Source organism: Anser brachyrhynchus (assembly GCF_964034855.1).
Source record: "Anser brachyrhynchus genome assembly, chromosome: 2".
Taxonomy (NCBI): domain Eukaryota; kingdom Metazoa; phylum Chordata; class Aves; order Anseriformes; family Anatidae; genus Anser; species Anser brachyrhynchus.
Window position 1 is genome coordinate 143,325,636 of NC_137695.1, and position 72,089 is coordinate 143,397,724.

Consider the following 72,089-nt stretch of genomic DNA (forward strand, 5'->3'; position numbering starts at 1 on the left):
TTCAGTAGATCCTGCTGTCCTTGCCAGATGGCAACAAAATAACAAGCAACACTGCTGATGGAAGCAAGAAAATAGGGACATATGCACCTGCTCTTCCTACTGCTTCAGTGATAAAATATTACTCATTTTACCAACCATGATTGCATTAAGCGACAGTTTTGCCATGAGAAATCAGCACCTGCTTTTTACGGCTTAAATAAAAATATAATGCTGCTCTGATTGCCTGAGACACTGTATTGTTATTGAGTAAATGCCTGCAGGCTTCTAAACGCCGCCCTGTTTGATTACAGAAGTCCTTTGCACCAGCACCAAGAGGCACGTGGCAACTCTATCTCCAGCTGCACCCAGTCTTTGACTTCCGTGGTTGCTGGAAATCTTGGGAATTTAAGTTGTTTCTTCTTCTTCTGAACCTCTCTCTTTTATTCTGTGTATATATCCCTTCTTCCACCCGTTTTTGATCATTTCACTTTGAATAAACAATCAGAGAGCAATAATTTTTGATTGTGAAGCATCAGGGCTGTTTCTAGATGTCTTTCCATGAGGGTTTCTGGTATTCCACCACGGGTTTCCTAAAACAGGTGGTGTATTTTTTTTCCCTGTTCTGTCTTTAAGTGTCTCGCCATTGGTGAGAACTTATAACTGAATGTATCTGAAGCACTGAGATGCCAAAAGCCACAGAAAGGCTCCTGCAGAGTTTTCCAGCAATTAATTCCCATCAATTCCAGTGGCATCTTGTCACCACAGTCTTTCTAAATATATTATGAAATCCTTATAGTGATCTAAAAATCTATCTTACTGGCACTTAATATTGACTCTCAGATGGGCTGGTATATCTACTATATCTAGACTGTTAGACTACTATTATACGAGTATATCTATAGCTAATTAGCATATCTATATTTGACTTCAAAGGTCTACCCATTCCTTTTTTTTAGGCTCATATTTCTACTTGTGTTTCTGACAGTCCAGTCTCAATCCCCGTCTAAGATTGCATTGCTAGTGTCTAGTTTCACTACAGAAAAAACTCACAGGCTTTAGTGTTTAGGTACATGCAATTAGTATTTTCTGTGAGAAGGAAATCAACGTTCACACCAGCTGGAGTGTTTTACATTCTATCTGCAAGGAATGAATAAGTTTAATGTCTCAAAGCAAAATGACTAATCCTTCCACTGAATTTGTGGAATCTTATTTTTTGCCATTGTATCTCTTGCTTTCAGTTCACATAGATAAACTGTGGTATATAGCCAGTGCCTGGAGTACTTGCCATTTTGTGGGATATTTTTTTTAAACACTGGAGAGCCTCAAATTTTATTTTATTTTATTTTATTTTATTTTATTTTATTTTATTTTATTTTATTTTATTTTATTTTATTTTATTTTATTTTATTTTATTTTATTTTATTTTATTTTTATTTTCACACCATCTACAAGGCATATCAATCTTTCATGGTTTATAGAAACTCAAGATTTAGAAAATCATGTTTTCTGGTCCCAGCAAGACGATGTCACATTTAGTGCCTGCTATGTGGTAATGAAAGTATTCCCTCTTCCCTCTCTGTTGACATATTTCCATATAGAGGTGATAAACAGCAGTAGTAAACAAGAAATAAAGAAAAGCAAACATTTCATTTCACTGTTGGTCTGATAGATGTACCTGGATGGAAATAGATTGTTCTGGTATCCAAATCGTTATTATAAATGAAACCAGGAGCCTCCTTTCTAAACTCCTGCAGATAGCGAGGCATTATTTAGCCAGGCAATATTTTCTTGCAATAACAATGTCATTTTATCACTGATAGAATTTTTCTATTCTTTAAAGTGAGAAAGAGTAACTGCTTAAAAGTTCCTTAAAGAAGGCTGATTTCGGTCACTGATGATCCACCTCGGCGAGAAGGATAAGAGAGTTGTAGTGGATGAAAATGATTTTCTGTGTTACCGACAAGTAAGTTCTGTTCTGCTGGTGACTACGGGGATTTGTTGCTGTCAGTCCAGTTTAATAACAATAATGTAAACATGGGCTAGGGATTTATGACTTGTTGATCTGAATACTCCAGAAACATGGATTTTGAAGTAAATAAATGCTTTTCTTCATTCCATTTTTTGGCATATTGAAGCGCATCTGAGATAAAATATTGGATTTATAAAATCTTTTCCATTTTGGACAGGGAATTATCAACAGATATTTTCAATTTCATTTACTATTTAAAACTAAAAGCTATTGTACAACTTTTTGCATTTAACTTTTTGAATCAGATCTTCATACCACTTTTTTTTTTTTTTAAACAACACCATGTTTTTGTTTTTACCCATTTCCACATATGCTTTATTTTCTTTTTTCATTGTCTACCATTTATTACTTGGAAAGAAGAAAAACACTGCAGGAAGCAAATTTTTCTTGTGTTCCCCTGTAAAGTAGATACAGTAATATTCCTAAAAAAGGGGAAGAATTGAAACTTTAGGTGTTGCCATTCAATAAGCTCATAACTATTCTTTTCCTCTCTCAACCAAGTTTTGATGCTTTAGTGCAAAATGCAATGGATGATGTCAGGACCATTATGGAAAGCACTGAGAGATATGTCTGCTCTTTGAATCCTTGAAGAAAACCTGAACTAGAGCATGACAGAGTAATTGGAAAGAGTAGCCCTTTTGGTATGGAATAGGTCACTGATTACATCAAAATCAGACAAAGGGAAGGATTTAAAAGGAGGAAGAATGGCATAGTTCAGCCCTGTTTTCCAGAGGCAAGTTTACGTGTATTTTCTGGGAGGCTTCTGACATAATTGATGCTAGCTGAAAATATCTCCAAATGGGCAGTCTAAAGAATGACATGCATGTAATAGCAGAATTTAGACTACTGCTTCATATAAGAGTCACTCTATATAGAAATAGGAATAAGAATGTGTATAAACCCCAGAGCAATCAATTACATAATTTACATGGTAAATCTATGCCTTTACTAAAGGCTGTCATTTAAGGCAGTCAACACTAAACTTTAAATCAGGATTACACATTTGTATGTCAAATTATTGTATTTACTATACAAAAATAATTTGGCTAACCTTTTTTTTTTTTTTTTTTAATTAAGAAGTGCATTGCTGAAAGAAGTCCACTTAAGGGAAATTATCCAAAGACTGCAACCTATCTACAAAATTAGCTTTCTTTTAATTGCTATTTGTTTTTAACTCAACAACAAAGAATCAGTATTTGTATGCAACACAGACATGTATCCCAAAGCTATCAGCTCTATAAAGATTAGGAAAGCAATTAATTTGCCTGCACTCTAAAGCAAGTATAAAAGCGGTGTTATCAAAATTACCACATTAACAGATTGTACGTCACAATAAAAGCTGATAAAAATCTAATACAAAAGCTATTTTAAGCTACTGCTCAAGATGGCTGCAATTTGTTGTTATTGTTTAGCATCCAATCTTGAAAATGATCCATAGCTTATCATAATCACTTTGAGCACAGTTTATACCAACTGATGGTTAGAAAGACTGAAAGTGCCAAAAATCAGGCTCTTGGTGTGTTTGATTGTCAAGTTTATAATTGGAGGTATTACAAAAGATAATATGCTCAATGGCAGGGCAGAGAGAGGAATTACCTCCTGAATTATTATTATTTTTTAAATGAAATATTCTATTAATTTTCAACTTTAAAGTTCCCAGTATGTCTCCAAATATGGGATTAATTCTGCAAAACTCAATCAGAATCAATGATTCTCTAAGTATTCTCTAAGTAAATATCCATTGGCTTGATAGACCACGTACAATAATTAAAGACAGAATTATTTCTCTTTGCTTGAATGGCTATACAAGACACTGAAATGTAACTGGAAGAGCTGTAAATGCTAAAGATTTTTAGTTTGCTACAAAATAACCATGTAAATCAATTGATAATAAAAACAAGCAATTGACTGTGTTCAACTAGAATTCGCAAACCTATTCCAATACCTGCATACCTAGTAGGGAAATTAATTAATTTTCAGGAAAAAAAAAGGCATGATCAGACAATTGGAGAGACATTTCATGTCTGTCAAAAACTCCTTTGTCATTCCATTGTAACGGCTGTAGGCATTGACCTATGGTACAAATCCGACAAGGTGTGCCGCTTGGCTAAGAGAACACCATATATATGCATAGCTAAACCTAATGCCTTGATTTTAAAAGGAAAATAAAAGTCATCTTTCTGTAGATGTGATTGAATTTACAGTTCTTAAAAAACTCATATGAAAATACATCAGTGTTTGCCCAGCTCTCCTTTCTAGTGTCACACACATCCCATGGAGTACAGCCTAAAGACCATGCATCTGTCTGAGCCTAGGACTCTGGCACCCTTGTTTTTCACCACTGAATGACAAAGCAAACATTCTTGCCTTATAGATATCTCTAACTTCTTGATTTACCTTCAGCTTTCTAACTGATATTTTGATTCTCTGAGTTCTCAGCTCCTATTTTCTCTAAGTTCTTCTAAGCTCCCTCCGCTCAATTAACTACATCTCTGCCTGAAGTCAATTTGTCTCGATTGCTCGTACCTGTAGAACAGTGGAAGACAGGCCCAGCACTTGACTTTCAGGCAGAGACTCTAAAGGAAGCTTTAAAAGCTTTCCTTGATCATATCAGTAATAGAAAGACATTTCACAAGGTTTATGAGGAGTAAGCAGATCATTTTATCTCTACTTTGAAATGCTATGGTTCGTATTTTATTAGGGAAACATACAAGGATGTCGCAGTAAAAATATAGCATTCTTGTGGCTCAAGTCAGTGAGGGTGATTTACTGCAAATTAAGAGCCTTATTCTGGGTAATTTAAGTCAGTAAAATGTTTTCCAGCATAGAAATGTCTGTAGAGCTAACTTTTGAGTTGTAACTCAATTTCAAGGAATATGCTAAGATTTTAAGCTATTTTGCTTTCCAGCTTGCAGTAAAGCCCTTATATTAAAAACAAGTGAAATTAAAATCAACCTTATAAAACAGAAAACATGAGATGTCCTTTAAAAGAGTTTGGATAAATTAGTTTTGACTTAAAAGTTCTCCTAGCTGGTTCTGGGGACCTGAAAGCCACTAATCCCTGGCTGAGCTGGAAGCTGTCCTGCTTCTGGGCCAGCTGGCTCCTCAGGCCATCTGACTATCCAGTGTCAGGGCAGGAAGGAAGTTTCTAACATGCATTCTCTGAAATCAATATATTTCCACAGGATATTATGCTTTAGACAAACCAACAATTGTCTATTAGGAAAACTTTCCATTGGAAAATATCCAGTCAGTTTTTTTTTTTTTTGAGAAGACAGCTATTATTTAGAAAAGTAGGGTGATATCTCTAGTTTATCACCGAGTTCTTAATCTAGGTGATAAAAATTTAGAGTTCTGCCTGCACAAGTCTTCTAAAAATATCAAATGCAAGTCTATTCCCAAACCAGTACTAGTGGCTCAGCCTAGGACATCAAATTCAGTCTCTTTGGTACAATGATAAAAACTTTACTGCATTTATATGATAGCACTCTTCGTCTTGCTAAATGATGGAATGTGCAGACACAATTTTAGAGTGGTGCAAAGGATTTTATATCTGGCCTCCATTAGAAAAGTGGCTGCAGCTGTGCCTGTGACTGGACGCCAGGGAGCTTAATCAGCTGAACCACTGACATCTGGTTATAGGAAAACTACAGCTACAACATGGAAAACCAGCTGGAGTCTAAAATCTGCATGAAGGGCTCACAAAAGGTCATAATTCATCTTCCACTCGGAAGAAAATAAAGAGGTTAATACAGATGTACATATGCAAAAGGTTGATACAAAGGAGAAATAAACAAGAAGCAGACGTGACGTGGTACGTTAGCGGCATGAACTGCTCCGTGCAAATGGGCACTTTTGTTGTTTGTTGCTTTTCAGCTTGCATCTTCTTTTACCCCTAATATAGACATTAGTAACTAGAATGATAGACCTGCGATTGGCACATTCATCTGTTTCTTCTCTTCAATTTCATTTTTTTATTAATAGATTATCAGCCCATTCTATCTGTGACGAGTGTCCTGAGATGAAGCAATGAAATCACTGCCTATAAAGTCTGTCCAAACAGGGCTGTATTAAAGAGCATTCAAAAAACTGCCAAACTTGACATTCTGCTGGTGAATATAGGATCACTGTAAAATCTTAGCATTTCATGCATTCCAGTCAAGCCCTCAGACGTGGCAGAGGTGGTGGTCTGGCTGGCTTCTGGCATTGCATAGCAGAATGATTTTCATGCTGAAACAATGTGGCACCATTCTAGAGAAGTTATGTTCCTCTATAAATTTTACTCAAAAATGAATACGTCCTGTTAAGTCTTCCAGGATTGTTTTGAAACTTTTGTCCATATATATCTGAAACCAAAATACTTCCCCCATAGTACCAATAAAATTGCCCAGATCTTTGAAACTTCTGCACATTGGATTCAATGAAAGGTGCAGCCCTTTGCAAGCATCCATGAAGAGGCTGATGCCCAGGACAAGTCTTGCCTTTACCTTCAAAGCTCTTGGATTCCACCTGCAATTTTAGTCGTATCTTTCTTGCCCATTTCCCATACAGCTGGCACAAGCTTCTTAAACAGAGGATCTGGGGCTGACAATTTGCGACCTGAAACTATCTTTGGCAACAATTGGACCATGAAGAGTCTGGTTTTAAAGACAGGCTTAATGAACAAGTGACACAGAACAAGAGATTCTCGGCGTAGTTGACATCAGGCCTCATTAAATGTTAGTACCTTGACTTCTCACTCTGGGTATCAAGCTTAAAGGATTAGGACCAGAGCCCCACACTATACATGAGAGCAATTCTGCTCGTGTCTGGGAGTACATCATCTAACGAGCTGACCTGTTGGCCATACCAATTGCTAAAAAAAGTATATATTAAATACTATTAGTCACTCAACCTAGAAGAAGGCTGTGAAGTTCAGTATACTAAAGTTCATGAGGATATCTTAAACTCTTTCAGAGGCTATTAAAAAGTGAGGGAAATATTTTTGAACAGTTGCAGTTTACTTCTTAGGTCTTTGAAAAAAATATCCAGAAAATTGTTGGGAAAGAGCTGAATCACATAAGACCAGGTTTTTTCCTAATTGGTTATCATTTTGTTGGTATAAATCAGTTGTTCTGTTTCATTAGCAATACTGATGGATATGAAGTATCTATGTGCTTCATGTAGCTATACTTCTAGAAATGTCTTCAGATATAAACATCTGCTAGCGTAACACAGAAGGTAAAATGATTATCACTGCCTGATGGAGAATTTAGTATAGATAGGTATGTATACAAACACAGCTGCAGACATGTATACACGCAATATGGTAGATAATACATACGAATACAGTGAATAAAAGAAGAAATTTCAGATCTGATTTTTTAATTTTATGCTAACCAGAAATCCTTTAGGAATCTTTTCAGAGAAAAGAATATTTTTGAAGAACTCTGTGTTGAGAAGTGCTTGACAAGTGATTAATTTATTTTTGTCAGCAGCAGGACAAATACACTCACTAAATGATGAGCTTCTGCAGAAGGCAATTTAAGATTCAAGGTAATAGAAGCTGATTTTGTTGGTAGCAGCTGATAATTCTCACAATTTCATGGGTAAGTAAAGTGCACTAATTTGCATTTTGGAGGGACAAAAATATTTTCTATCCTTCTGAATAATGTTTGTAAATATGATTTAAAAAATAAATTTGCTAAATAAATTCAGAGAATATTAAAAGGAGTACATGCTAACTTTGAAATATTCATGTAACAAGGAATAGAAACAGCTCTAATTGTGGAATGCCTATGTTTATGGTTCAAGTTAACTTAATTTTAAGACCACAGATTTTAAGGTAATGATGTGAAAGTTAGTCAAAGCTATGCATTTGACCTGCACCTGAACTTTCATGCTGGTGAAGTAAGAAGTAGGAGGCTTGATTCATATTGAAAGAGACACTTGAGAGAGAGAAAACTTTGAGATGAGTTGATCCCTTGTCTCTGATTAGCCCAGCTGCAAAATGGCATGGCCTAGATATGCCAGGCTATTTAATCTGTTTTAGCAAAAAATGACCCTCCAGGAAATGGCATGAAGGGAGCCAGCATGCTGCCCAAACCAGTTGCCCAGAGAGCTGGGAATTCAACACATCCATTCTTTCAGCATGCGGTGTTTCACTTGTTCTGGTCCCCTCCAGAGACTATTGTGGGGTGGCATGGGCAGTTTTTAAAAAAGAGAAGAGTTTTAGATTGCTTAGGCTGACTACTGCATATCTCAGGCCACCAAACTGTGGGTACCTCAAGGCAGTAACCTATACACTGCCTTTTACCATAACATCTAGGAGAGATTCTTGTACTAACTTGGAGACACTGAGAGCTGGAGGCTTTCTACTTTCCTTGCCAGTGTGTTCCAGTGGTCACCTACACACTTGTTTCATCTGAATTCCTGCTTTATCATCCATCCACAGTCTCATTCACCGTCTTTCTGTACGTAATTAGAGAGATCCCACTGGTATTTCATCTCCATAAAAGCCTGGGTATACTTTAATTGGATTACCTCTCAGTTATCTTTTGAACAAGCTTAGAAGCTCTTGTTTTCTGACTTGAAGATAAGAAGCAAATCTGGGGTTTTGAAAACTGACCCTTCTCTTACTGCTGCACAACTAAATAGATGGATAAAGTCCTTTTACAGCACTAATCTCACATGGTTCCATTGTGCTACTCAGTCACCAAATCATGCCTGGTTCGTTAACAACAGTTTAGGTATTAGAGAATGTAAGTTCTCCCTACTGCCTCTGAAGGAAAGAGGAAAAAGAAAAGATGTTTTTTCTTCTGTTGTAATATATTTATGCTTATGTTTACCAGTGCTTTTTACCAATCAAATCTAATTTTGGGTCATCCGTTGCTTCTTTAATATAGCTGGTACAGGACTTTATTAGAAAAGCCATTCAGGACTGCCATCAGCTAAAGAATCCTTTAGTCAGAACTCCAAACTCTTCTTTGATATGAGCGGGACAGTCATGTTGCAGAAAATATAGTCTGCTAAAACCATTTCTGTTAGGTTTTAGCAAGAGGTAAAAAGCAGCATAAAATATACAGCATGCTTTTAAAGTATAGATTCATTAATGATAGAATTGCTAGTGCCAACATTTCTCTGAAGGCGTCACCTGCTATGATAAGAGGCTGCAAAGCCCTGAAATGCCAGTTCTGAAGGAAGCACCTTACCAACACTGTCCTTTTGGAGTAGAATTCAAAGTTTCATGAATCAACACTTTTCTGACCTGAATTTCCATTTTAAGAAGTACCAACTTGGAGGTTTCAGCACAGTGTTATCAGAGATAACATACACACTACAGGCTGAAAATAGTTGTATTTGATTGCTTTTCAGTTATAAAACATGACATATGGTAAACTAATACACTTTTTTTTTTTTTTTCATAGAATCACAGAATGGTTTGGGTTGGAAGGGATCTAGAAACTCATCTAGTTCCAACCTCCCTGCTGTGGGCAGGGACACCTCCCACCAGACCAGGTTGCCCAAAGCCCCATCCAGCCTGGCCTCGAACACCTCCAGGGATGGGGCATCCACAGCTTCTCTGGGCAGCCTGTTCCAATGTTTCAGCAACCTCATAATGAAAAATTTCTTCCTTACATCCAATCTAAATCTCCAGTCTACCCCCTTTCTGTTTAAAACCATTGCCCTTTGTATTGTCACTGCAAGTCCTGGTAAAAAGTCTTTCTTATAAACTCCACTTATATACGAAATTTTAATATAGAAGAGATGAAATATGGGAGGAAAAAGGGATTGGTCTTCTGAATATGCAAAGTTGGTTTTATGCTTCAGCAGAGTAATGAGTAATTAGAGTAATCTAATTGGAAAGAGCAGATGTTTTTCCTTTAAGGCAACAACAGAAAGCAACAGATGTGACCCAGCATGTACAGAATAACACGAAAAAAAAAAAAAGAAACAAAAAAAACAAACTTCCAGTTCTGCTACAAAAAGATTTCATAAAGAGTTGTCCTCAAATCTATGATTCTCTAAGGAAATATAAAATAAAATGCTTACATGTGGTTCTTTCAATGGGACATCAAAATAACAGATTTACAAGTCTGAGGCAATCCTGGTGCCTCGGGCTCTTCCACCTGCCTATCCGGTGTCTTTCTGTTTCTTCAAGAAAGCAGTAAACTCATTTGGTGAGCTCCTGAGGAAGGAAAAAAGTATGCTTACCCTAGAAGCAGCTGAGCTAACATTGGGTAACAGCTGCAGACTGAAAAGAAAGAGAATAATAGAGGAAGATGAAGAGATCTCCAACAAGATACTGTCATGAACAAGATACTGAGCTAGTCTTATACACAACTTTCTTGGGTGAAGATTTTGAACAAAACAGAGGGAGGTCAAACAGAATAAAGGATAAAAATATAGCTTTTTAATGCTGTCTCTACAGCCACTTTTTTTTTCATTTTTTCCCTGTCAACACTGAGAATCATAGTCACTATGTTACAACGTCCTTGTCATGCATCTACCTCTAGTTCGGTGATATATTACTTCTACTAAATAAGTGCACAACTGCTGTTATTGGAAGTAGTATCTACATCTTGTTTAGCAAAGTCCTTAGGATGGGAGATGCAGATCTCAATCTGATTGGAAGGTGATTCTTTTCTTCATGTCTGCTTAAAAAATACAGTATTTTCATTCTTAACCAGAACAATTATTTCTAGAATTTTCCAAGAAATTGAAAGCCTGGACTTTTGACCATTTTTAAAGGAGCCAATCCATCCCCAAACTTCAGTTTTCTCTCAGGCTGTGAGATTGAGCTTCGGTAAGCTGGCATGGAGACCGTGATTCAAAAACCCAATTTAGGCACTTCCATGCAGTGAATGCAGAGCATTAGAGGACAAAAATTAGGTTCACAGCCCTGGGAGCCTGTGACAGAGAGTACACAGGCATCTTCTGCAGTTCTCATTGCTGTAGATGAAGATGGAGGAACTCATGGCCCAAGGCTGCTCTCCAGGCTGAGGGTTGTGTGTGAGGAAAGACTAGTCATCATTTGGGTATGGGATGTGACTGCCTCTTGGCTGTGCTGAACTGAAGTTTGTCAGTTTAACCTGTCACAGCCATTAAGGAGGGAAAAGCATAGAGGAGTGTGTGGAGGTGGGGAGACCAAAACAGCCAAGGCCACAGTGCACCCTTTGCTGCTCTGTCCTGGGTCCAGGACATCTCCTACCTACCAGCCCTGGGGCTCTTTCTGTGTCTTTAAAGACACAAAACTAGCAGCCATTTCAGTTCATTAGACCAGTTCTGGCTTGCAAAACCAGTATCTAGAAAGAAGAAATGCATAGTGTTGTGATGGTGCCTGTCTTTTTCTCAGAACGTAGAAGTGTCCTTACAAAGTTGACAAGATGGATTCTTCTCAGTTCCAAAAAGATTTCCCTGTCCAAGGTAACAACTTCACCATCTAGGCAAAGCAGAAGCATGGAGCTGGGCATTCTCTACAGGTACCCTTATGAGGGGGAGACACTGTACAGGGCTGGCCAGGAAGAAGAATGTTTTCGGAACTTGGTGGTACCTTTCTTTTTTCCCTTTGGAAGAGGAATGGGGATGTTGAGAATTCCACTTGCTTTTTTTTTTTTTTTTCTCCTTTTATTCTGTGATTGTTTCATAAAAAATGCATTAGCAGTCCCTGGAACAAAGACTTGAATGTTTCCCTGCTGACACTGATTTTTAAAGAGAAATTATGTTTTGATCATCTGTGTTTCATATGGATGTGACCACAGGGCAGAGTCGAGGTTGTTTTGTACTTCTAATAAACCATTCTTGTACTCAGATTAAAAAAAAAATAAAAATCATTCTGTTCTTTTAAAATGCATGAGGAACTCCTAAATATAATACATTAAACAAACCAGCATCTACATGGATAGACAATACATGTAGCTCTAATTTTTAAAAATATCCTTGGTCCTATGCTGGTTGCAGATTTATTAAATATACCACAGTTATAAAAAATGGAATGGCTTTGATATTGCTGTTAGCTGGTAGAAATTATACATCAGCTATTCCAGCTCCTCAGCCATGTTATAAAATTGATCCACCATAAGGTCTAGAATTAAATTAAAATGAGGCATAAAGAGTAGCCTAGTGAATGTTGCCAGGTGACCTTCTGAAATATTAATACAGCCTGACCTAAGCTTTATTACTTTAAACCTGCAACTCATGCAATTTCACACAGGAAACATAGTCTTGAGATAAAAACCCGATGACTAAGAAAAAGTATTTAATTTTCCACACAGATTCTGAGCACGGGACACTTGCTTCTGACCCAGGGGACTGTGTGATTCTTGTTGCTTCCTCTTGGTCTGCACAGGTTAGGTGCCCTGAGGTTTACTTTTGGTTTGACTGTTTCTGATAACCCAGTGTTAGTGACAGGTTGAAACATCAAATTTCTCATTTAAGTATATCAGATCTTCATGCCTCTTATTAAGAAGAGATTTCTGGGCTCTCTATCATGCTCTCTATCCCCCTGCTTAGTTTTCCTACTGACTTACTGTTTCCTGCCTTTCAGTGAACCTCTTGCTGTTCTGAGGTGGCTATATAGTTACAGGTGGCCTATAGCTTTGTATGTTCTTATGGAAGGATAGATATATTCTTACGGAAGGAAGTGAAAACTGCTCCAGCCACACTTGGCACATTCTTTGTTACAGTAATGTGAATGAAATTCACGCTGAATGAAAATGTCTTCCCACTTTATAGCACGTTCATGTAGCCAGAGTGCTGTAAAGATCCAAACACGCAGTTGAAGTTTATGTGTCACAGAGTCACGGAGTGGCTGGGGCTGGCAGGGCCCATCTGGTCCCAGCCCTGCTCAAGCAGGCACACCAAGAGCTGGTTGCCCAGGACCTTTGGTCTTTGAAGATCGCCAGAGAGGGAGACCCTACAACCTCTCTGGGCAACCTGCGCCAGGGCTCCTGCACAGCACAGAAGTGCTTCTGGTCCTCAGGGGGAGCCTCCTAAGTTTCAGCTTGAGCCTTTTGCCTCCTGTCCTGGCACTGTGGTGCCCACTGAATAAAGCCTGGCTCCATTTTCTTTGCACCCTCCCTCCAGGTATTTACAGACACTGATGAGATCCCCCTGGGCCTCCTCCTGTCCAGGTTGAACAGGCCCAGCTCTCTCAGCCTCTCCTTATAGGAGAGGTTCTCCGGTCTTTGATCATCTTGGTGGCCCTACATTGCACTCTTTCCACAATGTTCATGTCTCTCTTGGACCGGGGAGCCCAGAAAATAAGTATGCCTATAAACTATAGGTACCTATTTAAAAATATAAATACACATGTAGAAAAACTTCCAGGACTTAAAGAGATTTTTGGTTGCCCTTGCTCTGACATCTCCCTCCCCCTTCCCGTGCTGCTGCTGTCTGTGTGTCAGCACGCTGCCCTGGCTGCCCTGGCTGCCAGAAGGATCTGTGTGAAACGCGGTGTTTTTGCTTCCCCAGGGTGTTTTAGCAGCCTGGGTCGGGAGCAGGGAGCAGCCAGTCAGAAATACTGAGTGCAGGGGGAGAGCCTGTTGCTCTCCAGAAGTTGAGCACTAATCAGTGTTTCGGGAAGGTGTTTTTCTCCCTGTGGTTTGTAGCCAGGGAAGCATGTCACGTCCACAGAAAGGCACCTCCACAGTCTATGTATATTTAATGCCTATTTTTTTTGGATCACAGTTTTGCTGCTGCAATCTACTTTATGTACCTGAATACCTTTCAGTATAAGTGAGAGTTTAAAGATTGTCAGCACAAAAGTAATAAAAAAGAAAGAATGGTTAAAGACTTTCAGGTGATACATATTTTAATACTAAATAATATTTCACTTAAAAATAGTAACGGAAAAAATCCATTTTGGGAATAAATATCTGAAAATGAAATCCAGCTGCTGCACTGAGAAAGATATTCATGCTGAGTTTTGCCCTAAATCAAAATCTGTCTGTATTTGTATTTGTGAAACATGAAAAGTTTGGTGAGAAACAGAAATAATAAACTAGTGAAAAGTTAGGATGATGGAAAGAGTTTTTCTTTCATGGTTTCCTACAAAAGGATAACAGTCTTCAGCGATTCCAAACTTAAGTCCCATATGAAAACTTAGCCTGTGGATTTTTAATTCGAGTTTAAAATAATAAAAAAAGACAATTTATTAAAGGTATTAATAGATAATGCTCACAGTTTTGTATATGGGTATATTATGGTATAGCCAATTAAATAATTTAAAAGGTTAACATAATAAGAGGAAAAATACTTAAAGCCTTTTTGGAGACAATAAACAGATTAAGCGAAAAAAATCTGCAAAATTCCTAAATTAATAAAAATCTATGCAAGATCTATTTATTTAGTTAAAATTTATTACTGTAAATTGTTAAATACATAATAGTATATGATCTCTCTATGTTTATCTGGAAACATATGTAGAATATTCTAGCTAGGAACTCAATGAGATTTAGGGGAGTACAAGGAAAAACTCTTTCAAATATTTGTTCTACATTTTAAGAAATTTAATAGTATTTTTATTCATAAATATACCAAATAGTATCATTCAAGATCAAATTGCTGTGTTAAATATTTAATAGTCATAGACTGTGTTTTACAAGAAAAATATTGTTATAGGATAGATAATTGTGGCTGGAGCTGTCTTTAAAATATTGGCAAGAGTCAATTAATAAAGGTACATGTCCCAGTTATTTCTTTGATAAATCATAGTTAATTTTTCTTAAATATTCTTCTTTATCTTTTTCATATTTTGAAAAATATGATTCGTTATGATTAGAAGAAAAATGGATCTAGGTAAGGGAAGGATGAAAACTTGATGGAGGGAGGTCATTTGTTTTATGAGGTCTGTGACAGGGCTATTTCTCACAAACCAGATCCAGCGGGCTGGATCAGTGTCAGTCTCTAAAGTAGGATAAAGATGTTAAAGATCCATTCTCTAGTGAATTAACGTGAATACCCTGTTTGATTCTAATTCATGAAAAAAATATGTTAATAGACTATTCGTTGTGGTAAGGAGGTCAGAAGTAGAGTTTGCATGTTGGACTGTAGCATCCTTTGTATGCAATTGTAATCTGCAATACAAACAGATGTTGTTAAAGCAGAAGTTCTCAGCACTTTTCAAAATAAGGACGCTGTGTCCGTAAAGAGGTGTCATCCCTGCTCTCGTGTTCACCTTGGTTCATTCCATAATGTAAGGACTAGTTGCTTATACTGATTAATATGAGGATCTACAAACTCTCCTGTTCGCTTGGGCCTGAGATGAATCCTCTCTTTTACAGGCATATTTCTGCTGATCAAGAGAACAGTTTTGGCCAGACTCAAAAACCTGTTGAAGTCAGTGGAATTTCTTCCATAAATGCTGCCAGAATTTCCCCTCTCTGTTATTAATGCTAACAGTCTCTGCATATGTTTTCATGAATTTACAGGACACTTATTTCAAATTAACCTTCAGCACACAGGTACAGCTGCAAGGAGCCCTTGCTGGGGCCAAGCCATCCTTGTGTGTGCACAGGAAAGAGACTCGGCCGCCAGCACAGATCTGTAGCTGCAAGGACTGCCCATGATCTTGGGAACAGCCTGGCTCCATTTCCTACTGCTAAAAGAGCCCTTGTTTGGAGCCAGGTGCCTGAGCATGGTGTGTCCTCCCTCCTTGTTTTCTCACCATTTGGCATACCTGGCCGCACCACCTCATCGGGCTGCTCCCTGCACGGGACTCCAAAGCTTTGTCACCTTCTGCCTGTCCCTGCTCCCCCTTGTCCCCTTGGGCCCCTCTCACCTGCTGCGTGCTCAGAGTCCTCTCCCTGCTTGGTTGGCCCTAACCCCATGTCTTACTCATGTTCCTGGGGTAGGGGACAAGGGTGGTTATCGTTGTCCTAACCGTGACATGGGGGCATTTCCAGCATCCAGTAAAATACTGTGTTTTATTAAATATCTGCCTTGTGGTCTGAACAAAGCTGCTGAAGCTGGTGTGCATGCTGACGCTTAGGAGAACAGAAACGGGCACCTGGCAATCACAGCTAGCTGCCAGTTTGTTATTGGCTGATTACGGGCTCAGACCCCCAAAAACCAGAGATGTTCCAGGTGCAGCAGAGAGCTCCCACATGCAGAAGCTGGGTGTTCTTCACCATCCTTGAAGGACCTTGATATAGGTCCTCACATCTGCCCTACCTTGGGACTGTCTTGTGGAGTGAGCACTGCTGACTGCTTCGCCATCCACATGAGATTGTCTTCAACAGATAGCGATTTTTATCAATTACCAAGTGTTTCACCATGGAGTATTTCTGTTTTCCACACTGAGCTGTTGTGTGAATTGCAATTGCCTCTGTAACCACGTGAAGGAGGTACCTCTATTTGCCTGTCCTACCTGATGACAGCTGGGGATGCAGCATTCATCTCAGTGGAATTGCGTCAGCTGATCCAGCCGAAAACCTGATATTGTGGTTGTTACATACGGCCAGAATTAGCAGAATGTGTAGATGCAGTTTTGGAAAGATGCGAAGACACTTGCTAATAATAAACTTATCACTGAGCATTCATATGACAGAAATAAATTAATAACTTTTGCAGCTTGCATGTGAAGGGCCTAATATGTTTAAGTGCATTAAGAAGCTTGTGTTAAGAAATCTTTGTTGTTGTTTTAATGCTCCTGAGACTGCTGAACAGCTGCCAGCTGTACCTGAGCAGAAGAATATGGCTACTAACATATTGCCAAGAAAATACTGTATCTGACACTGTTGCATATTTTAATTGTGCTAGCCATTATTTACAGTTCAAATAACTGAGGCATTCAGAAATTGTGTTGTTATTTGAGGTAAATTGTCATTTACTAATTTTTTATTCTAACATATGTATTAGGTCTTGATTTGCTTTGATGAATGTAGTTTTATCTAAATGGGAATTCTGTACAAATCTAGCCTAGTTTTGTGATTTACTTAAGAAAATAATACAAGCAAAATAGAATACTAAGGTTACTGGTAAGAAGCTCTTATGGAATATAAGGAGTATTGTCATATAGCAGACTCCTATTCGAATAAGCTGCTCTTCATGGCCCAGGTTTACTCCTGTGGTCTGGTATTTCTGTTTCTGTGAGGCTGGCTAGTTGTGATAGCTATCACAAACGGACTGAAATCTAGTGAAGAAATAAAGGTCATTGATGTTATTTAATCACTGCAGACATCCGCACGTCGATGATATATACAGTGATGAAACTTGACTAATTTATATTTTTTCTCCTGGAATGACATGAAAAGAGAAAGAATTCTCTAGAATTAGTCCTTAATGTTCATCACTGCTGAAAGAATAAAATTCCTCATCCCTCACTAGACTGGATGGTGCTTGCAGTTTCAAATTTGGGCTAAGTAATTCTCAGAAGGCAATCTTGAAAATTGCCATATTTCTTAAAGGCCACAAGCAATCTATAGAGATGGCCTGCTGGTGTCATGCAGCTCCCCATTTCCCCAGGTGTTTGTGAACTTTCGGGCTGGTCAGAGATTGAGTTTGTTTCAGAGGGGACCAGATTGGTAGTGGTTAGTTTGTGTGTTGTGAAGCTGGGTACAAGACTCCTGAATTTCAACCGAGTACCATGAGCCAAGGTACTAGGAGGAAGCAGAGGTTTCATCTTTTATTAAACACTTTTCTGCACTCAGATGATGTGATTTATTGCTGCACAGGCACTGAAATATTGTCAGGATAGTGTAGTTCAGCAGAAGTGGTGGGGAACCTGTTTGGAGCAATCTTATCCAGTGCTGCTCTGTCTCAGAAATGTGTAACTTGGTGGACAACTGCCTCAAGGGCTGCCAAAAGCTCTGGAAACATTACCCCACAGCTCACATTCACGAATCAATACTTTTATTTCAGTTTTCCCTTCCCTTCCCTTCCCTTCCCTTCCCTCCCCTTCCCTTTTCCTTTTTTTCCCTTTTTCCTTTTTTTTTTTTTTTTTTTTTAATCTCCCAGATGATGATCTGTTCTTCCTAAAAGAGAACTGGCTCAGTAATTTTGAATTTCAGGACTGGAATTTTGTGTCTCAGCATACCTATTTCCCACACAGTGAATTAAAAGCTTTTGCAGCTCTGGGTCACTGGGCAGTCTCTTGCATGTGCTGCTGGAAGACCCCAAAATCACCACAGTGATCACATAGTGGTTTCCAACTCCCAAGACAAAATCCTGAAGTTCTGTGTCTCTTTTTAAATCCTATGCCAGATACTACTATTTCCAGATCTAAACATTGCAATGTAAGCAAAACAAGGTCAGAAATACCCGTTTTAGCTTTGGTGCAAAGAAGGACTTTTGAAACTAACATGCTGTTTTAGTAAACAATTATAAGTCCTTTTAACACAACTTTAACACTAATGATCATAATGTGTCATGTTTTTATTGAAGAACATTTATCCTTACTGACAGTCATATGAATGTCATTGCATACGGATGTCATCATGATTTGAGAACATTTCAGACTACACAAATGTCAGGCTTGCTCTTGAAAATCCCCTGTGGACAGCAGACTAACATTTTATCTCTTTGGCAGTTATCTTCTTGTGCACAGGATTGAGCAAGCAGTGTTGCCAATTAGTCACTTCAAAAATGTTTGTCAAGATCTACTTATGAGCAGCAGTGCAATAAAACTTCTGCTAATTATATTTTGTGAAGTTGAAAACTGGATCAAAATCTGTTTGTTATAGGCCAAACTGGCACGGAGAGGAGCAGCATCACTGTCTGGCTACCGTGCATTGCAGGTTAAGCTGTGTCACCCAGAGAGGACTGCAGCTAGTGACAGAGAGGACGGGGTCAACCCAGACTGAGTTTGCAAAGCTCCTCCTTTAAAAAAAAAAAAAAAAAAAAAAAGGAAAAGAAAAAGAAAAAAGGAAAAAAAAAGGAACAAAAAAAAAAGAAGAATCAGGAAGCCAGACCTAACAGGCTTTGAGCCTGACTGTGGGCATCAAAGATGCTCCATGCTTAACAAGGTCTGCACGGATGATAGGAGCTTTAACCAGTGCATCAATGGGAACTGGACCATACACATTTTGGTGTGATACTTAATTAAAATTTATGTATTTTTTGATGTGTCGAATACCATCTCAGGTTTCTTCAGGGTTATTTTGTTATAAAGAACACTAAAAATGATGAAAAATATCTTTACTAGGGTATATAGAAGTACTAGAGATTAAAGGGTGTTTTTTTCTTTTTTTTCTTTTTTTTTTTCTTTTTTTTTTTTTTCCTTATCTATTGTTAAACAGGAGAAATATTGCAAGAGGAGATCTTATGCATAACACTATACCCAGAATTCCTCCAGTGACTCTTGTGGGTTCCAGTAGGGCATCAGAAATTTGTGAGGCAGAGGTGGAAAAATCTTGCTAGTTTTTAAATTTTTCTCTACTGTGTATTAACTGGCCACAGATGATTAAAAATTATTTTAGAAGTTGTAGAGAGCAGTAGGAGGATCAAATACCTTCCTGAAATAGTTTCAATACCCACTGCTTCAAATAGGTGAAGACACTACGGTTGAATTAAGTGCATGTACTTTACTGCAGGAGTAAGTACAAAGTTTTCTTGGGGATGGAGATTTCCTAGTTTGAGGAAACTTCAATGTCAGAACATTGAACAGAGGGTAGTTCAGAAGATGCTGGAAAGAGGAGAAATATAATAATAATAAAAGCTGACTATTTGACAAACTACCATTTAAATGACTAAATTACATAACCTGTATGCGTGCTTGACATTTCATTGTCACCAAATTAATTTCATATGAAGATTCATATTTTTACAGCCAAAATAATACCAAAGTGTATTGGTATTACGAGTATTGAAATCTAACTTGTCCAAGGCCATGCAGTAGGACATTTCTGAACCAGCAGTAAATGAAGGAAGACCACATTTCCCTGCAGCGCACTTGGCACCACACCAACAACCAGCCTGCAGCGAACAGGGTGAGGGCCCCAGGAGGACAAATCAAGGAAGACACAGCTTCTGTGCTGGCCTTGCCTGCCTCCTCAAAGCTCAGAGACACAAACTGTGGTCCCAAACCATGTGTGCACCACAAATAAGCAGAATTGTTGTCAGACATCCATTGACTGATTTTACTACGTCATGTTAGGTTACAATAGGCTATGAGAGTTACATTGAACAATGTATTTCAATGTATCTTCTCTTTGATATTTTTCAATGGACTAGTGATTTTTCTTTGACATTTTTTTTTCCCAGGTATGATATAGATCTAATTTTTCTTAATACTTTGTTTTCCTTTATGATAATACCATTAATTTTGCAGTTTCAGCTAGGCTGGATAAAAGCCTGATGTGAATAATTTACAGACAGCTGCAAAGCATATTCAAATGTTTTCTGCTAGCTACTTCTTCATGATTAGTATCTAGATTTTTTTTCTTCAAATTAAAGTTTCTTAATGGAAGTTCGAGAGCATACAGCCAACATTACTCATGTTGTTTCTACATTCTAGTTTCAACTTGGGAAATCTGCTCTGCAAGTTGCAGAGCTAGTGCTGAAATCTACTGACTACTGCATGTATGGTTTACTTTCCACAGAACTTAATCTGAAAGAAAAGTCTTTCTCCTTTAACCAACAGACTGATGATGAGAGTGTCTACTAGGTTTTCTAGAGACTTGGGTAAAAAACCCTTCTTTCCCTGAACTGCTGGAGCCTGTATGAAAGAAACATGTCCTAACCTGTAAGTCACAGAAAATGAAAGAACAGCTGTTTCTCATCACCACAATCAAAGTGTTTCAACTCTGTAAACACACTTAGCCATTCCTTGGGGAACCCCATAAGAGATACAGCCCTCATTCCTGCTACGTGGCTGCCCTTGTGGTGGGGGCTCAGGCCCCTAACCCACATGAGCTCTTAGTGTATTCCCCTCGAATAAGTGAAACCCTCCAGAAAAGCTTTTGTGGGTCTCCCACATTGTATGTGAGCATGAACCATGAGAAAAATACAGTCTGTCATTGTCTGCTTTTTCTGGGGAACCTTTATAGTTGTTTTTGAACAGAAATTTAAGGTAAACCTTTTATTGGCACTCCCCACATAACTGCAGTTCCCCCCTGCCATGTATTTAAAATCCAGTCAACCTATTTTAGTGACATCTAGAAACAACTTAATTTGAAAACTATGGGAGATGAAAATATGTGAGTCATAGTTCTATGGGAAATTGCACAGCCCAGTGCATTTGCATAGCTATTATAAAATCTATTCTAAACTATATGATAACCTATTAAAAAATCTAGATGGAATAACTGTCTTCTGAGAATGAAATTTAATTAATTGCTTGGAGACAATTTGAACTGGCAGAGCTTAAAGGGAAATTAAAAACAACTATGAAATGCTCACAAACAATTTTATATAAATTGAAAAGAGAAAATTTAATTGATAAAAAGTAAATCAAAAGTGTCTAGGGATATGGGTGATATTATCTTTAAATAAAAAACAAAGACAATTAGAGACTTCTGAGGAAAAAGAGAATTAACACAGCATCCACAATGTCGTAATTATTGCAAAAAAAAGAAAAATAGCTTCCTGGGAAATACTTCAGTAGTTGAGACATAACATCCACGTATTCTTGAAACTGCGGGTATGCTGGGATGGCTTAAGCCAGTTTCTTCAAGTGAATATTGACCTAATGGTTCCTTTGTACAGCATTTTTGGGGTTTTGACTTGCCATACCTCGAAGAAGTGGGATCTCTCAGAAGGTGTCTGGATTTAGAGAGCTTTGAACTCCATATTGCGTCTAATATGAGAACTTTGTGTTTATCTGTCTCTTTGATGTAGAAACATTTAAAAATTAGTTCTCTCATAGCTTCTCTTTTCACCTGTGCCAAGGCAAAGTCAGTCTGGGCTGCAATCCCAGAGAGGCAAGACATCACGTGGTAAAACAGAACTGTAGAGCAAATACGCTTCAGAAGGCTAACTCATGAGGAAGAATGATCATGTATTTGTTAGGATTTAGCTCAAGATACACACTAAAAATAGTATGGGAAATGGGGATCTAGTCACTAAAATCAAAACTGCAATTCAGACCCAACACCTGTTTGTCTGAATAGCTCTTTACATTGACAGTAATAACTTGTGATTTGGTTCTCTAAATATGAGTGTCTCATCATTAAGGTGCCTCAAAGTATCCTGCCTGTCCTCCTTCAATATTTGTTCCAAAATATCTTGAGTTTCATGTAACTCTGTGTCATACCTGTCAGTCATGTGAGGTACCCTAGAGATAACCTGGATGCCCAAGAGCATCTCAAGTGTCAGTAGAAAATTCTTATTAGAGAAATGAATCAAATTCTAGAAGTCCACTGAGTTTAAAACTTAGCATATATGTGATACATGGATTTTGATATGTTAATCTGCAGCTGAATCCCATCCATTGAGGAATTTAATTCAGCTGGCTGCATGTATGTGCCCAGTAACTCCTGAGGACTCTCGGGGTATCAGACATGCATGTGAAGCTGCAGATATGACACAAGCTATCTAAGAAAACACCACCTTTCCCAAGTGGTAGTTGGAGGTCAAGGATGTCAGGATCCTCAGTGCATCAATGAGCTTTAGAGACCCTGATGAGTTTCACCTGGGACCTCCACTAACATCTGTGGGCCCAAGAACTCTATTAAGGTCCAGCCAGGGGCCTTCACACCCTTCCTGAGCTACACTGGAGGAGTGCTGGTCTCCAGCTCAACTGGAGCTTTGCTCTGCCTGGCCATGTAGCCCCTTGATCTGGACCTCAACATATGGACTGACTTGACCTTGTCCCTGCCTCATCACTGTAATATAGCATGGCGATCTGACCTCCTGGCTGAACATGGACACCATCTCTGGGGATGTTCTGCTCATGTATGGTGGCACGGTCCTTGGCCAATGGGGCCCTTGCCGTTCTGTCCCTGGGATCCATGTGGATACTGGCATACCTTCCCACAGGGAGCAATCTCACTCGTTCTGCTCCCTGACAAGGGGTGATACCCTGGGTATCATGCAGCTGAATCCTGCTGTAGAGTTGAACTGGATGCTATGAATGCTTTTCACAATAGCATTAGCTCATTTCAGCAGCAGAGGACAAATTATCCCAAAGCCTTTATATAGAAAATAAAATTATGAATCCAATGACGTTGCCACGATAGCTTCTGTAAGAACCCTGTGTGCATCCTCCCCGTTCTTGGACATTTGGCTACATGTGCTCATGGCCAACCTAGAGCCAGCGCAGCTGTGGGTTGCCACTGTTCCCTTGGGAAGGCTCCCAGGCTGCCCTGTGGGGAGACAGCTGCTTTTCAGCTGGGGTTGCAGGGCTTGAACGCTGCCTGAGCTACAGCCCCCACCGCATCACAGCTGTGCCCCTGAACAGCATGGGCTGCCCCCTGGACTGCCCTGCTTCGGTGCTGGAGGTGGGACAGGACCTGTCTGGTGAGGTCTTTCCCTGCCCACCCCTGTGTGGGTCCCCTGTGGCATCTCTCAGGAGGCTGCTGATCCATGATTTACCCTAACAGAGGCCAAAGACTGTGTGAAAACGCTGGCTGTGCACATTTCTTTACCCCAGTGTGACACGTCCAGAAATGATATGTAGCATTACAGCTGCATCTGCATACAGGAAGCTATTCCAAAATCGCTTTCTCGTACTGCAGAATGGAGTGAATAATTGCAAACGTGGGAGCATGCTCCAGATGATCAAGTGGTTGAATGATCAACCATATTACAGACTGTTGTCACCCGTTAGGCCAATAATAGTGTTAGCAGTAGTAACAGGCTCTTAGTCAAAAGACACCATTTGTCCTTCACTTCACCTGAATGGGTTTGAAAACCAAGCACATCTACAGCAACATCTCGGGAGAACTGCACAACAGATGAAGGTGGCTAAGATGAGTCTGTCTTTAGAAGGCACGTGGTAATAGGTCTGTGTTCATTATCTGGAAATCTGCTTTTTATAGGTGGAAACAACACTGTCACCAGATGTACTTTCACCACTATACCTTGGTAACCCCATGCAGGTACCCTGAGTTTCCAGCACTCAGATGGCAACCAATGAGAGGACACTCACAGAAGTTTGTGTGTGTTCTGCAGAGGAATAATGAAGTTGCAAAGACAATGCATGGATTTAGCTGGTTTTCCTAGCTGCGTAGGCTGGAGAAAGGAAAGTAAAAACTTCATAAATTCATGTGGTTGGAACTTGGATTACTTCCAAGTGTCAGTGGGGTTTGGTGTACATCCCCACCACGTTAAAACCTCACGTTGACAGGAAATCTAGGTGTACATCACCTTCTAGTTGACAGACACTGGTTTTCACAGAAAAGAAGCTTGAGAAGATGGACTGAACATGAGTACAGGGTGCCTATCTTATTAGCTAGATATAGGCTTTTTGGTTCCAGTTCTGTGAAGAAGAAATCTGTGTTGTGAGTTATTTAAAAGAGTAGGCTGTATCTTGCCATCTTTGAAACAGTAGGGAACCTCACCAGGTAATATTTTATCCAGACCTTAGCTTCAAAAGCATTGCAGTTTCTCTCCTCTCAGAAGGCAATATTGAAATTTGGAACATTCAATTAAGAAACTTCTAAAGTCAATCCATTACATGATATCTTAAATTATTGCCAGAATAGTTCAAGATAACATTGACATCCTGATATAGTGCTACAACAGAAGGGCATACTAGAGGACGACAGAGGAGGAAGCAAGTGTAATGCTGTTTGGTACAAGCCTTGAGGACTATGGACTGGCTTATGCTGTCTCTTTCTGCTTTAAGGAGCTCTGCAGCAGAGAGAAAAGGTGGAGGATTATTTACAAGAGAGGCTGTTGCAGCCCATTGACTCAGACCCTGTGCTATTGGCAGCTGAGGAAAGATGCGCAGCCAGCATTGAATCATCTGGCTGCTTTTCTCTCCATTTGTTCTCCGTCCAACATGTATTTGAAGCATGTTTTTAGTATAGCTGGCAGCATGACTTCCATTGGGTGCCCTTTCACAGCAGGAACGTTTGTAGGGGTACAAGCCTTGAGGCTCAGAAGCTAGGCTGTAGCCAAATCTTCACTAAATAGTGCTACTTCTGTTCCTCAGAGTGTACCTGTACTTGTTGTTGACTCTCAGCCTTTATTTCCATTTATTTATTTATTTATGTAATTCAGTGACCTACCCTGTGAACTTTTAATGTGGGAACACAGTCCTTCTGATATCTCCTGGAAAAAAAAAAGAGTTGAAGACTCTTTTCTAAAGACCATATGAGACCCTTTTCACCTAGGGACATTGGTGCAGTGCAGCAGTTAGCCATGTGTGGTTGCCTTGCCAGTGCTACCAAAGGTTTCCAGTTCATGGAGATGCATCTGGACTACTGATAGGTCCTTCCACTCTCTCGCCTTTTTTCTGCTTCTGAACATTATTTTCTTTAGTAGATGAAGTGATGTCAGTCTTTTTTTATTTTTCCCTTTCTTTCTCTTTCTGCTCTATAGGAACAGAACGAATGGCCGCCCACCTAGCTGTTTTGGTTCAGAAGCAGCCAAAGCATTTCACGTTGTAGAGATGATGTTTGCAGGGGTACTTGCTGACGGCTCATACCCCTGCTCGCTGAGGAGCATGGAGGCAGAGGACACCAGGGGAGCCCCAAGGCCCCAGTCAGAAACATGAGGCCCTGCCTGGCCCCCCAAGGCTGTCCCAGGAGAGCATCAGCCCCATGGGGGGTGAGACCCAGCACCTCGAGTCCATGGGGGGACTCAATTGGGCACTGCACAGACTGGGGGTACTTGCCCTGGGAGGGTGGGATACATTATGGGATGCAGGGAAAGAGCATTCTGGGATTGTTTGAGACTTATTGTGGGGTGTTTAGGGGAAGAACCAAAGCTGGGGAAAAAAAGGGATTGAAGCGGTATGGGGAAGGACAAGCATAGGAAAATAGAAGGATAAGAGGATAAAACGGGTTGGCTGCCTGGAAACAATTTGGTGCTCAGCATGCTTGTCTGGCTGTGCTCTTTGCCTGGGCAGCACAGCCTCTCCTGTCTTCTCATTAAACTCCATTTCTAACTCTTTTTCTGAATAAGAGATCTCTGTACTATGTGCATCTGTGTGGTTGGGGTCTGAGTGCAGCAAACCGGACTCCGGCCATGCAAGCATCCTCTTGTGCACGGTGCAGCAAGTGGAGAGACTGGAGTGTGTGCATGGCATGTGGGTGTGCATGTCAGGCTGTGACCAGCAGAGAATATCAAGCCAGGCTGGCAAGTGAGCTATTTGGTGCATCCCTTTTGCCCATAACAAGACTGACTGCAACAGAATAGTGGGCATATGAAACAGGAGAAAGTGCAGTGACTGCATCTAGTTGTTCTGCCTTGAAGGAGGGTGAGTTTCAGAGGCTTGCTCACAGCATGGAAAGCGGATCAGAGTCACTGTTAGGGTAACTGGGCTGCTAGAGGTCGGAGTGGGGCTTTGCTAGCAAAACTTTCTCACTTGATAACATTTCTTTGTTATTCCAATCTAGCTAAAGTCAACAAATTAAAATTTATTTATTTTTTATTTTTTAGAATATAGGCAGCATATAGTTGGCACTGATCAAGGCAAGCAGCCTTTTTCTGGGTAGAGCAGGTGTTGTTTGTGCCATTGCTTTTCCTGGGAGCATTTTTCATTGCATAGCTCCCATAAAGCTGTGATTCAGGTCTCCCTTGCAAGGAGGGAGGCCAGCCATGGCACAAACTGTGTCAATATGCTGCTTGGGTGCCCTCAGCATCTCCCCTGGGGTCCTCCTCATGTCCCCTGCTATGTGGAAGCTGGTGATTTGCACTGGCATGTTCCCTTCCCATGGATGTTGCCAGACCCCTCAGACCTCCCCTCTCCTGATTCCCCACCACAGCTGGGCTGCTGTTGCCTCTGCACCATGGGCACACCATCAGCTGCCCCCTCACCAGGTCCCCAGTCCTCAGGTCCAGGATCCCCAGGACCCACTGGCTGATCGCACCTAGCATTGGTGGTGTTGGTGCAGGAGTGGATGGGTAGAGGGGCCCAAAGAGTAGGGAAGACCCTGTGCAGAGGTGGGTTTTGCTGCTCAGAAAGAAGGATCCCCATGGGAGGGAACTTTCTTTAGGTAGGATAGGAGTTCTGCTCACGTCCCTTCCTCATGTAGTGCCTGGGGCATCGAGGTGGGACCAGCCACAAACAACATTTATGATTGATTTTTTTTTTTTTTTTGGTCTTTTTGGACCCAATTTCCATGGGTAGTTTACTTTCATGTCTGTTTTCTCCCTGCTTTTAATTGCAGTTCTCAAGGTCTCTGGGTCTGTGTTTCTGTGGCTGACTTCATCTGGCCTTCACTAACTTGTGTGTGCTACAAGGTTTGTGTGGCCAGTGTTCTGGAAAACTTCAGAGATGCTTCCATCTTGCTTCGTACTTCATCTTGCTTTTTTATACTGTGGGAGTGCCCTATGAGTAAAAAACACTCAGCTCTTGCTGAGGTAAATTACAGGTTGCTGTTAAAAAGGGAACTGAAAATTACTACTGTAAAATCAGATTCTTTCAGATTCCAAACTAAAGTCCTGATCTTGCAAAAACATGTGAAAGTGAAAAAAACACTGCTTAAAGTAGAGGGACTGCCAGGTTAAAGACTCCTGAGATGCCAATTTTTGGTGATTTCAATGTCTTCTACCTTCTTTGCATAGCAAAATAATGTCAAAATGCATTTTAAGGTGTTATTTATGGGTCAGTAGATTGCATGTTCACGCATTAAAGAAGCATAAAGCTATAACTGTTTAAAGTATGTCCCTGCTATATAAATGTAAACAGGTGCACATAATTCTTAATAGAAAGATATTGCAAATTGCATTCTTATGTAAACAGTACAACACCTCATCTGATTTTCTTAAACGTTTTTGATCTATTTATGGAATATTTTGTGATTTTCCTTGATCTTTGATTAATTCTCAGATTATGATTTGGTTATTTTTCTTCTTATTCACTTAAATGAAACTATAAATAGAAGGATAAAGATACAACTGTAAATGAATTCAACATTTCCTTTTCAAAACATCTTTGAGTGTTTGTTAATATTCACTAAATATTTTTGTTTTGTTTTTGTTTTTTCCTTTTACACTCAGTTATGATTAGCTGGGAGAAAGAAGTGCAAAATATGTGGCAAAATACTATGATGAAATGCACATTGTAAATTCAATAGAACCTATTTTTGGAAAAAAAAAAAAGAAAACAAAGTGCATATCAGTTATACACCTGGATAAAAAGTCATAAAGCCCTTTTTGTAATTTAGGGTATGAGAATTTGTACCTCTTTTTGATGAACACAAGTCATTAGTTCAACACTCACCTTTGGGATTATTGTTTTCTCTTTTAAATGATTTTAACTGCAAATTTCATTATGGTTCCCATCTGGCATTTCTTACATAATCCTATGCTTTTGCTTTAGTGCATTCATTAAGGTAATTATAATTCAAAGTAATTTCTGAAAATAAGCCTGCATGCAACTACTGTGTTCCTAAACCTTTATTACTGTTTGCATATATGGCACTAAAACTGTCAAGACTAATAATTCTGCAGTGCTTGGCTTTTTTTCTCTTTGTTAAAATGCTCTTGCCACTTGTTATTTCAGACTTGTTGTTCTGATTGTCTAGGAAAAAGAAATAACAAGGTCTGCTAAAGGGACTGAAAGGCACTGGAATTGCCCTCCATTTCTTTTTAAAATCAAAAAAGCTTTTAAAATCAAATAACTGACTGCTTTTAATTCCAGCTGTGAGATCACATAGTTTGAGCAAGTACCTAGAGAGCCTGTGACAGAAAAGAAAGGCTCTACAGCAGTGCTGAATTTCTTCAGGGGCTGTATCCAGTCTTATTTCTATGGGTCTGCAATAATATGCTACCTTCATCTCATCCTAGTTTCCAGATGGTATTTTAATATCTTGTCTCAAGTTAAACAAACTCCTCCTATTAGTAAATCACTGAGCTTAGTCTCGACAGAAAAGACTCCTGTAAAATGATGGTGTGTTAGCTGCTTGATAGATGGCAAAAACAAATCTATAAAAAGAATTTCCATCTGGAAAAAGACCAGGCTATTTTCCCAAGTATTCCTTCACACTTTTTTTTTCACTGTTGTCTTTCTTAGAGGTGTGAGACATCATCCTATCCTCTTCACTCTATTTCAGCTTCCTTTCTCTTCTGTTTTCATTATTTAAGTGTCTATTTCCCTTTTTTCCCATTCTACTCCCCCCCCCCCCCCCCAATCTTTTCTTTCCATTGTGGCATCTCATTATACTCTCTATACTCTCTTTAATCTTGCTAGCACTACCCATCTACCCCACTGTAGCCGTCAGCCCCTGCTTTGAGACACTCCCATTTTTGTCTTCTTAATTCTTATCAAACTCAGTGAAGAGCTGCTCAGACCTTCCCCCTAGAATTATCCCAGAGAGTTTCGTGACCCTACTTGCCCTAGCTTGGGTGGCAACTTCACTTCTTATATGTGAAGTCTCACAGACTCATAACGGGATAAGTCTTCTGAGAGAAGAGAAACTAAAGAAACAACAGATTTTTATGTTAGGGATAAGCTCTGCCCATTAAGTCTAGAAGTTATGAGTGAAACCTGACAGAATAATTTATTTTGCTAATGCTCTGAAGTCTTATCCAGACTAGAATCAACTTTTATTATTTTTGCTCTATTAATTCATCAACTGGAGCTTTTTATTGTGAATTCTGCAACCACGCTTCATGAAAAAACACTCATTCGAAATCTTCTTACTTCTTAGTGTTATTAGTCTTCCTTTATTTCTCAGAATGGGTACACCAATGTCACAGAAGACTGTACCAGCAATTCCTCTACTGGCAGTTTGCTGAAATACCTTCCTTCCAAAAACCCATCTCTCACCCAAGTAAGCAACTAAGCCAAAGGCAATTACTGTTACCCCCTGCAAACGGAAATATATAAATGGATATTATCTTGAATGCATACAGAAGAGTTTAATCCTTGAAATTATAATCTTTTATAATGAGATCTGAACATCAGAACCCATAAAGCTGAGTATATATATATGGACATAAGACGATCATCACTCTGGAGACATCAAGCTGAATATATATTGGACAAAAGGGTCTTATCAACAAACTCAGCACTGATGAAAGCTTTTGCGCATAAGTTATTTATCTCTGAGATGTGGCTATCTCAGTCATTTGGATGAGTAATTGTAAGCAGTTTCTCTGTGGAGTGCTATTATGCTTGACATATTTTACAGCCAGAAAAGTGTATTGTATTTTAATATTTCTTCATTGTGTGGTATACTCTGAAATGACTTTTCTTCATTTTCTTGTATCTCTCATTAACATTTCTATCTATTGTGTTTAAATTAATGCTGTAATCTCTGAGGTGCTATTAAATACTGTCAATATCACAAATATGTACTGACAAAGAAAAAATCCAGTTTCTAGTTAAGTCACACTACTTAAAGTGCTAGAACAACTTTGGGTCACAGAAGGAGATATGTCTTTGGATAACTGTTGCTTCAGATTATATGGTCAAATGACCTTGTGGCCATATAAAACAGCTTTCACTAATTCACTGTTTTATGAACAGGAAAAAACAAAACCAGACAAACAAACAAACACATAATGACAGACATTGATCTTTTCAAATGATTTTTCTTAAGTCAGGTCTTGTTAACTTGGGAGTTTTCAAAGCTACTTCCTGTAATGATATGTTTAAAAGATATCTTCCTAATACAGAATTTTAATTACTTTGTAATGAATTAAAGAGAATGTATTTGAAGGAAATAATCTAAGGCAAGTTGTTTCAGTAGGTGGAAGGTCAGGCCCATTCAGCAGATAGAGGAGTGAAATTTGATTAATGTTTCCCAGTTTAGCAGGGACACTCCACAAGACTGTCTGCATTCTTTAAGAGTCTGCGCTGAAGCCTCTTGAAGATGAATTCTTCAACTATCCAAACTCTTTTGATCTTGTCAGTTGTTGACAGCCTCCTACACATGGCCTAGGAGAGCTGGAAACCCTGAAAGAACTGTGCTGGGAACTGCTGCTCCCCAGTGTGCACCCTTGAAATATGTAAACCAAAAGGCCAGGCATGGCAGGGTCCTCATTACCTATGGAGCTGAGTGCATGGGTTACCATGTCTCTTCACCAGCTACATCCTGGTGAACATCTATCCTTAGTTTATTGAAGAACTAGGGTGTTCTACCACTAGGTTCGATGCCAGGAGGGCTGCTCTCCTGAATCTAAAAGGAATCCCATTGAAATACTTTAATAAGTGAGGACCACACGGACAGCTGTAGCTTGAAAATGCTTTCCTTTTCAGTGACTAGCTGAGACCCACTTGGATGATTGTTCACACTTCAGGACCTTTGATTTATAGAGACAGTGTGCCCTCCCAAGGGCTTCTGCTCTGCCACTGCTGGCCGAATGACAAAATCAACTTTGTCAGAAGACCAACATTTATGTAACAACCTCCCACACTGTAAGAATATTAAAGTGGCTATTCTGGGCTAGACCTAAGGTCCTCTGTTCTCTAAAAGTAATCTAGAGGACAACTCAGGAAGAATATGTAACATTCTTGCAAGGCAATTATATGTAATATTTTCCCTGTGTACTTCCCTATCCTCTAATTTGCAATCAGAGACATTATCTATACATGTAGTAACATTTAATGTGTTTCTATTCCATTAACTTGTTGAAACTTCCCTTGAATCCAGCCTACTAGAATAAGCTGACATGGTATTGGTCATTGACAGATCATCCAGATGGGCATATACATGAGGATGTACATCAAGCTCTTTGACCCCATCCAGTGCACAACTCGACTGATTTACGCTCCATTTCTCCAAACGACTACACCCTTTTTAAACTAAAGCTACACCATTTTTAAACAGGTAACAACAGTATCAACAGCCAACAAGTAAGAACAATGGTACAGATTTGATTGATGTTGATGTAGAATGAATATAGAAATTGATCAAATAAAATTGATAAAATACTATATATCTGGATACACAACATCTCATGTCGTATGAGCCTTGATATCCTCTTATATTTGTCTCTATGCTGTCCATCTGCTACTGTCTTCTCTTTATGGGCTTGTTCTGCTGTGTGGATGAATGGTACAAGGACAACATGGACCCAATCGTCTCTTGAGGTCCCTTCCAACCCCTACAATTCTGTGATTATGTGATTCTGTGAACTCATTCATTATACAAGGTGGGGATACAATGTGATAGAATTAAAAGTATGTAAGAAACCATAAACATAGCTGTTCCTAACTTTTGTGTGTTCGAATATACAAGTTTAATATCTTTCTCTTAGGAGATCTTTGTAAGTACACAGAGAAATAATTATTTGCATTTCAGTAATGTCCAGAAGCCCCAGTTTGGATCAAGCTTATTTATTGTACTGTTCATCAAGATGATAGTCTTTTGTCTTGCAGTGAACAACAACAGGACACTGAGGTCAGAGGAGAGAAAATGGCAAGAATACATATGCTGCTGTCCCATCCTGTCTGAAGACACCGGTCTCTGTCTACAGTTCCAGCCTACTGACCTCCAGTGCAATAAGCCCTGCAAACCTTTTATTTTGCCGATGGAAAGTGAGGTTGCCAATCCCGAATAATTCATATAGTCCGCTTCAGAGACTTCTGAAGACAAAATTTTTGTTTGTTTTTGTTTTTGGATTAGCATGTCACAGTTCTTAATTTATGAGAATAGCTCTCACTGGTGCTTAATTACTCCTGGTCATTCAATACTATTTCCCACTGTCTTCCTTGTTTTTGCTACTCATTTGTAAAAAGCAGAAAAGCAAGATTTTTTTTTTAATAGCCTCTGAGTATACTTGTTCCCCAGTCTTCACTGTTTGCCACTGGTTGCACTTGGCTGCATGTGATGTGAGGTGAGAATGAGGTGTATCCTCAGTTAAAGAAAAGAAGGTAGGAGCTTGGAATATTAGGCAATAAAAGAGGATTTTCAATTTTCATAAAACTTCTCATTCTTCAGAATGTCTTGCTGAGAAATAGTTCAATTGATTAAGTAAATCCTTTTGACCATTTTAAAAAACTTTTAAATTAATTTGAGGTCATTGCCAAGAAAGTCCAACTCAGTTTGCATACATGCTAAAAATGTTATATTGTATGGGGAAAAGTGAAATCCAACTACTGATTATGTCCATGTCATATAAGTTAATGAAAGCAATCTCACACACTGTCCAGCTGCAACTGTACTGATTATTATCTCCTGAAGTACTACTCAGAGTGGTGCTGTTTACTATCCCTGGAGAGGCAAATGATTTCCTTCTTGCAGCAGCAAGTCTTTTAATCAATCTTCCATAACACCTTTGGTTTCTTTTTACAGATGTATTTTGTTCTGAGACAATATTTCCCCTCTATATAATTTCAGTTTTCCAGGATCCTATCTGATCACAGCATAAGAAAATTCATCCCTTAGTTACATTCCTGCAATATTATAAGCTGAGAGGAAGGAAAGTATGTTTAAACTTTTGAAGATATACTGAGAACACTCTTACTCTTCTCCACAATGACAATTTGTTCTTTTCAAATTAGTATTTATGAAGTGATTAAAATAAAACAAACAAACATACCCTCAACAACAAGAACAGCAACAACAAAAATTGGTGTATATATATATGTGTAGTTAATTAGCCACTTGGCAGCCATCAGAAATCAACATTTTTGTTTCTTTACACAATGACTGGTATTTTAGAAGGCATCTGAGCATCATAGCAATGAAAAGGATGAACAGATACTGAAGAGCAAATGTGTTTTCTGAGGAGTAACAAAATGGCAGGTTGCAGAGAATAATTGTTTGGTTCTTTATAATACATTGCCCTTTAATTCATGTTCCCAGGAACATAATGACCTTGTTTTAAGGTATATACTATATCCAAACTATCCATGTGTAGTATTTCCTTTACATATTAAGTATATATTTTTTTGATCTCGCAACGAAGTATTTCTGCACTTAAGGGAAACAAAACAAAACAAACAAACAAACAACAACATCAAAAAAAAACAAAACCAAAACCCAAACAAAGCCAAAACAAACAAACAAACAAACAAACAAAAAAAAACCAAAAAAACCCAGAAAATTTCACCAGTACTTGAGAGAAATGTCTTTCATTTTCTTCTTTTCTTTCCATTTGCTTTGTTTAGTCTTATTTAGAAATCAATGCCAATTATCCTATCAGACACAGAGTCAGATTTACTACCCGTATTCAGCTTTGTAAGGGAATAGGTACCACGCAAATCAATGTCTGACCAGAATACAGCCATCTGCACATGAGAATTTTCAGAGTGTAAGCAACTGCTATGCCATAGACATGTCCTGAACATTACTTACAAGCTTCAGTTCACTTTAAGTCAGTTGAAGGACTCCATTAAAGGGAGATGAAATAAGCCCTTAACAGTATGGCACAAACAGTGTAGAATATGTATATTTTCAGTACCAGCTGATTGCTTTCACTTCTCTTTTTCTCTTTTAAAAAAAAGATGAGACATGCTTATTAATGTGGCTTGTAGTTTTGTAATAAAAAGTGTCAATATGATTATGCAGTCATAAGGGAGGTTCTTTCTGTATATTTAAGAGGAGACTCAAGATTTCTAACTTTTTTGATAGTCCATATCTTTGTTCAAACTTCAGTGTACTGAGAACGTTTTCCTTTAATCCTTTAGCATTCTGGTCATTCTGGGCAGATGAGTTTCTGAACAAAAATTCAAACCAGTATAAGCAATGTTGCAAATTTGAAAAGTGACAAAGAAAACGCAAATTAAAAAATAAAAACAAATATCATATCACCATTACTGGAAAGCAATAGCTCTTAGTTTTTACTGGTCTGGTCTACAGCACAAGAGCTCTGTTTTTTACTATGCTTTTTTATGTTTTTACAGAACTATGATTCAAAACCTCTGAGAACAGAGGCTTTCTAATTCCACTGCTTTCAGATCTATATATTCATATTTTAGTATCCTTATTCACTTTATAGGAGAATGTTATCTTAAAGCAAACTAGTTTTATTATTATTTTTTAACTTGATTAGATATTCTGTTGATTCAATGTAATTGGTCTCCAATGTCAAAGATTAATATGCTAAAAAGAAGAAGCCAACTAGTTTTCTTTAAGCCTCTTTGGGTTATCTTTCAGTGGAATAAGAAATTATGTCTCTAATGTGCTATTCAGAAGCAGAATAGGCTCTGATGGAGACTGCAGCTCTTCTTTCCCATATGAGAGAAGTCCCTTTTGAGGGTAATTCTAAAACAAGTTTTGTCCAGCTTAGCTTAAAACACACATACAAAGCCTCAATAAAATGAAGAATAGCAGGATGGAAAATACAGATAAGATTGTGAAACATCAATAAAAAAATATTGAGTGGCGAGGTGCAGCTAACTGGAAGGAATGGAGACAGTTCCCCTTTCTTCCTTATCCTATTCAGCACATATATAAGATATTTGTCACTCTTGGCTCTCACAATGCGGTAAATAACCCAGTGGCTGTATCAAATTTATTCCATTGTGTGAGGCTTCTTTAAGCTCTTAAGGCAAGCAAAGCCACGCTCTATGTTCTGTTGAAAGTGGCTTTCATCAAAGAAAGAGTGCCATCAGTTAGGAGAGGGATAATATACGGGAGCATGCTGCTGACCCTTCAAGCGCTTTGAGAGCAGCACTCCTCTTTGCACAGTGCTAAGGGACCGGTCGGGGACTGCCCAGCTGTGGGCAGATTCCCAGAGCAGAGTACATCATTCTGAGTTTCCCCTCTACTTTAAAACTTCAAGGTTTCACAACCTTTAGTTTTGTTCTGCACTGAAATGTGAAAGAGCTGTCTCATCTAACCCAGACTATCCAGCAGTCTCATGATTTCCCAAGGACTTTGGAACCAAGAGTTAAGCGCAGACTGCCAAGCCAGCATCCTAGCTGTAAAGCTGCGGAGAACCTGCCAACCAGGAGGAGCAAGCAGCATCACAGCATGAAGGAGGAATAATCCATGAACTTTATTTGTTTACTAAGCGTGAAGAAACTGGAGTCCTGGTATAGTAAAAAAAAGACAAACAAACAAACAAAAAAAAAACCACAAACTTTTCAAGTGGAACATTGGTGAAGGAATCAAAAGAGGCAAAAGGCTACAGTAATTGAGACAGTCTGTTTCCTAAACTGACTGTCTTTAAGATAAGATCCTCTGTGGCAGAGAGTAATCAGCTTACCGACTTCTAAGAGGAAATGCCCCTGGCAAGGAATCATTTTTTTAGAGAAGTCTCAATGGTATGGCATTTTGTGGAGAGCAATGGCACAATATCTTACACAAGTGCTTCATGCTGAGCATGTAAAGACAAAGAGCAGTTCACTGAAATGGTTAACGTGTTCTGTGGAAAAAAAAAAAAAAGAAACATTAAAAAATAAATCTGATCCATTGGAGTCTATTATAACACCCATATCCTCACAGAACAGAACAGATTTGCACTCTCACTGCCATCTGGAATGGAATTATGTTAGGAGTCTCTGAAAAAACACAAATTAACTATTTCATGCATTTCTACAGTGCGTTCCTTTCTTTTCCTATTCACATCCCCTGTTCAGTTAAGAATGACAGCTTTAAGGTCACTGTGTGAATGCTGCATTTGTTCACTGTTCAGATAAGAAAGAGTAATAATGTCTGTGGAACAGAAAAGTGAAACATGAAAGACAATTTAAAGAGTCTTTCCCTGTTGTTGAATTGGTGGCCTTTACTAAGATATAGCTATAACAGATGCAGCTTCAACTTGCTAGCATATAGTCTTACAAGTAAAGTGAACATCAGGTATGTATGCATGATCAGTCTTTTATAGGTATTTAAAATAACATGCTTAGCATACAAAACATGAAAAACATCTAAAGTATAAGAATCTCTTTTTTACTGCTGGAAAGAAGCCCACAGTAGATTCATGTTGTTGTTCAAATTGTTGGTTACAATTAACGTTCAGTTTTATAGCAGCTCTGCATCTGATTTGGAATTCATTCGCAAAATGAGCTTTTCTCTTTCTTAACTATTTGTTATTCACAAGAAGTTGTGGAATAGCTTTGCATAAATAAGTTTCAGACTCAAGGCTGTTTTTGAAATGCTCACTTCAATGACTCAATGTTTGTGATTCATATTTCGTAGCTCACATGGTATTGTTCCTATAGGAGAGGAAGACATAAAATGGCGAATGTGTAACTCACCTTCTGAATGGATGGAAGAACTAAAATTTAGGAAAACGTCCAGTTTAACAAACTTTCTAAGATTATCTGGTGTGTGCTTATGCAGTCACAGAAAACAAGTAAGACTAAAGAAATAAGATCATAGATATTTAACCATTAGTCCCAAAACAACCCAGAGATGACAAATTTTGCTCTGGCTGGTCTCAAAGTTTATAGTGGTGAATTATTTCTGTTTATTAAGCCTATCAGATTTTTATCTGTTTTATCCCATGAATGGCTTCATCTCGAGGTAGTGAGCTACATGAAATTGGAATGAAAGCGATGTCCTGTAATACATACAATATAATTATGCCTAGATTAATTCCACCAACGTTTAGGCATTTCATTCTTGGATTTACCTGGGCTAATGGAAGGGGGCACTATGGCAGCTTAAGAAGCATTTTCAGCTGACTCTGTCACAGAAAGAAAGAGAAATTACTAATTCTGATGATTATTTCAAATGCAATAAATCTTCCTAAGGAAGGCCATCACCCAAATTGTGCTTAGTTCTCCAGGTGCAGCCCAATTAGATTCAAAGCAGTCCCATCTGGATCCAGAGTGAAAACATTTGCTGAAATGTGAACAATGGAATGCCCAAACAATAAATTTGCTATCTTTCCATAATTTTGAATTATAACATGCAAGTGTGTATGCCTGAACTCTGAAGGTCCCTTCAGCCAGTGGAGAATAATAGGCGATTTTATTTTAGACATCCTATTTTAGATTAAAAGACTCTAAAGAGTCATTATGATGATCTGTTTTACTGCAAAGTTTTCTACATTCTGCTTACCTGTAGTTAGGTTAGATGATGTTCACATGTTCACTCCTCATTGCAATATAATTCACCCATACTGGAAGTTCTGCTGTGAGTTTTAAGGCAGCAGATCAGACCCTAAACTTTTAAAAAGCCTTCCTGAAGCTTTTGCATCAGTACTATGAAGCTATCTCAGGGATATCAGTGCCCTGCAGTAGACAATGCCAAAACAAGTCTTTGTTCTAAGTAAAAATGCACAGATCGGGCATGTTATTTTGGATTTAGTAATCTTGCCTTACAAAAATCACCTCTTTAGATTTATTTAGTTTTCAGGGTGCAGGTGAGTTAAATACTTCTGTATTACATTATATAACATTGATTTTGCATAGTTGCCTAGAAGTCTTTCACAAGGAATTCAAAAGACTGATCCCACTCTGTAGATACAGAATTAAATGACAGCTTTGTCTTACTTCAGACGGAACAGGATCCACGTGCATTAATGAAGTGTTGTCATCATGCTGGCAAGTATGTGTGAGTAACAAGGCAGATGATAACAATGAAATGTAAAGGAGAAGCAGCCCAGATGACCAGGTGGAGTGTTGCAGCTTAACCTTCTTTTCAGGTCTTATCTCAGACAAAGACTAATATACTTATTCTACAGAGCAAAGCCCTTGGAAGAGAATTTGCATCAGGAAACCTACAGTGACAGGAAAGAAATATAGTCTGACAAGGCTTTTGTTTTTAATTGCTAAACCAAGTACTGATGTGTTATCCACGACCAGCAGTATTGTTTACAGGCTTGGTTGCTGTAGTGATAGCATCGTATGAATACTGCAATTGAGACTGAATCCTTCCGGCAGCAGAATAGGTTTTCAAGCAGCTTTTAATTGCTTGTTTACAAAATCCTCTATAGTTTTCTGTGCACACAGCCCAAAAATTAGGAGTAGATCTGTAGAAAGTCTCCAGCATTGCCTTTCTGTGTAAAGGAGAAAAACTGATCCCAAGTTGTAGAATAAAAAAGCAAGAAGAAAAAAAAAAACTTAATCAGAAGGCAACTGGCATGGATGCTCCTGCCTCTCAGGTAGACAGGTGGGAGCAGGAGAGTCGTCCCTCCACTGCCAGGCCCTGGAGCAACCCTGAGATGCTATATTAGAGGGACCTCTACAAGCCACAAACCTGCAGCCTCTCTTCTTAAGTCAGGGTTTGGGTGCAACTCCAGAACCCCATAAAGTAAGGGTCAACACAACTAAGTCAGACACCAAAAGATCTGTAAACAGTGACACCTTCCCCAGCATCCCAAGAATGACTCTGTGTCGGGTGTGGGTGTCAGCTCTGAAATCACCCTGAAGTTGGAATGGAATCATAGAAACACAGAGAGGTTTGGGTTGGGAAAGACCATCTAATTCCAAGCCCCCTGCCATGGGCAGGGACACCTCCCACCACACCAGGTTGCCCAAAGCCCCATCCAGCCTGGCCTTGAGCACCTCCAGGGATGGGGCATCCACAGCTTCTCTGGGCAGCCTGTGCCACTGCCATACCACTTTTCTGAGTAAAGAATTCCTTCCTTACATCTAATCTAAACCTACCCTCTTTTAGTTTAAAGCCATTACTCCTTGTCCTATCCCTACACCCCCTGACAAAGAGTACCTCCCCAGCTTTCCTGTAGGCCCCCTTTAGGCACTGGAAGGCCACTCTAAGGTCTGCCAGGAGCCTTCTCTTCTCCAGGCTTGCAGCAGGTAAGTGCTGCTCCAAAGCCACGTGGAGTGCCCATGCTGGCTGCTGCCAGACTCCTCCGTGGAAGGACAAGGATATACCTGTTAATTGTAGTATAGCTTGAATAAGCATGGGAGATTTTCTTCGTATGCTACCATTCCTGCCCTTAGTTTGTTTGCTGGAGAAGAAGAGTGGGACCAATGGAGAAAATTGTTTCTCTTTTACGGTTTCCTTGTCCTTTCTGTCTGTCTTGTATTGTCTTACGCTCATGTAGAAACAACCAGCTTATTCAGCGTGTATAAAAACTCAAAGTGCAAAGAGGGTGCAGTGAGGACAGAGCCAGGCTGTGTCTGGTGGTGCCCAGTGCCAGGACAGGAGGCCCTGGGCACAAACTGGCCCCCAGGAGGCTCCCCCTGAGCACCAGGAGCCCTTCTGTGCTGTGCGGGTGACGGAGCCCTGGCACAGGCTGCCCAGAGGCTGTGGGGTCTCCTCCTTGGAGCCCTTCAGAAGCCGCCTGGACGTGGTGCTGGGCACCCTGCTCTGGGTGTCCCTGCTTGGGCACGGGTGGCACCAGCTGGCCTCCAGAGGGCCCTGCCGGCCTCAGGCTCTCTGGGATCCTGTGATTCACTAATATGATAATTTGTTTTCTTGTTCTCTCATCCCCTTATCATCATGCAAGGACTGTACTGCAGTAGCTAACACTTCTCAGATGTCTGAAGCAAACATACAGCTTAGCCTTTGCCCTGATGTGAAATTTGTCCCAAGTGTACAGCAACAAATTTAAAATATTTTTTCTACAATGTCTCCAAGGTTTTTCAGGAGCCTTTTCCTGGAAAAGAGCCTGCTCTGTGTATGTTGGAGTGGGAAGGGGGGAGGTGAACCTGGCAGAGCATTAACCTGGTAGCGTGATGAGTGTTCAGCTGTTTTGTGTTTTAAACAAATGCTTCAGATCTCTTTGCTCCAAAAAGGAACCAAAAAAAAAAAGTAGGGCTTTTTATTATTATTATTATTATTATTATTATTATTATTATTATTTTAATGTAAGAGTTTAATAGCTATTCAGGTTCTAAAAGGAAAGTATGTATCAGCTACAAGTTTTCTCCTTCACTCAAGGACAGGTCTTGTCCAGATCTATTAAAATTGCTAAGTGCTTGAATTTATGTACCTAACCAGTAAGCTGGAATCCTACATGAGAACTCTCCAGTCCCCACACAGAGTGCAGGACGAGGTGCAGATAGCAGTTCACATAGAAGCTGCTGTATGCCAGATGTTTAGAAATACTTAGTATCTGAAACAAGATCTCATATTCAGGATTTATCTTACATCTTTCAGTAGTTTCTGATTTTTCCGTCTTTTTTTTTTTTTTTTTTTTTAAATTCCCAGCCCTGCCACCCCGCTGTTTAAATTTTAATTTTAACAATTTTCTTTTTCACGTCTTTTCTTTTTCTTTTTTTTTACATTTAGCAAACTACCATGTATTTTCAGCTTGCCTGTCTTACTTAGACTCCTAGTTTTCTTTACTTTGCTAAAATCTTCTCTTTAATTAGCAGATTATATTTTGCCTTGCTAATCGAACACCTCTACACATGTGGGGTAGGTGAGGAAATGAAATTGTCTAGAAAAAGTATAGTATGCTGGCTAGAATCAAATGTGCAAATGATGCTTTATTGAACGTGCAAATAATATTTTATCACTGAGCAGTCAAATGCAAGAACATTCATTCCCTGGGCAAGTTCAGCGGCATTGAGCACGCGTGGTGCGGTTGGCCTACTGAGGCCTCACACAACTGGCCTGCTGAGGGCTCTTACAAAGTTTTGAGGGTCTGGCTTGGAAAAATATTAGGCATACCGAAGCTGGAGAGGGAGCTGAGGATGTGCAGAGCAGCTCCTTCTGCCTGTGTGCCTCATAGGTCTGCACTTCGTAGGGCTCCATTAATGACTCGGTTTTGCCTCACGGACTGGTTTTGGGTTTCAGGGTCCCAGAAGAAAAGCTGTGGCTGACTGCATCCCATATAGCATCTTCTGCTTCAGAAACATACACTTGTGCAACTTCCTGTCCTGTAATTGTTCCTGTGCTGTTCTCTCCCGACCATTAGTAGCAGTACTTTCTAGCAATTTTGTCAGGACAGTGCCTGCACCACAAACTACATCATTCCATCGTGAATCATCTAAAGAACTGTGTCTGTCTGGCAAACATAGCTCTGATCTGAGAGCTATGAAAAAAAGGCAGACAAGAATAGCACACTTGATCTTAAGAAACTGGAAAAGATAATGTGAACGGAAGCATATCATGAATAAATGAAATTCTTGATCCACCAGCTGGAGATAGGTCTGCAATTCATGACGTATGTGATAGGGAACGTAGGCAATGATTACTGACGTACTGAATTGTCATTGAAAAGAGATGTTTTTGATACAGAATGGTACTGAATAGATAACACCCATCATTTTTGTACTGAAAATTTCACTTACTCTGGTGCTGAACTCTAAGAACATTAAATAATTGGTAGTGAAATGCACTAGCTCTGAACCAGACTGAAGTCCTGGTGATAGGTGAGGGTAAGAGCTTTCTCCTTCCATTTTATTTTGGCTTATGTGTCATCACATCTGTTCTAATCAAGTCTCCTGCTGGACTGCTGATGCGAGCATTTGCAGCATAACGCAACCTCCATGCTATAATGATGGCCAGTGGCGTTTTGTTAGCTCAGTCTGCTGGTATTTCCACTGCGATTCTTGGCACAAGCAAACTGGGTTCATCTCCGTATGTGAGGAGACAGCCTGCATAAGAGACCAGAGTCTGGATGTTGTTTTTTGTCCTTGTGGCCCAACCACACAGCAAAGTCTTACAGAGCATTGTCTGGAAAGTGGGCAAATTCATCCTGGTATAATTCCATTGCATCAGTAGGTCTGATGTGGGGAACTTGTCAATTTTATTCTTACAACAAATCCCTATGAAGGCTTTTTGGTAAACCTTTACACTGTCAAATTGAATATAGGGTTTGGTTTGTCCTATACATATGGATGGCAGGGTCTTTAGGAAAAGGCTGTATTATAATTTAGTGAAACTCTTGTATTGTGGTATCCTGCCTCTTGGGCTGTTTGCAGTACAAATTATATAAGCTCTCTGAACCCTGCAGACAAGTATTTTCTCAGAACCATACTCATTTTTATTTGTTACTGAAGTCTGACTTCTTACTGATAGAAATAGATGTGCTACATGACAGGTTGGCTTTGACCAGCTGTAAGCATACAGCTTCCAGTAATTTGGAAAAGTGGGGTTCTGTTGATTCCTAATCGATGCCGTCCCTGTAGCTGTGAGAGAAACACCACACTTTTTTCTCTTGACTTTGATTTTGTTTCCAGTATAAAAAAAACAGACCACAGGTTTATGGGGTAGGTTTGTCTACATTTTGACACTGAAAGGCTGTGATTGGCAATTCTTCCATCTGTTATCCAGCAATTACTGCCAGGAAGAGAAGATAGGAGGGTTAAATGAGGAATAACAGCAGAAATAACAAATAGCAAGGACTGGAAATAGATTCAACCTGATCTTATTCCTTTAAGTTGAAGTTCATTTTTACAAAAAAAAAAAAAAATTTTTTTTGTTTTGTTGGTGTTGATCTATAGAAGGACGATGCAAATACAAAGCCAGATGCATGGTTCAGGGGGAAGACATGTCTGATATACAGGGCTGCATGGCTAGGATGAGGTATGAATAAGTAATGTGATCTAATTTGTGGTATGGACATATGATGCGTGTCAGTTAATGAGCTGAAAATAATTCCTTCCTCTGCACTGAACCATGTGTACTTCATTTCTCATGAGAAGATATGAGAGGTAAAACACATAGTCAGTCACACAAAGTCACTGGTATATCTCAGCTGAAGTATTTCAACTTCTTATTTTAAATTAAAATTAATTTAAGTTTAAATTAATTTGCTCTTTCCTGTTCTACCTTCCATTATTTTCCTTCTATATACTCAGCATTAATAATGGCTTAATCTGTCTGTTTGGGCATCAGTAATAACAGCTTTTACCACTGCAGCATCTAACACACCACAAAAGCTACGGAGGGATCCCACAGAGCCTGTAACTGGAAATTTCTGATAGCATGTTCCAAAGTCCGTAATGCTGTTGTTCATTTAGGACAAGAGGGCTGTGAGCTTATGAATGCTGCTTCACTGGACAGCAGTTCTTAAGCAGATACATATTCATCTCAGAATATTTTTCCATAATTCAACATTGTTGGGTTGCATAATGTGTTTCGTACCTCAGGCTGAGAGCCTCAGTTCAGGAATCCGTAACACTGCCTGCTATGAAAAATGACATCATTAGGTATCTTTTAACTATTTTCAAGCCAATTGTCTTTTTCAGGTATGCTGAAAAAATGACTTAAGAAGAAGAATTCAGAAGAACTTATTTTACGTGCTTTTGGCAAAAATCCCAATAGGAATTTATGAATTCTCTTCCCAGGTCTCCTCATAAACTGATTCATGCAGCAGGTAATGAAGAGAGTCACACACACTTCATCCATTTCCCGGGACTTATCTCTGCTGCACAGTTTGGGAAGAGAACTGCCTTTCTGAGACAAGCTGTTGGAAGTGAAATGAGTGTGTTGGTTGCAGGACTACACAGTAATACTACATGACTTACCAGCAGGTTTAGTTTTATTAAAAGCTGTACAAAATTAGGTGTAATTAGAGGAAACTTTACATCTCCATGTGTCTTGTTTGTTTGGAAAGGAAGATGATTTCACTTTAGGAAGCTTCTTGCGGAGGCATGCTTTTCTGAGATTATAATATGCATTTGTACATAGTTTTAATCCGATAAACACAACTGTATACATCTTTTAAAAGATCCGGCTTAACTTCAGACTGTTCTGGTTCCTCACCCTTTGGGATGCTATAAATCCATCTCACAAGCAACTTCCTGGGGTTTTGAGAAAGAGTTGGGAGTTTACATTGGCTGGTGTTGGACTCACTGCTGTGACACTAGGTGGGATCCCTTTCTCTCCCTCACCCAAATAGATTTGTTGTTTGTATATATATTTTTTATTGCTCTTTTCACATAGAAATCCTGTAATATAGCCACCTGCACCAAACTGTTTTCCTGTTTTCCTGGGAGAAGGGGTGTGCAAGCTCACACTTTTCTAGCCCATCTGAGAGGCACACACAAAACAGGTCATGCTCTCCCTCTTGCTGATGGGGCCATCCTCTAGCAGAAGTGCCCACCCTACAAACCGGGGTCAAGTTTTGTCAGAAAAGACACAATTTCACTATTTCACGTATCAACAACAACAAAAGTTAATCATAAGGGAATTCTTCAAACTAGCCTTTCATTAAAACACATTTTCTGAAGGAATGGCTTTAACTACTGGCTGCTCATCAGGTCAAGCTCACTACACCAAGCTTAAATGCCTCATCAAATTCCTACGAACTGAATGCATGGAAGCTCTGCTTCCACAGGAGATGTGTTTTCTAATATTAAAGGCAAAACTGCAATAATTATATGGATGGTTAAAACTCTCAAAAATTGGAAAATTAAATTGATGAAGGGTGAAAACTGAAGACTGCATCTCAGTCCTAGAGAGATTATTGACTCTAGCCCTTCCGTTCAATGAATGACATTTTCAAGAGCCCAGAGCCCTGGAGACCCCTTGTCTGCAATTAGAGGTGTGACTAAGGGCTGTGCTGCTCTGCCCTATCTACAGTGATAAGAGCAGATAAGAGCACAGAAAACCAGGTACCAGCTGCATCAGCAACAGCTGCTCTAATGCATTTTAGATGGTGGGCATCTCAACAGAAAATGTTCTAGCAGAGTTCTGGGTATGCAAGTACACCTCACTGGAGGTTTAAGAAGACAATACTGTAGAAAATGAGAAAATTATGTTACTCATTATCAAGATAATATCTAGATGAGAATACACATCTTTAATGTCAGAAAACAAAAATAAATGGGAATTATATGTAAAAGGCTTCATAACTTTCTTCTGTGCGCTCCTTTCTGTGCTCAGTCAGATCCACCACATGGCAATCTCACAAACTGAGTTGCCCAGCAAAACTCCTGTCCGAGGGGAACACTGCTCATCTTACATAGCTTATATCGAATCAAGATTGAAGTGGTTTATTGACTTACTAACAACACAGACTTAACCAGTGGTCAGTGAATTGTGCATTCAGGATCGATATCCATAATACAACAAGTAAATCATGATATTAAATCGTTGTGAAATATTATTGAACACAGATTTCTAAATACCTTTCTATAACTTATCCCTAGAAGTTATAAATCTTCCTGTATGCCCCACTTCTCCTGGGCACAGGGGTTCCCCAATGGTCTCGGCAGCCTGGCACTCCAGTACTTTTTTGGACTTTCTCCAGTATGTCCCTGTCTCACCTGTTTTGCCAGTTCTCGCCTTTGATGATGGTTTTTGGAAGTGCTTAGTATTTTAAGCTAAAATGGGGAAATTATTGACGTTCTGACACATGATCCTTTCTGCCAAGTCTGATGTGTGATGGAAATGGCAGAACAGATGTGAGGACAAGAGGTAGTTTTGTACTTAACTTCAGCATGATACTCTAAAGATAGTACAGTAACATCCTTAATATGGTGTCTTAGTGACAAAAGAGCTGTTTTCCAAATTTGTGGCAGTAGGTAAATGGCATAGATTCATGTTCTAGCTTTGTAATGCCCTGTACTGTTTGCTGCTCAGTATGAATGCTCTGGTCCTGTCCGTAAGAGCTGAAATCAGAACTGACCTTCATCTGCAAAATGATTTGTTAGTCTGAGCCCATAATGTGACAGACAGCCTTGATGAATAAAAACCATGATTGACAAACACTTCTTTGGAGACTTTGAATTTAAAATCAAGAGGTCTGAAAATAGAAGCTGAAGGAGCTACTTGATAAAGTCTCAGCCACATTTCCCCATGGGCATTTCTAGGAAACTTTATCTCCAGACCTGCTGAAAGGAGTGAATCAAGTGATACATCCCAGAACATTTCTATCATTCTTTTGAGTCCTTTGTAAAAAACACAGGATGCAATAAAAGCAGCCTTTCCCTAAAGAGAATCAGTCATCTATCTAACTGCATTTCCTTTCTCAAACAGAGATCAGATGCTGTACGAAAAAGCACAAAAGACATTACAAAACAGTCTTCCCACAATGAAAGCTTCTTCCTAATTCTCTATAATTAGAATGACTTTTGAATGAGAAACAGCCTGTACAATTTGTGCAGCTCAGAGACTTCCTGCTCAACGGAGCTATGAAATAACAACCTAGAGTGGGCTGCATCAAACCTTTCCCTGCGGAATCAGTTTTGCCTCCTGGACATTCACAGGAGTTTTGTCATGGATTCATTGAACGTTAGGGCAGAAAGGAACACTATGATAACATAGTTTGATCTCTGTGTAACACAGACCATAAGACTGACCTAGGAATTTTCACACCTAGTCCATTTCTGATAGAGCAAGGCAACTCTTATGGTCTCTAACATTTTACCTCAGCTTCCTCCTGCCTCTGGTGACTGCTGCATGTACTGCATTGATCCCAAATCCAAATGCTGACTGATATCAGCTGACAAATCAGAAGCTGAAATTCAATGAGGTTTGCATCAGGGTTGGAACCTTTGAAAAATTTTCGCTTTCTGTATTATGTTTACAGGGAATGGGAGGAAAACACACTCAATTCAAAACAAGTATTATGCAGTATTTATTAAAAGCATTTTTTTACCCATTCATATATACTCAAAAGCAGTCTAAGCCTTCTAAATACATAAATATCTGATCAAATTAAATAATCCACAGCTAATATATGCCTTGTCTTAGGAAGTATGTTGAATTAATGTCAAATGTAAGTAATGCTTGTGCTTACATTGCTGAAAATGAAATGAGAGAGGTCTGTGATTTTTGATTTAACCTACAAAAAGATTATTTATTGATTTTAAATGTGGCCCACTTACTGAAATACTTACTGCTTTTAACAGGCGACAGAGAAATGAGTAACATGTTATCTTTAACCATTTCTGTTTTGTCTGGTATCCACTGATGACTTCACTTGAGCACAAAATCTGCTTAGCTGCACAAGTAAGTTATGAGAATCAAAACACGAGGAGAAGGCATGCTGCAAAGGCTGTATTAGCTCCTGTAACTTCTACAGCAATTGCAGAGGGTACTCTAAATCATGGTACCTATCTCATGACTATTTTATACTTGGCTGCAGATCTTGCATCGGCTTAACACTTTCACCTATGTCCTGATACCCACCATGAATTTGGGAGCCATTTGCTTCTCCTGAAATGAAAAAAATCCCCCCCCCCACCAGGGTCTTGCAACCTCATTTTCATGCAAATGAAGTAGAAAATGTGACTAACAAATGGGAATGAGATGAATCTCCTAATAGGAATGTCATCATAAATTTATTCAACATTCTATTTCCTTAGGCTTCTCTTTTCAGATTTTCTTAATGTCTCTAACTTTTGTTTTTCTACTGTAAATACAAATCTTACAGGTCTTTAAAATTCAAAACACCAAGGCAATTTTGACTAAGACTTTATTACTATATATTAGCAAGGACATAGGATTCATAGACGTGTTTGTATCACTGATTGATTTTGATAGACCCATTATTTCCCCTCTCACCCACCAAGATCCAGTTCTGGGATCAGGTTTCTGAGCCCCCGAGAGCCTTCATATTTTGAATTCTTCCTTTGTATACACTGGTTGTATCAGTCTGTCCAATAAGTCAAACTCCAGATGGAAAAGGAAATACACTATGTGGTGAATAATAAAAAAAAGAGATTCTTAATACTACATTTTCGAAGTAGTCTATTTGCTATACAAGGCTAAATAACTTAAAAGTCAAAACCAGAAATCATCTCCTCCACTGCTCCGAGTGCTTGCTCTCTCTCTGCTTTTTAACCGTAACATATCCATGACACTGCGTGCATATATGTCTCGCAAATTCACATTGATATTTGAGTCACTGGATGAGTTCTTCGTGAGTCTCTTTAAAGCTTCACGCTGCCGGAGAGCAGCTTCTTTTATCTTCAGTGTAAAGTAACAGGCAGAAAACCGGTCATTTATGATAGCTATTGGCAAAGCCAAAACTAGTATTCCTGACAGTATACACATAAAGGCCACTACCTTACCAATAGTGGTGTCTGGCCTAATGTCACCATAACCAACAGTTGTCATGGAAGTTGTTGCCCACCACCAAGCACCAGGTACGCTTGTGAAAGTTGTGCCTGGCACACCCTGCTCAACAAAGTACTCCACAGTGGAAAAGATAGAGATCCCTACGGACAGGAAAAGCAGCAGAAGGCCAACCTCCTCGTAGCACTGTGCGATAGTCATTCCAAGGGACCGCAAGCCTGAAAGACAAGAAACGCTGTCAGTAGGTTGATTCATGTAGCTGCCTTCAGAAGTTTGTGAAATATCTCTTATTTGAAAGCTGATTGTTTTATGTTTTTGCTTTGACTGCTAGTGAACACGTCTTAGGAAGAAGGGGTGCAGCTCTCAAAATACTGGGAAAATATGATTTAGAAAGAAACAGATTAAAATATTAGACTGAACCGCTGACATTATCCCGATTTCCTTAAAACAGAGCATATAAATCCTCCTTATTACTTATCATTTGAACTACATACAACATTTAGAAAATTACTCTATTTATTTATTATTAATAAATCTCCATTTAGTAATTGGCCATAATGGAGGAACTACCACAATTTTTATTAAGTTACCTAAATAACCATTTAAAAACACTAAAAACATCTGCTCCCTACTTCCAGTTTGAATGTGCCAAGCTGTATTTTCCAGCCCTTGTCACATTTTTCTCTTGGACCAAACAGCCCTCTGTTGTCAAATTCATGTTCCCAGGTGGGTACTCGGAGCCTAACTCTGTCACACTACCTTCTTTGCTAAGCACTGTTTGCAACCCTTTTACAGTTCTCATAGCCTCTCTTTGACCTCTCTTTCTCCCCCCCGCCTATCAACATATTTATCTGTAGAGATCAAAACAAATGCAGCAGTTCAGCAGCAGCTGCACTTCTGCCAAAACTGGAGATAGCAAAGTCTCCCAATGCAAACGTATTCTCCTGCTAATTCACTGATGTACGGCATCAGTCCCATTGCCCACGAGTCGAGTCGCACAGGGAGCCCGTGTGCAGCTGACTGCTCTCTGTAATGCCCCACATTCCTTTCAGAGCTGCTGCCTCAAGCAAGGCCAGGCTGCCTGACAAAGCAAGCGGGAAAGTAAATCCAATAACAGTGCAATGGATAAACATCTCTCATAAACAAAGAAGGAAGATATCAAGGCACCAACTCAGTTGAAACACACTGGAAACTGAAATTATCTTCTGAATAACAAGTGATTTTGGATCGCTTTTTAACACTGTTCTTTAAGAAGATGCTGTTTTCCATAGTAAAAGAGAAAACCATGATGCTTATCAACTACCCTTCACGGGTACACTTGTAACTAAAGCAATGTTTGCATAATGGCTTACCGGAGCTCTGCATCTGTTTGCAGACTTCACATGCTCATTGGAGTAATAAGCAATTTGCTTTGCTTTACTTTCCACAATCTCAAACTAAAAGAAGTTAATATTTCTTCTTGTTTTTGGCTCTATTTCTTTTCCCCTTTACGTCTAATGGGTTTTAAAGTTTTTGTTTATGTACAGCAAACAGTGGAGGTACAGACTAGATTTTGTAGGGAATGTTTCCTTTTTCAAAGTTTTCTTCTACCAACTCCAGTTAAGGACTTGCTCATAGCCACGTTTTATCCTGCTACAACTATGGTCTGTTGGTTAGGATGTTTATTATAGTGTTATAGGTTAATTTTGCAGCAGAAGGGAAATACGATTTATCAGAGTAATCTTTTTTCTATTAATATAACTGCCTCCGGATTTTGAAAGTATACTAAGATAAGCAGTGCAAAAGCTGTGAATGGGACAACTGCAAGGATCCAGACCAAGTGCTCATTTTCCAAGGAAGTTACTGTCATCCCCTGCCATGTAAAACTTCACACTGATCAACGCAGAATTCTTCTTCACCTTTCAAGTGACCTAGGAATAAGGTACTCCAATTTAAAACTCTCTGTAGCACTTCTTTTTAAAGCATGGTTAGGTACTGTAGAAGCCAGGCTTTGCCCTTTGCAATGGATCTTGAGAATACTGCAGCTAAAACAAACAGCACAACTCTCATAAACCTGGTCTAAATAAGCAGGAACAGGGCTGTGGCTGCTACCTCTCTGTATCACATTGATGAATTATCAGCGAAGTTGTGGTTCTCCATCACTTCAGGTCTTCAGATGAAGTCAGGAGACATTTTCAGTTGAATCTATGAATCAGACAACTTACTGGGCTCCACAGCTCATTCTGAATGGGAATCGGTGCATTCAGAAGAATAAAGTCTTCTGTTCTATTGTATTGTAACTTTTAAAAATTCTTTCTTCAGCCACAGCACACAGCCAAACTAGGGCTGTTCAAGCACAGAGCTGTAACAGCTCCTCATCAGGAGCTGTGACAGCCTGGATAGCCATGCTGGAAGGTGCTGTGGTGCTGTAACAGAAGCAGTGTGGTACCCAGCATGGGGCAAACAAACAGCCCCAGCCCTGGGACCAGCAGGAAGAAGGAGAGGCTTTTCTGCCATGCATGTCAAATTCCACCTCTTTGTTGCCAAAATGGACTTGATAATACAAGCTCAATTTCAGGAGCTTCAGTTTACACACAGCATTTAAGTCATCCTAAACTTTTAGCACAGAATTCTGAAAGTGCTGAAGTTTTGCTTTTTCATGTACCCGAAAGCATCTCATCCTGACACGTTACAGCCTTCTCTCAAACTTGTCCACTGCCATCACAAGTAAGATGCTCACATCCTACTTCTCCTCAAGGAGTTAATCTCTAAGTGCTTCCCAGAGAAGGACCAGCAAAGCTTCACATGGCAGGTGGCCCCAGAAGGAAGCCTACAGCTGAGGAGCACCAGAGATTGTGAAAAATGCAGGTTCAGTACTCAGCTGCTCCTACACCTACTTGAATCCATAATTTCAGTATCTCAGAAGCCGTCTCACCGTCTAGCTATATATTTTCTGGATAGAGGTACTTTTAATTTCTCAATTGCTCCTTGACAAAGTATAGCACTTTACATAAATAATTTAACACTCGCTCCAGTCTAGCCTAGGTGTTTCTGTGTATTGCATCCATCCTAATAGCTGAGTTCAGCTTTCAAACAAGCAGAAATGATGCTTCCATTTTTCTTTCACTTCTCCACAAAAAGGGTTAATCTGCCATTTCTTTAAAAATAAAGGGAAAAAAAAGAATTGCCTTCATGATTTTTCCTAACTCATTTCTGCCTCCGATAGCAGAACCACACTGCTGTTGGGATCCCAGCTTTGCTAGGGGTCTGCACAGTATTACAGGATGTCCTCCTTGTAACTGTGATCGTCCCTCCTTGGTGACAGGGGAGTTGCTTCCAGCAGCTACAATTTTCTTCATCTCTTTTCTTCTGATCTTGCACTCCTCTTGCCACACAGAGCAGGTGAGCAGTGCATGAAGCTTTGACCTGAGAGTGCAGGAGTCAGTTTTAAGCTGCCTAAGGTACAAGTACAGAAGAGTTGTGAGTGCCACCCCTAGGAACTGACATTTATCAGGACTACCCAGGTATGTGTGAGCAGGATGGTCTCTGTATATGGTACTTAGAGTTCATCTTACACTGTGGTTTAGGGTGTGTTTAGAACCACGTTAACTCAACTCTCTTCTACTACAAATCTCTAATGGTCAGAAACCAGACTTCAGATCATTTAGTGTATTTTTCTGTTTTGAATTATTAGGTTTATGTTTTGTCTTAGTAGCAGCACCTTCTCTGACAGAAGACTGAATTCATGACTTTCTACATTTAAATTATACAAAAAAGAGCCAGAATTGATTTAGTGTCCTGGGCCTCCTACATGACTAGCAACCCTGAACTACAAAAGAAGCAAGCACAGAAACAGCAATGCTGTTCTGAACTGCTTAAGTAGCAATGTAAGCCACTTCTTGAATGCTGAAACTGGTATTTTGGTTCCAGAAGAAAGATGATAGTTCACTGCCAGAGTAGGAGACTAGATTTTGATATCATTAATTCACTTCTTCTAACATGGCAAATGAGTTATTCGACTCTTAACAGCACTTAATATTATGAAATAAACTATGGTAGCATTGTAACGAATTTAACTTTAAAAATAAATAGGCGCTAAATCTCACCCCATCTCTGAAAGCTAACACACCTGAAGTTAACCATTATTATGCGGACAACTGAAACTCGTGGTTTCAAGGTGACAGAAAGAGCCTTAGAACTGAGTTTCATGCATTCATTCTGTAACAGTAAAGTTTGATGAAGTGAAAACTTTGTAAACTTTATAACTAGAACCAACATACTTCTGGACCACAACCTTGCTATTTAGCACAAAAGTGCCTTGATGTGTTCAAATCGTTTGCTTATTTTCAAAATAGAACTAGAGGAGAATACATTCACATTACTGCCACCATTGAAAGTGGGTAGCAGGCTTCCTTGTATAAAACAAGAACTGTAAAAAAATTATAATGAAGCAAAGCAAACTCACTGACAGACTGAATCACTATCTGCTTCCTTTCAACTTCTCTCTAAGGGACAGTTATGCATTGGTATAGGCACAATCTAGAGCGGAGGAGTAAGATTAAGATAATTCTCAAACCACTATCATTACGCTCAGTGGTATTAAAGCTATTCCCTGCAATTGGTACGTAGGTTCACTGCTCTTCAACAGGAACAAAAATCAGAGACATCCTCCTGCTATAATGCCCGCTAAAGTGGGGCCAGCTCACAAAGAGGATGGAGATGGCACTCCAAAAAAATGAAGCATCAACCATTCCTGCTTCAGAAATGCAGGAAAGATTACATTGAATGCCATCTAAGAATGATTATCATCATCTTCAGAACAGGCCAATATCACAGAACAGAGACAATGATTTACTATTGGGATCTGATTTTTCAAAGCTCCAAGTTTTGGCAGAACTTTTCTCCGTGTCTAATTCATTGCCGTGTTCACCACTGATTCAAGTGGGAACATAATTAAATCATTTTGAAAATACCAAGCACTGGATAACATCATGGCATTGGCAGGGTGTGGTGAGAGTACTGTTTTTATTATCTCAGATATCCAGGCACGCACATTAAGTAGTAACACAAAATGGGGGAAACACAAGACCTTCTGAATATTTCCTCTGATAAATTTCCACTTGAGAAACATTATCTTTTATACCTTTCCTATACTACTTAGGAAGAGTGAACACATATGTTCCCAGACATGCACTCTACTATCCACCACTTTCCTGCCTGCTGTTCATCCGTGTCTCCTGACACTTGCCAGCAGAGCTTGGGCATGAAGGGCCCCACATCAACAGGTGAATGCTGATTAAACCCGACATCATCACTCTGTGCTGCACCTACTGCCAATTCAGTAAGCGACCCCCAGCTGTGTTCAACATGTCATATAGATACCAGTGTGTTCAAAAGGGCCGGAGAGCCCACCAACCCTTTGCCCAGTATGATTCAGTTTAAACACTTTTCTAGAAACACGATCTATTCAACAGAGGATGTCTGTTTTCAGGATCTGCGATGTAGACAAAATCATGATACATTTATTTGCTTAAACTTTTTAGTGTAACAAATTGTGGTAGGTGATTATAAGCTGTCACTTGTAAAACTCTGACAATACAAAAAGCGTTGGTCAATGATGATCACTTACCGTTTCTTCCTATGCTTCCCTCCTAGCCAACTCAATTACAAATGTTTGCAAATTAGTGACATCGTGAGAGACTGGTAAATGATTTACAGCATGCAGCTTTGGGGCCTGTTTTTTGTAAGTTTTCTATGCAAACTATATGTACTGGCTTTATGGAAATCTAAAATTTATTGGAGAAAGCTCCTGCCACTCAATTACCAATGTCCCAAAGTAAGAGTTACCACAACGCATTACTGGTAACATTACATTGTGTAAAAAGATAAGGCAGAAATGCACACGAAATAGGGGACTACTGTTGGTAGAAGGAATGAGAGCTTTCACTGCCATGGCTAAAAGTACCTGTTGAATGTCTTCCCAGCTTCAACATCCGCAGGGCTCTGAGCAGTCTCAGCACTTGGACAATGCGCCCCACGTTTTCCAGTTCTTGGGAGCTCTCCCCACCACACAGACTCTCTACCAGCAGGGTGATGTAGAAAGGTAAAATAGCAAGGAGGTCGATGATGTTTGCCACGCTCCTTAGGAAGCGACACCGATCCCGTGCACACAGGAACCTCAGAACAAACTCCACAGTGAACCATGCAATGCACAGGTACTCTAGGGCATCCAGTAGCGGTGGTGCCAGCCAGCTTAGCTCTACCGAAATCAAAGCCATGTTGGCAATGGACACAACAACAAAAGCCATGGATAGAGTGCCGAAAGTCCTGGCTGCTGCGGAGGAACCAGGCTTTTCCAAAACTTCCCAAAGTTTTTGTCTGACATTAGGACAGAGGCTACCAGAAAAGTCCTCTTCCTCATCTTGGGCATCCAGTTCTTCTGCATCTTTCTTGATGTCTAAGGCTTCACTCAGCTCCTTCCTCCTGAAGTACCTGCCCAGAAATGCCCCACAAATAGATTTTTAATACCAATATGCATAAGGTTTTCTTATCCTCTACCATGAGAGGCGTAAGAGCACACATTAAGGTATACCTTACAGGAACTTAGGAAACCCTGTGGTCAGGTATGTCACGGAGGGTTTTATTAACTGAAACCCTACAGCCTGTTTCCAATGACCTGTTGTTCCTGCTCACCCATGTCACACCAGTGACAGTTTTTACGTGAACAATAATTTTATTGTGATGGTGTGTTATTTATATGGATCATGTTAACTACAGTAGGATGAGCTGCATGACTAACTTGCGCTCTCATAAGCAATCCTGGCACAACCCGACCTACTGTTTCTAAACTCTCTTCAATTTTATTAATCATATTGCATTTTTTATTGCATTGGTGTACATCTGCAATGTTAAAAGGAGAGGCATAATAAAAGCTATGCAATTTATGTATGAAATTCTGATCAATACATGCTAAGATGACTTTTCTTTAAATATACAGGTTGTCACGCAATAAAGCAAGCAAGCAACTTTGTTGAGTAGAACTTACAGATTGTAAATACTTAGTTGACTATTTTTTTAGGGCAAGAGTGTATTTACAGAACTATTTCATGGAACAACAACATTCTCAAAGTACATTGAAAAAAAATCCTTTTTTTTTCACATCTGTATTCTTTGACAGCTGCAGAGGTCAAGAATTAAATAGAGGGGCTATGCAATTGCCTTTATTTGATGCAGTTACTCCTGAACATGCCAAAGAGGTCCATAGCTCCTTGTGCCACCTAAGAAGTAGGATCTTCCAGTTACACCTACCACTGAAGGAAGAAGGGGATGAAAAGTAGGATCCACCTCTCTCTGAGATGCACAAGTGAGTCATATCAGGATAGGATAACTTTAGCATTTGTTTTTTAGGATGGTAGGAGAGGGTACAGAGGCGTGGGTGGGTGTTGCTTGATCGTTTCTTTCTAATAATTTGGACATAACCACTTTAGATAAATAGCAGTCATACTTTTTAGAGGATTCCATTCTTCAATACTACAAACAAACCAGTAACACTAAAAATGGTGGAAAAGATGTCTTTGAATAGAATTAACAGAAACATCCTGGGGGTGGTTCAGTCAAAACCCACCTCGTTCCTAAGCTGCCTGTTACAATTTGTCTCCACTGAGCCACATTCCCGCTGTTGCTGCCCCCTCCCTGTGAGCTGCTACATCCATGTGCGATGCTTGCCATCACGGCTCCTCCTGGAGCCATGCCACCCACACTCAGCCTGGCAGGTGACCGCTCCCTGCTTCTGTCTCTCCAACTTGGATCTAGAAATCATCCAGAATGGAAAGGACAGCGTGGGGAGGCTCCAAACCCTCCTGATTCCACATCTGCTCCCCCTGACTAGGATAACCCCAACATGAATGACACTGAAGGACATTTCTGCCTTGACAACCCTTCCTATCTCCAGTGCTGTCACTTTCCACTTTGAGCTTCCAAGGCCAGTCTGAAGATGGTGCAGAAAAAAACCGACCCTGTTCCTGTCAGCGTCCTGCTATCTTGCCCCCACTGCCAACCCGTCCTTCACAGCAAAGGTCAACAGAGACCTCACGAAACACACACCTCCTCCTCCCATTTCCTACTCCCACCTACCTCTAGCGTAGGTTTCAGTGCTGGATTTACCCATGCTTCTAGTGCTCTGCTACCTCACCTGCCCCACTGCTGGATCCCTCACCTGCCCGTCCCTGCTCGCAAGCCAGTGCTGAGCTCACCCAGCCCACGCTCCCGCGCCTCGTGTCTTCCCACAGCTCACCGGTCTCTGCAGCAGGAATCGATGCTGAGCTCATCCAAGCCCCAGTACTGGATCTCCTGCAGGAAGGAGAGCGCGCAGAGCTGCTCCATCACATGCAGCCTCCCCGTCTGGTAGTAATTCAGGATGTAGTGAAACGCCTGCGAGCTCCGGTCAAAGAAATACTCATTCTCCACCAGGTTGGCATCATCGCAAAGCTCGAGGAGGCCAGAGGCCACATCCCGGGCGGCAGAGACCACTACGGCCAGTTTGCCGAGACGGGTGTCAGGGTAGCACGACAAAGTTTGCTGGGACATCACAAAGCGGCTGCCTCCTACATTGATAGTAAAGCAGTCCAAGGAGGGGATGGCCTTCTGCAGCAGGGGCCCCTGCTCTTCATCACTGGAGAACACGCTGGAGTCCAGGGAGCCCAGGGACGTGCTGTTCCCTTGTTCCTCCAGGGACGCTTGGGAAGAAAGAGACATGCAGCAGGGAGGCGACTTCATCCTGGAGCTGCCAGCAGCAGCCCACTCTCTCCTGGATTGAAAACACAACAGAGCCACAGAGAAGATCGCCCCACGGGGGAGCAGGTGGCGGGGCAGCCCAGGACCGCCTTACTTTCACAAGCTTTGCCTGCTGTCCCTAGGACGCCTCACCATCCCCACTCCTCCCTGCCATGCCTCCACCGGGGACAGAGGTCGGGCGGGCTGCCGAGCAGGAGGCAGCGGCACCTGAGGCAGCTCCGCCGCCTGCCAGCGACCCCCCACGCGCAACAACGGCGGCACGGGGGGGGGGGACCTCGCCCCGCGGCACCCCCCGACCCCACAGCCTTGCCCCCGGGGCACCCCTCAGCGGGTCCCCGCCGAAGTTGCCGGTCGCTGCCGCCTCCCCTCAGGGCAGCCCGGCCGCGCTCCGTTCCGCCCCGCCCGGCCCGGCCGCCCCTTACCTGCCCGCCCGCCGCCCCGCTGCGCCGCCCGCGGCTGGGCGCCGGCTCCCGCCGCCCCCTCGCAGGCAGCCGCTGCCCGCTCCCCTGCCTCCAAACTTCTGGGCAGCGCCAGCGCGCCTCCATGGCGGGTCATGTGCTGCGGGGGGCCGGCGGGGCGGGACGGGCTGGGACGGGCAGGGCCGGGCTAACGCCGTCCCCGCCGCGGGGCTGAGCCGCCGCCGAGCCCGACCCGGCACTGCCCGGCCCCCGGGGCGGGCGCCGTGCACGGGGCTGGGGCTGAAGGGGGATCCGGAGCTGCCCGCCGGGGCCGCCCGCCTCAGGCAGCCCCCGGCCCCGCTGCCGCTCTGAGGGGAGGAAAGGGGGAAAAGCAGAGCCGAACTGCGAGGGAGTTCGCAGGACGGTGTTGGACACCACCCCATCGTGTCCCCCTTCCCGCTGATATACATAAAAACAAGCGTGCTTCTGAAGGTGTCTTCGTTAATGCTGCTCCCTCGTATGAAAGGCTGAAGCCAGTCAAGTCAAACAGCCACCGCTGTGGCCAGGCGATGCACCTCAAATAACTTGTTTCAACTTAGGTGCATTCAGCCTTTTTTTTTTTTCCTTTTTTTTTTTCTGAAATAGTCTGGAATATGCTTGGCACTGCCCTGTGTTGACTTGTAGCTCTGCTATATCATGGTGCAAGTTAGATTCACCCTGCTCACATTCACCCTTCTCACAGTTTTGTCCCATACCATGAGAAACTATCAATTCTGACAAATTTTACACAATTTACTTCTATAAGCCTGTGTTTTCTGCTGCCTCTTACTTCTTGCCTCCTGTGTGGCCTGCCTGTGCGGCTCTTCCATGAAGCCTGCCAGGGGTATCATTCAGGAGCACAGAAAATGTGTCCACATGTGTCCTGCCAGCACTGCATGTCGTACCTCCAGCTTTTGATCCCCGGTCACTTGAGTTAAGTACAACTGTGTAAGTTGTACTTAATAAGTACAATATGTACTCAATAAGTTCAACTGTTATGTACCTTTCTCGCATTTACTTCACAGAGGTCTCATCATGGTTCATCTTTTGGATACCAGTTATCTTCTATATTTTACGTTAAGATCAACAGAACACTTGACCTATCACTGTTTTAGCAACACCTGTGGAAATCTCTCTGCTCTGCTCAGTACTTGCAGGTGTAGGAATCCACTCTGTGCATCCATTCATTGGAAAAGTGTTCACTGATCACAAAGAATCTGGAGGAGAACAGCAAGAAGAGGGTCATGGACAAAAAGAAGAGGAAGGATGGGATAGCTACAGAGGGGAACAGGCATTACAGCAATGTTCAGATACATGAAAAGCTGCTTGCAAAGTTGAAGGGTATAATCTGTCCTTCTTGACCACACTGAGCAGGCATAGAAGTAAGGGGCTGAATGACAAGAATGATGTTGAGGGTGGCGATTATGAAGGTTTCGTTAGCCAGGATGATGAAGAAGTGATCTCAGAATCCTCTGAGATGTTGGTCTACACCACTGGCTGTCAAAGAACCGGCTGGAAGAGGGTCTGTCAGGAACAGCAGAGGTGTGCTTCACCCTTTCTTGAGGCAGGCTGGAAGCTTTAGATGACCTCATGAGACCGTTTCCAATTCTGTAATTCAATATTTCAAGTGTGTTATAAAGAAATACAATACAAGTACATATTTGCATAGATATCCTACCTTTTATTGCTTAAAACAATTAAATTGAAAAATAATTTAGGTGAATAATTGCAAAAAATGTGAACTCATTTTCCATCAAAACTGTCACCAATTGCTGTTATGAAGCCAGCTTTTGGGCATAGCCCACATTTAGTCCAGGATTGCCATCTGGGAGTGCAGACCCTTTGATGGAAAGCACTTAAACCAGCACTTAATTATAAACAATAATTAAAAAATTCATTAAGTAGACCATCAGTAATGAGAAGTACTTCACCACAGCAAGATGCCTTACTAAGTGTAATAAACCCATAATTGTTCGGTCATAAAACTACTTAGTCGACCTCTTTTCAGACTATTCTTTTCAGTAGACATTCTTTTCTGTCAGCAGGAAATGGTTTTCCAGACATATCTTCTCCATTGGTGTGGAGAACTGAAAACATTCTCCTCACTATTACTGTGATTCAAGGGACAGGTACCTCCCCTGTGAGTCCAGATCCACTAGTGTTTCTAAGAACCCAATTAAAAAAATTTGCTGTTGTCTATTCAAAGTGACTATCTAATTCACAGCATCATTAAAACTGTAGATCACTTGTTCTGAAAATACTCTGATGTATAATTTTCAGCTTATGTAATTTCGGCCAATGTAATTTTCAGCCTTTGAGTAACCAGGTTCAATATCGTGTTTACCTGTGTTGTTAATGTAATAATGACTGTATATAAGTCACCTCAAAGCTAATTTTTTGTCTGATTATCCATTGTTCAAACTAGGATGTTGACTTCAAAGTGCTGGAGATGCACCTGAGGCTGTGTGCTAAGGTTGCGCTTTCCATTAGTTTTGTCCACTTCCTATGAATTATTTGTGCTCACTTCTCACTGCAGGAAAGCAGCATCACCCACAGGCTTCCATAGTGTCCATTACTTCCATAGCGTTAATTCACGTCACTGTCATTAGTCAGAAGATCTGGGTGTGATGTAGTGTTTTACCTCTGAGTTCTGACTTCCTGCTAGTTTTCAATTATTTTTTTATTTAAAAAAAGATCTTTTAGAAAACTGCTAGAAAACTATTTTCAAATGTACCAGTAGAATAAAGCTGGAATGTTTCCAGAAAATGAAAAAAATGTTTTATGAGTAGAAAGGCTCAGAAATAGAGGATTTGTTTTTCTGCCACTAGACACAAGAAACAGGGATTACTGGTGTATTTTTCGTTTTCTGGGGAACTCTTAAAGGATCAGCTATTTGTTGTTCCTTCTCGTTGGTACATGAGGAACCAAAGCAACAGCTCTCATAATTTTATCATTGCCCTGGCAAACCCACTCAGGCAACCATACTCTTATGCCACTGGAGTAGTGGCAAAAGCTAATACAGCAGAACAAAGAGAGTCATTTGGTTTTCAAACTCTGCCAGTGAAGTGCTGCTGCTGAAGTGACCCATGGCCACTTCCAAGGCTGTTTGGCTCATGGAACTTATAACGTTGGATAGTACCACGTCTGCATGGTTTAGAGATGTGGTTCAGACCAAAGGCGTTATCCAGTGCTGTTTTATCATAACAGGAATGTCTGCAACAATTGAATGATAGTGACATATGTCTAAACTACCGTCTTTACCAATGCTCCAGCTGATATTTCCCTGGCACAATACCACTGACTGAAGAAACAGATTTCATTATTTCAAGAGACAGTACAGTTTTTTTTTTTTTTTTTTTTCTCGAATGCTGAAATATGAGTTGGAATCCAGCATGTCTGTTGTGGGAGTTGAAAAATTTGCTTCAGAAGAAAACCAGCTGTTACAAAAACCTTTTTTTAATAATCTATTTTCCTAATCTTATGTACTGCTCATGTTGAAAGCTATGATTTTATGTCAATTTTGTAGTCACATCTTCCAGCTGGAATGTTATGGTATACAGGAAAATTTGTCCTTATCTTTTCAAATAGCATTGATTCTCTTCTCACAGGAGTAATGTTTCACAATAAGCTGATTACAAGTTGCTGGGATTTCTGACACATATTTCCAAATTTTTCAAGTGTTTTGATCTCATATATTAGTCTATTTGGAATGTAGAAGTGCCTCTTCTGGACCGTATGTGGTAGAATGGAGAAAAGAGGTTAAGAAAGGAGTATGACTGGTAAGACATACCTAGAGAAAACTTTCCTCAGGAACAGCTTCATAGTTTCCAGCATCACAGGGAACTGCAGAACCAGAGGTTGCATCTATCCTAACATGTTCAATAATGTTTTATGATGCTGCAAATCCATTTTGGACTCCATTTCTCTTTCAATATCCATAACATTTTGTGCAAGGTTCTTCAGAAGTTAACTGTGCCCTGGGTGAAAGATACCATACAGTCTTGTTAAATCTTCCTTCATTCTTTTGCTGTGACTGCTGAATAACGGGCTCTGCTCACATTGCCAACACCATTCATAATTTTGCTGGCACCTATCATACTATAGTTTCTGTGGAAATGTTCAGTGTCAATAGTATATCTTTAATTTTTTATATGCATCCAAGCTCTGTGAGTAATACACTATATCAATTGTTAAAATTAAAGGATTTGGGCAGCTCCAGTATTTCATCATTTGTCTATTGTGAATATTTTGTCTCAGTGCAAGCCTTTGAGCCCTGAGTTCCATTACATTCAACACTAGATATAATTTGTATCATAAACTCAATCCCTTGACATCGATAAAGGGTGACTTCCTTAACATAACAGTGGTGCTTAATCTTGCCCTTTGGTTAGTACGAAGCAGTGCTTTTAGGGAGCAGATGTGGTTCCTCTACAATCTAGTTATCTGAAGCCTGTCAGTCTTTCATCTACCCTGGGAGCTGCTTTAACCTCAGTCTAACAGTAATAGGTGAGAAGAAATGAAACCTGGAATTTCTCTAGGCAACTCTCTTGTGTTTCCTTTGGCAAGTGAAATAAGAGCTTATTAGAACAGATTTATTCCCTACAGGGATATTCTGCTTTTCTTGTGGAAATGGTACAAGCCGAAACCAGTCAGATCTCACTTTCTCTGAGCTAGCTGCATAGATCAGAAGACGACACACAGCTTAGTCCACATTGTGTGAAAACAGTTTAAGGGAGTAGGTAACCAAGGCTAAGTTAAGAAAGCTGTTTTCAGTATCTTTGAACACTACCCACTTTCAGACCCTATTTATTTTCTTGCCTTTTACAATGTGGTAGGAAGTAAAAAAAGAGTAGCTGGGGAGGTAGTTCTGTAGAGCAACCTACACACATGAGCAGTTTTATTTTCAAAGTAAGGGCTAACTTTGCATACACCAACTGCATTGGCAGGCACGTGGCTGATGTTTCCTACTGAAAATATAATGGAAATGGGCTTTAATATATAAAAATGAGTTTAGGAAACAGTGTATGTAATGTTGGGCTGAATTATGCTTCTTTCATTTTTAGTAGATTGGGAAAGGGGATTAATATGAATTTTATCATGACAAATGTCCCAAAGTCCTTAGAGATGAATAAAAGACAGGCAATCAGACCTGACTGTTGACCTACCTAATGCATTTTTTAGAAGCTATTACTTCTTTCTCCTATCACTGAAGAGGTGCAACCCAGGAATGCCAAGGATGATTACATACAAATATCAAAAGGAAAAGTACTTTTCTTTAAGTAGGGCCACGGCTTGTTTCTCTGAAGGAAAGCTCCAATATGTGAGTATCCAAAATAATGCCTTTTTTGAAAGGAATCATAAAATAGATCAGAGTGAAGTCATTCAGCACAGGATGAGATTTAAAACAAGCTGTGATTCAAATCTATGTTATCAGAGACAGGAACAACTTTTGTACAGAAAAACCTTTTCTGTCTTCACCAAAAGAGACTACGTTTTTGGATATTAAATGCAAGCAATGAAGTATGTACAGTTTCTGCCCAGAATTTCTTGTTTTGTTTGGCAGCTAAGCTCACTGCTTGATCAGCCAACTAGCAAAGCTTCTGGTCCACTGTTTAAGTAAACTTGAAATTGCTTGTCCTTCAGATTATTAGACGATTATCGTCTTCTAGTTTGGCAAATGACAGTTCCTTTCTGCTAACATTTCAGATAAACTTTCTAGCCTTTAAATCTGTGTTTTATTCATACTTTCATGTGGCCTGTTCCAATGACTACTTTTTATTGTTTATGTTTCTTCACTTGTTTCTGCTGTGCTAATTTACCACACAAGCTTTTGGTTTCCTTCAAGACCATACACACCTTGTTACGTGAGCTATTTCTCTGTCTGTATGTAATCTGAGCTGCAAGTGTGTTGTGGTTTAACCCGGCTGGCAGCTAAACACCACACAGCCGTTCGCTCACCCTCCCCCCTCCCTCTCTGGGATGGGGGAGAGAAATGGGAAAGTGAAGCCGGTGAGTTGAGATAAAGACAGTTTATTAAGACAGGAATATAATAATAACAATAATAATAATAGTGATAATGATAATAGTATTAATAATAATAATGTGTAAGAAAACAAGTGATGCACAATGCAATTGCTCACCACCCGCTGACCGATGCCCAGCCTATCCCCGAGCAGCCGGCCCCCCCACCCCAGCCAGCCACCCCTATATATTGTTTAGCACGACGTGAGATGGTATGGAATACCCCTTTGGCCAGTTTGGGTCAGCTGTCCTGGGTCTGTCCCCTCCCAGCTCCTGCTGCACCCCCAGCCTGCTCGCTGGCAGGACAGAGCGAGAAGCCGAAAAGTCCTTGGCCTGGTGTAAACACTGCTCTGCAACAATTAAAACATCGGCATGTTATCAGCGCTCTTCTCATCCTAATCCAAAACACAGCACCCTACCAGCTACTATGAGGGAAAATTAACTCTGTCCTAACTGGAACCAGGACAAAGTGCTTAGCTTACTGCACTTGAGGCTGGTGGGCTGTAGTCAACAATGCAAAAACCTGGTTGGGCCATCTTATGGATCCTATCATCTCGCATATCCTTTGCAAGGAAACCAAAATGTGATTGAACAGGAGGTAGATCAATATGGTCTTTGGGCAAGTTTAGGATTCACGCTTGGACTAGAGAAGCTGAATTTTTTCCAGATCTCACATGTCAGGCATATTTTCATTGCTGGCTTCTGTAAATCATTACTAATGATGCATCAGTGCTTGACTTGTTAGCTGCTCTCATGCCAGATTTATCACCTTTTCTGCTCAAGATATATGCCCTGCAATTTCTATATGAAGCAGTCTTAATACTTTACATTCTTCTCTCTCCAAAGCCTGTTTTACAATCTGTTTTATTGCCCTTCCCACAAAACGTAACTCATCAAAGTAAGACCACCTTTGTTTTAGATTATGTCTTTTTTTTCTGGTACTTATGTTCTATGTCCATTTGTGCTACCCCTCTGTCCCACTGCCCAACAGGAAAAAAAAGTTTCTCATGAAGTTCTAGATGAAAAATTTTCACACTGTTCAAAACAGAGCAGAAATGAAAGAGAGGTAGTCGAATGATTTGTAGGGAGAGACCTTCCATCAGGAATTTCAAGCCAGCATCAATGCTCTCTGCTCAAATCCAGATGCTTCTCCTTGGACAGTTGCTACATTCTCATTTATAACTTGACATCACTCATGGTAGCAACATGTTTTCAACATGTTTTTGACATGTTTTCTCAAGATGTACCATTTATTTTTAAAGTAAGGAAAATGTAATGAGTATGGCTCAGATTGAGTCAATTTTCTCCACAGCAGTCTGTGTAGTGGGGTGTTTTAGATAAGTGACCAAAACAGTGTTGATAACACAACAATGTTTTTATCTGTTGCTCTACAGTTCTTAGTGTCAAGGCCTTCTCTGTTTTCCACTCTGCAGGAAATAGGCTATGGGTGGGCAAGAGGTTGGGGGGGTAACATAGCCTGGACAGCTGACCCAGACTGACCAAAGAGGTATTCCATGCCATATGACATCATGCTCAGCAATAAAACTGCGGTAGGGGCAGGAGGGGAGGAAAGTTTTTTGAAACTAGATGTTGATTAGAGACTAGTTGGGCATTTGTCTGCTGGTGAGAGATGGTGGGTAAATTCCTTTGCATCACTTTTTTTCTTCTTTTTTTTTTTCTCTTTTTTTTTTTTTTCTTTTCCTTTCCCTTATTAAATTGTCTTTATCTCTCCCCACAAGGTTTTCTTCCTTTTGCCCTTCTGATTCTCTGCCCCATCCCTTGGGGTGTAAGTGAGCGGCTGGGTAGGAGCTGAGCTGCTGGTTAGTGGGTCAACCCACCAGAGAAAGGAACACTCAAGACTGTATATAATGACATCACTTGCTGCTGTAACATTATACTTAGTAAAACCAAGTATATGAACCAGTGATACTCACGCTTCCCTTCATAACCTAAAAGATTTCTAGAGCTGTCCCCATTTCATTTTTTTTTCATTTTTTTTTCTTTTTTAATGCAGTACTGACATTCTGATGACTGTCTCATATGATCAGAAAAACACTTCTACACGCTACTTTTTGTGTGGAGACCTCTGTGTGGAGACTGTGTGAAGTTAGTGATGTTCCGAACAGAAAGATTTTGCAAAGAATTATCCATATCATTGATTTTATTCACTTGTTTGTCTGATTTCAAAATATTTCTCTATCTAGGTAGTTGAATAGCTGGGAAAAGAAGAGGTCAAGACATACAAATCTTCTTAGTCAGGGACTTTGCTCTTCTTAGGGGGAATATGTAATTTTGAAGATAGTAAATAAGCAACTGAGAATACATGTATTATTACTAATATATTATGATACCATAGTCAAATGTACAAAAGAAACAAACTGGACAATTTTTTACATGACGTATATAGTTGATTGTTCACTTAGAAAGCTGTATCTGTAAATCTTTTGATATAAATTAAGAGTAGGCTCTTTGAGGAAGTTCCGTTATAAACTGTTTTCTCAGCAGCATATTAGTAGAGATGGAAGACAATGCTCTTTTAAACTTTGAACATCTCTCATGTAATGAAGTCCATACCCTTCAAAGAAATTGGCTCCTCAATCTGTGAACATTCATTGTGTTATGCAACACATCATGGTCTTCTGGTAGAATACTGGATACCAAAATGAACCTTTTTTCATAAGATTTAATTTTTCATTTATTTTTCCCACTTATAAAAGGATGGAAATTGTAACAGCCAACAGCAAGAATATATTTTAAAATGATGTAATCAGTTCCATCCTATTAAAATATTAATTAATATTTATGTAATAAATCAGTATCAATCTTTGAACAACTGCTAGGATGGAAAATATCTATTTTATGCAAAACTAACCACTGCTTCTTAAGAATTTATGTAACACCAGGAAAGTGTAGACATTGCAGTAACCTCTGACAAATTTAAAATATTTATTAAGCCATTCAGAAAGCATGTACATTGTAATAACTTACATATCCTTACAAAAAAAAAAAAAAAGATCCAATCCATCTGTCTGGGTACTTGACAATTCCATCTACAGTTCTGACAGGCATAATAGCTAAGCTTTGTATAACAAGCAGAAGAACCAGAGCAGGCATGTCTTTTTACAGAAAAATCATCATCATGGAAATAACTTTAGATGATTTCATACAGTGCAAAAGAGAAACATGTTCTGGCAACTTCATCTCTGCTGCCGTTCTCTGCTGACTTTAAGTGGGTTCCTTTTCCCCCACAATACTGCAGTTTACATTTTAAGTGTTGAATAATTTTCTTCAATTAATAATGCAAAGGAAACTTATGTGGTGTAGTATGTAAAGTGGCCATTCACCAACTCTTGATTCATTAAAAGTAACTTAACAGCCTTTAAATTTACAAGGTTAATTTGAGTATATTGGCTAATCTGACATATATCACTATAGCAAGAGGAATTCATTTTGTAAGAGGAGTTGTGGTTCTTAAGTGGCTGTTATGTGTAAATTGACTTCCTGTGTATGTGACTGTCGGCATAATTGGCCCACTTTGTCAGTCTATGAGGAGCAATTCATTAGTTTTATGCACCTCTGTGTTAGGATGGGATGAATCACACCTTACATGTCTCCATTCGTCTCCCCGGATTCTAAGGGAAGGCTAGACAACAGCTGAGATAAGGTATCAGCATTGTAGATATCTGTGGTTTATCATATGAATTCAACTTGCCTTTTTTTTTTTTTTTATTTGTTTATGTTTTGGTAAAAACAAAATACTTCTTTACTACTTAAATCAGTTTAGTTATTAGTACTTGTTTATCAACACAAACATTTATTACCAGTGTATCACGCATATTCTCATAACAAGGTAAATACTTTGTACTTTTGAAATAACATAATTTGTTGTGGCTGTTGCAAAGAATTTTAGAAATGCAATAGTTGATTAGTCCTCTCAACATCACTGTGAAATAGGTAGGTCCCATTATGATTAAATGATGACAGTCATAATCCCACAGCTGCCCTGTGGGATTAAGCTGTTCTACACCAGACATCTCATGCTTCGAAGCGGCTGAATGTCTTGGAGTAATCTGGATTATATAGGAATGCATGAGAAAATGCAGAACTTCTCAGGAGAGACATTTATTTCTGGTTATGGGTGCAGAGAAGGGAGAGTTTTGTTTGTTGACTTCTTAGCCCATGTCCTGGAATTTATTTGTGTCTGGAGGTGGAGTCCGGGTCCACTGGAGAGCTTTGGGAATGCAATTCTGAGAAAACTTCCTCGGGCAGAAACAGTCCTTATTTCTCAATTCCAGCCTGCCACATTTGCATAAGTAGTGCTTCATTAATTAGTCATAATAAATTTTCCACGGTTTAGAACTAGGTGAACAATGTGACCTGAATATTAGTCACGGGAATGGTTCCCGTGTTTCATACACTGGGACATGCACACATGACATGGACTAAATAGTCTTTAGGGTCCCTTCCAACCCAAGCCATTCTATGATATGATATGGCTGTAGGCATGCGGACTGATGATGTTTCATGACATTTTGTTGTTAGACGAGACTGGATTCTAAATAATCTGGTCACATCTTACTACATTTGAACACTAATAAACAATTTCTGTTCAATATCTGAAAAATAAACCTCCTTTACCACATCTTGCAGGTTTTACTGTGAGGAATAAATCATCTCGCAGATGATTCCCACACAGTATTAGTAACTTCTGGTTTTGGTTGAATGCATGTAACAAGAAGAAATAATGGCATATAAGCAAATGTATGAATGTAATCACCTCAAATGTGTATAAAACTAGATACAGTAATATTGATTCCCCTTGAATACAGTATTCCAACTGCAATTGCTTCACCTTCAATAATTTTGGTTTTCGCTTATTAAAATTCCAGCAGGCAATGCTTTTATAGATGTCAGTAGGTGTATGTTTATGGGTATGAGCCTGTCAGAAAAAATCTGTATAATGTCTCCAGTTTTTGTAAGTCCTTTATTGTTGTCAGACAGAATTTCCTAGGCGTGGTGATGGGTGTCCTTATGGATTTCACTCCTTTCTTCAGGCTGCACGTGACTTGGTATAGATTTGATCAAATGTAATTTTCACAAATAAGAGAGAATTCAGAATCTATCAGAATCTAGGATGTTTCCTTAGATAGTGCTAACAATGAATTCACAGACTATAGTACTAAATGGTTCAATGCTCAAGCTTTGGGTTCCACTGACAGTTTCCAAGGAAATTTTGCAACACTGTCTAATTCTTCACTTGATTTTGACTTTTAGGGTTTTGAAGCCTAAGGGTTTTGTCAGTTTCTAGGTCCCTTCCCTTCCCTTCCCTTCCCTTCCCTTCCCTTCCCTTCCCTTCCCTTCCCTTCCCTTCCCTTCCCTTCCCTTCCCTTCCCTTCCCTTCCCTTCCCTTCCCTTCCCTTCCCTTCCCTTCCCTTCCCTTCCCTTCCCTTCCCTTCCCTTCCCTTCCCTTCCCTTCCCTTCCCTTCCCTTCCCTTCCCTTCCCTTCCCTTCCCTTCCCTTCCCTTCCCTTCCCTTCCCTTCCCTTCCCTTCCCTTCCCTTCCCTTCCCTTCCCTTCCCTTCCCTTCCCTTCCCTTCCCTTCCCTTCCCTTCCCTTCCCTTCCCTTCCCTTCCCTTCCCTTCCCTTCCCTTCCCTTCCCTTCCCTTCCCTTCCCTTCCCTTCCCTTCCCTTCCCTTCCCTTCCCTTCCCCCTCTCCCTCTCCTCTCCTTCTCTTCTCTCTCCTCTCCCTCTCCTCTCTATACTGCCCTGGTTAAATGCGCATTTAAATCAGTAAGTGATTTTCTTTCAGTTTCAAAGGATTTCAGGATTAGGCCCAGACTTTGTCTGCTTGAGCTGTAGAGAGGAAAGCCTTTCTGCTTAATTCTCTTGGTCCTTCCCTTCCGTGTCCTGAACTAAGGTTTGAGTTTAGAGCATTGAAAGTGAAACCTTCAGCTTGCCTGGGAAAAATACAGTTGCATTCCATCTCTGAACACTACTGTAATACCATTAGTGATAATTTATATCTGTAATATTCTTAAGTGACAATAAAGCCATAAATAACCATAAGTAACCATAAAAGAGTAAAGTCATCTTGACATCTGAAAGGGGATCAGAACTTAAAAAGAGAGGGGAATCTAATTCTAATGTCCAAATCTACTCTTTAGTAAGCAGAATGACTGTTTGTGCTGTACTGAGGTTTTGCCTAAAAGGAATGATAGGAAGCCTGAAATACTTCAGACCATGTTGTTTTCTTCTTTTTCCTACACTACTGCTTTTTATCCATAATTTCTTTCCTTGCCAGTCTTGATTTCCATTTACCTTATTCATGCTGCTGCCCTTGATAGCTCTCAGCTTCTGACTCAGTGGAAAAATCCCTGACTGAAGTACCTCCTCAAAGAATGTTCGAAAACTTCTCATCAAGGAAAAAAGTGCATAACTTTAACATGCAAATAATCCCCGTAATTTTAGAGAGAAACCTTACACTCAAACACATGCATACAATTTTCTGTAACTGTACATATATAATAATCCTAATCAAATAGATTGCAAGCTTGATGAAAGATTGCTTTGTGATTCTGTAAAAAATTCATTTTGTTTTGTCTTTTCAAAGCCTAATTAAAGGTATGTGCCTTTCTTAATGTCTTGATCATGGTATCATCATTTTTTTGTTAATGATTAAAGATGTTTTAAAAGTGAACAGCAGAAATATTGAGCATAGGCTACTGAGACATGAATTCTCTGTGAATTCATAGATACTATGAATGATCCTTCTCTATACAGTATTGTTGCTTGCCAGAAAGCACAATCCCAGTAATCTCACCTTGATTTTATTTATTTTAAATTCTATTCACATGGCTAGCAAAATTCTTTTGATAGAATTCATCAGTTTTAACTAGATTTCTGTGCTTTGTGGAACAGCTATCATGTTAAGGTATTCTGTCATGTTTCGTTTTTATTTTATTTTTGCTTGATTCCCCTCCTGCTTGAAAAAATTAAGACTAGCCAATGGCTGCACCCTGTCAGTTGCTGGGTTCCCTTCCCTTCCCTTCCCTTCCCTTCCCTTCCCTTCCCTTCCCTTCCCTTCCCTTCCCTTCCCTTCCCTTCCCTTCCCTTCCCTTCCCTTCCCTTCCCTTCCCTTCCCTTCCCTTCCCTTCCCTTCCCTTCCCTTCCCTTCCCTTCCCTTCCCTTCCCTTCCCTTCCCTTCCCTTCCCTTCCCTTCCCTTCCCTTCCCTTCCCTTCCCTTCCCTTCCCTTCCCTTCCCTTCCCTTCCCTTCCCTTCCCTCTTTTCTTCTCTAATTTTTGTTCCTAGATCATCATATTTAATAATTATACTGAACTATATAAATCAAGTCTTTCCTGCCCCTTTCTTGCTGCTATTTTTAATGATTTCCAGAACCTCAGTGACTCAGGGCTCCGTTCATTCATCTCAGCCTACTGCTTTGAGCAACACATAACTGCCAGCCCCTTTAAGCTGCTCTGGGATAGAGTCTGCTTCTGTGTGAGAGAAACCTCTCCTGCTTATTTACTTCACAGCTATTGCTGTTTCATGGCTCCAGGTGGGGTATATGGCTAAATTGTAACCGTCAGGTTGGACTGTTTAGATTGGACATCATTAACTAAATCTGAGATAAGTTTTTTTTTTTTTTTTTTCCTGGAAAGTGATTTATAGCAATTCTTTCTCTGTCCTGGGTTTATGATGTTGTATACGACTTTTTAAAAAGGGCCCCTCTACTTGTTTTCCAAATGAACTTTTAAATGGTTCAGAAGACGGTTTTGTTGTCTGGATAGGTAGGGAAAAGATCATTTTAAAATTAGTTTTTCCTACGGTTGTTTTCCTGCACTTGACCCATCATTTTCAGGTCAGCTGCTTTTTGCTGTAATGTTACTTACCTGTGTCTGTAACAGACTGAATGTTAAGCATATATAAAAATGAAACACGTAGAGGAAAACTCACTGTTACAAGAATGCTACAGGTCTGTTCTTATTTTTGGCTAGTTTTGTACCAGCTGAAGCATGTATTCCAGCCTTGTTTGCCCTTGCATGCAGATTTGAAGGAGAGGACAATCTAGCCCTTAACCCCACAGCAGAGACT

At 40.0% G+C, this 72,089-nt stretch overlaps 1 protein-coding gene and 1 long non-coding RNA gene across 2 annotated transcripts; one reads left to right on the forward strand and one right to left on the reverse strand.

Annotated features, from left to right (window-relative positions):
* Nucleotides 1-22,467: 22,467 nt before the first annotated feature.
* LOC308189248 lies at nucleotides 22,468-33,278 on the forward strand. The gene is made up of 2 exons (XR_013946202.1): nucleotides 22,468-22,819; nucleotides 32,364-33,278. It is a non-coding gene; the product is annotated as an uncharacterized lncRNA (long non-coding RNA).
* Nucleotides 33,279-48,010: 14,732 nt separating this feature from the next.
* Nucleotides 48,011-58,527, reverse strand: KCNV1 (potassium voltage-gated channel modifier subfamily V member 1). The gene is made up of 4 exons (XM_080581302.1): nucleotides 57,963-58,527; nucleotides 57,041-57,553; nucleotides 54,713-55,239; nucleotides 48,011-48,986 (listed from the first exon to the last, which is right to left on the reverse strand). Exons 1-4 carry the CDS (start codon nucleotides 58,406-58,408, stop codon nucleotides 48,475-48,477), a joined length of 1,998 nt encoding a protein of 665 aa, XP_080437428.1. The 5' UTR covers nucleotides 58,409-58,527; the 3' UTR covers nucleotides 48,011-48,474.
* Nucleotides 58,528-72,089: the final 13,562 nt, after the last annotated feature.

Excerpts from the sequence above, each read along its gene's own strand:
- KCNV1 (XM_080581302.1), bottom strand. The coding sequence starts at position 58,408 with ATGTATATCAGCGGGAAGGGGGACACGATGGGGTGGTGTCCAACACCG. Across the intron at positions 57,554-57,962 it reads GCGGGGCGGCGGGCGGGCAG|GAGAGAGTGGGCTGCTGCTG; the intron begins GTAAGGGGCGGC and ends TTTTCAATCCAG. Across the intron at positions 55,240-57,040 it reads GATTCCTGCTGCAGAGACCG|GTACTTCAGGAGGAAGGAGC; the intron begins GTGAGCTGTGGG and ends ATTTCTGGGCAG.